General features: G+C 42.1%; 1 protein-coding gene across 1 annotated transcript; it reads right to left on the minus strand.

The window, feature by feature from the left end:
* Positions 1 to 3,235: 3,235 nt before the first annotated feature.
* Positions 3,236 to 51,086, minus strand: notum1a (notum, palmitoleoyl-protein carboxylesterase a). The gene is made up of 12 exons (XM_068058716.1): positions 51,052 to 51,086; positions 43,650 to 43,994; positions 41,967 to 42,019; positions 37,956 to 38,051; positions 36,808 to 36,868; positions 35,246 to 35,304; positions 32,499 to 32,601; positions 12,529 to 12,720; positions 11,479 to 11,579; positions 9,921 to 10,068; positions 8,335 to 8,382; positions 3,236 to 3,542 (listed from the first exon to the last, which is right to left on the minus strand). Exons 1-12 carry the CDS (start codon positions 51,084 to 51,086, stop codon positions 3,236 to 3,238), a joined length of 1,548 nt encoding a protein of 515 aa, XP_067914817.1.
* Positions 51,087 to 72,089: the final 21,003 nt, after the last annotated feature.

A 72,089-nucleotide genomic window follows, 5' to 3' on the forward strand; every position in this document is an offset into this window, starting at 1 on the left:
TGGCCCCTTGAATCTGCTCTGCTGATTAAATCAATATTTCCCATTTGGCATATAGGGTTTTCATGACAAGCTCTTCTCCAGTGGTGCCAGGAGTTGAGTGGGCTGCCCTTCTCTTCATGATTGCAATTTTGTTGCCAGATCACTTTTGACCAGCAGTTTCAAACCAAAAACACGGAAACAAGAGAGAAGTGAGACTAGGATTTGGTAGCAATTCAGCAAATATTTTCATCAGAGGAAGAGAAAAAGACTTCCATTTAACTAGAGTGGAACCAACTGTAACAGCGCAGATACTTCAAAAAATTGCCCTTTATGATTGCTGGAAAACCAGAAAGACTGGGGAGAATTTACATGTACCAACGAGCAGTTCACAAATTCTCCACAACCTAACCACCCACCAGTAATCTTGCTACATAAAGAGACAGCTAACTGTGCTTAAATTCCTCTGTACAACTGACAGACATAATAGCAGCTTCTGAGAGAGAAGCAGACAGGGAACGCAGTCCCTGACACTTTGCTGGTGGCATTCAGTGTGAATCTTCGAACTGATATAAATTGCGACGGTCCAGCTGATACAGCTCTTGAGCTCTTGGCATAACTGTGGAGCTTTGGTTGAACCCAAGCAGCTGTTGTGCTGCTTGTAGACAGGTGGAATACTATGTAGGACATTATGGTTCCCAAGCTGCCAGGGCCATTCAAATGTCAAAGATGCTTAATGTAGGAAGCAATGTTCAATAGATGTTGTTGATAGAAAAACTCCAGGCAACTTTTCCTCAAGAGATTAATGAGTTGGGTTACAACTTATCACAGAGCAGATTGTTGAGTGCTCTGTGCAAGAAAAAGGTTTATCAGGTTAAATGGCCATTTGTTTCTCCAACCTTTTTTACGTTGTTGGGATTGACAACCTGGTTATATTCCTCCATGCTTGGGGAGTGTGGATTCTGGTGTTGTGTAGGCATCCTCATCAGACCAGGCAAGTGGAACTAATTGGATTGCTCTTCAAAGAGCTGGCACAAACTCAATGGGCCCAATGGCCTCTTTCTGTGCTTTCCTATTCTATGAATTCTGTTGATCACCATAGCTATAGACCAGAGAGTTTAGACACGGACTGTCTGTAGCCTGACAAATCTGTTTATAATATTCCAACAAAGGAGGAAGGTAAGCTTCATAGAAGACCTAAGCTACTCAAGTAGACCTAAGGTATTCCATTCTTTTGAATATGATAACCATGGAGCTGACTGCTTATGATGGAAGAGAGTGTACAACCATTTTAGAACAAAGGTTAGTGGATAATACCACAGTCATTTTTTTACTGACTTTATCCCTTGGTGGTATGTGTGGAATGGACTGGCAAGGGATACAATTAATTTGCTGACACATTCAGCCCAAAAAGAGAGCTGGGCAAGTAGCTGGAGAAAAAATTGGTGGAAGAGTATGAGAGGTATCATGGAATATGGAATTCTGTAGACACTGAGACCAGCCAGATAGACTGCAGTGGTCTTGTCTGTTCTCATAAAAACAAACTTGCATTCATATTGGTGCCTTTCATGGGTTGTCTCAAAGTGCTGCACAGTGAATGAACTATTTTGCTGTGATGGGACTGTTGTTATCTCAGCTAATATAGTAGCCGACTTGTAAAGGGTCAGGTGCAATGCTGACTGAGAGGAATGATCAGTTCAACTATTTTAGTGATGTGATTGAAGGAGGAATGTTGGTCAGGGCATGGGTGCCCCTGCTCTTCAGTTAATGCCAAGAGGTCTTTTACATCTACATACATAACTTCTCATCCCATGGATGTTCCTATACACATCACACAGAGCAAAACGTATCAATCACTGTCCAATTCTCTTTATATTCAACTAGCGAGTTGGTTGCTGCTCATGAGGTTGCTGTCATTGAACCGGGTCATGTTTTCAGACTGGACTTACCCCAGCAATTGCAGCAGAAAATTTATTGCCTATAGTACTACCTGTCCCCTCGATAAAGTGTGTTTTCACCACATGTGTAATTCCAGTATTTAAATGCAGTCATGTTTGTTGCATGGACTTTGCATTCAGTAAGGCACATCTCTTAACAGCTGAACCAGGAGGAAAAAAATGGTTTGTCAGCAGTAGGGACAACACCTTGAGCCACCCTTTCCATCTCTCTGCAGCATTTACGAGCTATCACTGGAGCTCTGCGTGACAATATTGTTGTTTCATTATCAACATGAAACATTTAAACTGGTAGCAGTAGGAACCTGACACTAGGATACGCTAAAGGAGAAGATCCTAGCCTCTGCTTATTACAAGAGATCCATTGGAGACCAAAATCAAGGACAAAAAAAAGATAAGATAGTCAGTAATAAATCCAATTGAGAATTCACTTCTTTACCCAGAGAGTAGTTGGAATGTGGAACTCACTACCACAAGGACTATTTGAGGCAAATAGCATAGAAACATTTAAGATGAAGCTAGATAAGCAAATAGAGGAAAGGAATAGAAAGTTATGCTAATAGGGCTAGCTGAGTTGGGTGGGGGGAGAGAAGAGGCTTGTATGGAGCATAAACACCAGCACAGATCAGATGGGCTGAATGGCCCATTTTGTTGCAGTAAATTCTGTTATTCTATGTAAGACAGGAGGTATACACCAGTAAGTGAAAATGCAAAAAATCTGCATCTTCCAGTGATCAAATACCAACACAAAACATGCCAAAGTGGTTGTCATAAGATTGTTTTAATTCAATTACAAAAAACATGCGATTAGGAGACAGTATTTACAATTTATAAAGAAACATATTTAGCTCTCTGCCTGCATAACACTTATAAATATGATTTACATAATAAAATAAATATGTAAAATTACCAACTTAGCACGGGTTTTAGTTTGTTAAAAAATACACAGCATTATAGTTTGCATCAGTTTTGACCATAGAATTTCCTGCTTGAATTGCGCTGTCCTGTTTTACACTGTTAACTGAAGGGTAAAGGAATCCGTTTCTCGGTTTTATCTTCTTGTTCTATGATCCCATTTATGAAGACCGTCAGCTGCTTAGAAAGACCTGCAGTGTTTCTGTCATGTTTCATTTATCAATCCAGTGCTTTCCACCACTTTGAATTTTATTTGTGTCCTTGCAGGTTTTGTTGTGAGAAGGTTGTGAGGTCCCGTTAGAAAAGCCTGCCTGCTCCTCCACTGTGTGTGGACGTTATCTATTTTTTTCCCTCATTCAAAGTCTCGTCAGTCCTGGTGTGCAGATATTTTAGCTGCCGCTGCTCAGCATCCCGAGTAGTTTGCTAACCTCCATGCCTTGCTGCTGGGCCATCTTCTGTATATCAAAACCCATGTGCATTAGGAACTGTATAACAGTCATCTCCTGACCTGTGTACTGGTCTCTGATGGTGGGACAGGTAGGGTTACAGTGCGGCCAGTGACAGCCATCAGTCAGATGGATGGGGCAGCCCTTCGGAGAATTCTTGCCATTTTTATTACCATCTTGGAGACTCCGGTCCCAACAGTGCAGTGCCCGAGGTAGGGAGATCCCTTTTACTTGAAGATTCAACCAGTAGCTGGAAATGGAACGTGAAAAGTAATGTTACCCTTGGAAGGAAACAATTAAATATTTCCCATCAACAACTTTAAGTGATACTTCCACCCTCCCATCACATTTCTATTTTATCAATGCTGAGCATGCCACTCCTCTCAGGAACAAATATATTCTCCTCAGAGACTCAGAGCTGAATTTTACCAACCCCTTGATGTCAGGGGTCATGGCTGGGGGTGGGGTGGGGGGGGGGTGGCCCCGTAAAATACTTGCGGGAGCGGCTGGCCACGACTCCCGACGCAGAGAAGGCCCCGCTGCATTTTACCAGCAACAGCAAGGCCTCGGTGCAGCCTCCATTTAAAATATTAATCTTAATTAAAATCATCGTTAATTAACTGACCTGGTCCCGGTTGCAACTCGTGTGCCTTTGGAACTCCGTACGGAGCTCCGAGGTGAGACACTGGTGGGGAAAGGGGAGGAGTGAAATGATCAGGGCTGGGTGTGGGGGAGCGGGGAAAACCTTTCCTATTGGTTGCGGGGTTGTTGGGAAGAGGGCGAGGCTCAAATGCTCTGAAGGTGGGGGGGTTAAAGTTCATTATTTTACAAATTGCTTTTTAGGTGGGAATTGGTTCTTTTATTAATTGATATCTCAGTGGGGGGGTTGGAAAGGTGATTGGAAGTGTTGCTGCATCTGGGCACTGGCACCTTTAAAAGTTTTAATTTACCTGAAGGGCTTGAAGCCCTTTAAAAATGGCACAGACGCCTGTGCAGTGGCGCCTGATGCCGTTGCCGGAGATGCAGCGACTGCCCCCTCTAAGTCATTGGGGGCAGCTGCTCCACCCCCTCCAATTTAAATGCACCCCCATGTGAAATATCGCCAAGTTCAAAGCACACCACCGCGATGTGCAGTGTGCTAATAAAATTCAACCCATAGAATTACTACAATCGAATTACAGCATAGAAGCAGGTCATTCGGCATAACTGATCTCTGCTGGTATTATGCACCACAAGCCTCCTCCCAATATAACTTTATCTCACCCCATCAGCATAACTTTCTATTCCTTTATCCCTAATGCGGCTTCCCTTATTGTGTAGTCTGCCGCTCTAAAAATCAACCTTTTCCCAGATCGCAAAATGATGAACTCCGCTCTTTCAGTGATGTCTTTTTCTTGCAATCTGCAAACTCAGTATCCCCCCGTAACCATGAATTCCTCCTTTATCTCAATTTCCCTCCTACCATCTCCAACTTTGTAACTGTCTTGCACTATATAGAGTCTGGCTCTTCAACCAGGTTTCACATTTTTTTTTATGTACACAGTATTATACTGTTTTCAGGATGGATCAAATTCCCCATAAATCTTAAAGGATTTCTTGCTTGCTCCATTTTTGAATCAGCATGGCTCAGTTGGTAGCACTCTCACCTAATTCAGAAACCTGTAGGTTTAAGTTCCATTGCATAACTGATCCTGTGATGCAGACTGATGGATCAGTGCAGCACTGAGAGAGTGCTGAATTGTTGCTGGTTCACCTTTCAAGTCAGCTGTTAAACCAAGACTTGTTCAGGTGAATGTTACAGATTCCATGGCGCTGTTTGCTAAGTTTCCTACCAGTGTCCTAGCCACTATTCTTCCCTGAACCAGCACAACCAAAAATCAGATTAAACTCATTCATTACATTCTACTATTCCTTACACCCTGCTGTATACACATAGGCTGTTCCATTGCCCACATAATAACAGTGATGGCATTTCAGGAAGTAATTGTTGTGAAGCACTTTGGGATATTCTGAGAATTTGTAACACTGCTATATCAATACAAATAATGCTCATCTTAAACCAGCCATTCCCAGAGTGGATCATTTAAATTTTTTTTTCAAAGAAACTAGCAGATCTCCTGTGGATTATGCTCACAGCTAGTCTTGGGTCTGGGAGATCATTGTGGTCCAGCTGCTTATCTGGCCTGTGCCTCAAGATCAAGCCAATAGTTACAGCCAGTTGTAAATGCTGAAAGGATTCAGAGGGTAGTTGAACGGTTTGGGAATTTTAAGCTCAACGACTGGACTTCCTTTTTTTTTTAACGTTGATCATTTTGCACCTCTGACATCCGGACCGCAAGGGCTCGTGCGTTACATCTGGATAATGAAGGAGTGTGTGACATCTGGATAGCAAGGGATGATGTGTGACATCTGGATAATTAAGGAATGTGTGTGACATCTGGATTGTGAGGGCTAACGTTTGATGTTAAGTTGAGGGGAGGTGAAGATGAAAATTAGACCGGCAAAGGGAGAATGAGAATAGAATAGCAATCAACATAAAAGGGAACACAAAAATTTTCTACCAGCATGTAAATAGCAAGCGAGTAGTAAGATGTGAAGTGGGGCCAATTAGGACAAAGAGGGTAATATATGCTTAGAGGCACCGGGCAAGGCTAATATACTTAAGTATATTAGCATCAGTGTTCACTAAGGAAATGGAAACTGATAAAATATCAGTGTAAGTGGAGAAAATAGAGGCAATTGTTAGGATAAAAATTGAGGTGGGGGGGGGGGGGCGGGTGGAGGTTACTAAAAAGACAGGCTATGCTAAGGGTAGATAAGTCACCTGGTCCGGATGGCTTCCATCCCAGGCTGCTAAGGGAAGTGGGGATGGAGATAGTGGAAGGGCTTGTCATAACCTTCCGATCTTCCATGGATACAAGGGAGGTGCCAGAGGATTGGAGAGGGGCAAATGTGACACTCATTCAAAAAAGGGTGTAAGGACATTGTAGCGACTACATGCCAGTTAGTTTAGCATCAGAGGTGGATAAGGTTTTAGAAACAATAATGAGGGGGGAAAAAAAATCAGACACTTGAAGTTTGAGTTAATTAAGGAAAGCCAGTATAGATTTGTAAAAGGCAGACCATGCTTGACTAATTGAATTTTTTGATGAAGTAAGAGAAGGTTGATGAAGGGAATGCAGTGGATGCTGTTTATATCGATTTTAAGAAAGCATTTGATAAGGTGCCACAGAAAAGGCTGGTTAACAAAATTGAGGTTCATGGAATAGGAGGGTCAATGTCCAATTGGCTTATGAATAGAAACCAGTGAGTCGTAGTAAATGATTGTTTTTTAGACTGGAGTTTGGCAGACAGTTGTATTCCCCAAGGGTCTGTGCTGGGACCACTCCTTTTTTTTTTGCTATATGTATTCCAAAATCCAAGTCATTTATAGAGTAGAATCTCAAAATTTGATGATGAGACCAAACTTGGCAGTGTGACAAACAGTGAGGATGATATGAACTGTCTGCAACGGAACATTGATAGGCTAACAGAATAGGCAGAGAGGTGACGATGGAATTTAATACTGACAGGTGTGAGGTGATGCATTTTGGCAGAAGGTATAGGGAGAGGCAATATATACTTAATGGCACAGTTCTAAAGAGTGTGCAGGAACAGAGGGACCTGGGGGTGCATGTGCATCGACGTTTGAAGGTGGAAGGACATATTGAGAGTGGTTAGTAAAGCATATGAGATCTTGGGCTTCAAAAATAGAGGCATTGAGTACAAAAGCAGGGAAGTTATGCTGAACCTTCATAAAGCTCTGGTTAGGTCCCAACTGGAGTACTGTGTCCAGTTCTGGTCACCACACTTTTGAAAGAATGTGACCGTCCTTGAGAGGGTGCAGAGGAGATTCACCAGAATGATTCCAGAGAGAGCGAGAGAGCGCGCGTGAGGAAACATACTCTACTTTTTGAAGAATTTTCTCATGCATTTCCGCCTATACTTCACCTTCTCATCTGAAGCCAACTTGTGTTGGGGCATTGTTCAAGGTCACTGGATAGTATCAGAAATGAGAACCCTTGTAGATCTCTCTCTTCCTTGAACCGGAGGCACTAAGTGCCTTAACTAATTATTTTTTACTGGATGTAGAACATATGCAAAAAGAATGCAAATCTAAGATATTGAATGTTTGCGGAAGAAAATGGCAGCCAAATCCAATTATATGTATGCATACTTGCATTTATATAGGAATTTAGACTGAAACATCTCAAACTATCTCAGATAGAATTAGTAGCTTCTAAAGTGCAGGTACTGTTGTTACTGAAGCAAAATAGGGCCAGTGAAAGAATAAAATGCCACCCAGTGCCCAAAGAAGCAACAGCAATAGGAGGAAAAACTGTTTTACGCAGCGAGTGGTTAGGATCTGGAATTCACTGCCTGAGAGTGTGATGGAGGCAGATTCAATCGAGGCCTTCACAAGAGATCTGGATAATTATCTGACGGGAAAAAATTTGCAGGGATATGGGGAAAAGGCAGGGGAGTGGGACTAGGTGCGTTGCTCATGCAGAGAGTTGGCACGGACATAATGGCCCGAATGGCGTCCTGCTGTGCTGTAACCATTCTATGATTCAGTATGTTTTAGTCAGCTCTGAAGTTCTCCCCTAGTTTCTGCTGCCTATCCACCTGTAAATTACCTCGGGATAACTCCTTCTGTAAAAGGTGCTGTATAAATGGAAGTTGTTGTTAATGCAATAACAATAGACTAATTTTTAACAAAGAGATTCAGCATTATTGCTAAAAATTCCTGAACAAGAGAAACATTGGACAGGGGAGGATAGGATAAAAATAGGAGCAAAGGGGGTTTAGGGATAGACTAGAGCTTGATACATTGGAAATTAGAGTTTCACGAGGAATTCTAAATGGAATAATAATCCAGCCAAGTTACGGACAAGGACGGATAGGGCAAATATCTAGAAGCAGGATAAAGCGATTTGGATTATAAAGGGAAAGCTACATTAAATAAATAATCTCGCCTCTTTTGCTCCCTTTTTCTATCTTACCTTTTTGTGATAACTTCATGAGACAAACATGCAGGTGCAAAAACAGCCCTAAAACCAAAAGAAAAGTATCAATTAGATCATCATAAAGTTCATGTACCATTCACATCTTCCACACTTTTCAGCTGCCAAACAAATGCACAAGTTTATTTTAATCACGCCCTGATTTCTGCTGATTGTTTTTAGTTCTTATTTAATCGTTTTACATGAGTTGTTATAATCTGGAATGTGCTGCCTTGAAAGGGTGGTGGAAGCAGATTGAACTGTAGGTTTCCGAAGGGAATTGGATAGATCTTTGAAAGGGAAAAATTGCAGGGCTGTGGGCAAAGAGCAGCAGAGTGGGACTAATTTGATAGCTCTTTCACAGGCATTATGGGCCTGTGTGATTCTATGATTATGACTGCTTTTGAAGAAGTGGCTTGGTTGATTTACTATGGCTGACCATGTAAGGTAATGGATTTAATGTAAACCAACAACTGGAATGATGACATTTCCCAAGTATGCTGGATTTACTGATGTGAATTAACCTGGTTTGGTGCAGTCTCCCAGCAAAAACAAATGGACATGAAATGATTAACTCATTTAAAAAAGGAGCAGGATAAATATACGATTGGGAATAGATTGCAGACTATATGGATAGGTGTAGGCTTAGATCAAAAAGATAAATATAGGTGAGGAAGGCAGTGCAGCCGATTATAGCTCAACTGCCTAGAAATACCTAGACTCTGAAATTACACCAACAGCGGATGCATGGTCATTTCCACCTGTTCGCAAAGAAGCAGACCCTGTCCCAAATCATTACATAGTGTGCCATCCACATCCCTCTGGTTACATCTGAGGCACCCACCCTGATCAACTCATGGAAGGTGGTGCTGCCCACATACATCCCACCAAGGTCCTGCCTGGGTCAAAGATAAAAGCCAAGTAAAAATCTTCTATTCCTACTGGCGTTCTCAAACTTCTAAATTAAGGGATTAATTACCATTGTACTGGCAAGTCCAGGGCCATTCCGAGCACTTCTCCAAACTCATGCAAGTGTTCAGCTGGAAACTGTTCCATTTAGGCCTCCCAAGGGCATAAGTGGAGGAATTCCCTGGTTACCCAGGGAAATACACTCCCTTAGCATGGGAGCTGGGCGCAAGGTTCAGCTCCCCCCACTACTGAAATTTAGGGCAAGTTTTAAACAAGGCACAATCCCGGCCCTCCACCCTCTGACCCCAGGAATTTGGCGCCCTTACTTTCTTCATCGTCGCATTCAACTTTCTGCAGGACGGCAGCTCATGTTTGGATAAGGAAGATGCGGCACTGGATGGATATTCTAGAGCTTCACCACTTGCGAGGTGGGCATATTTCTTTTTTGGGGGATTTATTCCAATCTCCTTTAGTTGATGCCTACAGCTAAAAACATAGTAAGAGGAACTCCATCTCCAACTCCCCAGCCAAGCGTGGCATACCCCTTGTTATTAATGCATGACCTTGTCCATAAAGTAGGCATTAATGTCTCTTAAAAGCTGAAGGTTATGGTCATGCAAGGAAATGTTTTAAAGTCCAAGGATTTAACATGTGTTGTTAGAGATGACAGAACTTACGGAACATCTTTAAGAGTATTTTTCAGTTCTCTTCCCAGGTTCTGAATGTAGTTCCACTGTCCTTCTTGAACAGGTTGCCCAGTGAGATGCACATTATCGACTGTAAGCTGTGCTTCATCAAAGAGCCACTGGACCACGAACAACGGACCTGTGAAAGAAACTGAATGAAGTCAGGTTTCTTGGAACTTTGCTCCATAATCCCCTCCCTCCCCTCCCTCCCGTCCCTGCGGAGGTATTGCACCCTCCAGTGAAAGTATGAATGTTAGAAAAGGCTGGGATTAAACTTAGATATCCCAATCAAGTGTAGCAAAATCTTAAACCCATTTATTTATTTCTCCAACTACTGAGTTATCTGATTTCCTAGATCTTTACAAAAGAACAAAAATTGGAATCATACAGCACAGAAGGAGATCATTCAGCCCATCTCGCCTGTGCTGGTGCTTTGAAAGAGCTATAGAACCATAGAAAGTTTACGGCACAGAAGGAGACCATTCAGCCCATCGTGTCCGTGCCTATCCAATTAGTTCACCACCCTGCCCCATGTTCTTTCTCCTTAGCTCTGCAAAGTTTTCCCTTCAAGTATTTATCCAATTTCTCTCTCAAAGTTACTCTGAATCAGCTTCAGCTTTGCTTTCAGGCAGTGCAATTCCAATCAGATCATAACTTGCTGCATAAAATAAATTCTCCTCATCTCCCCGTCTGGTTCTTTTGCCAATTATCTTAAATCTGTGCATCCATTTACTGAACCCCCAGTGGAAACAGTTTCTCGCTATGCACCCTACCAGTACCCCTCATAATTTTGAGCAATTAACCTTCACCTTCTGTCCTCAGACTGAACACTTGGACTATATGGCACTAAGTAATGGCATTGAAGCCCACACATCTTGCTGTTGGCGACATTAGCAGACAAATGCTTAACATGTTTCAGTAGCGTTCCTCTGACCGGAGGTCTTAGCCTGTTATTTTAGATTTGTCCTTGGGATCTGGGCAGTGCTGGTGGAGGTATGTTTATTGCCAATCCCCAGTGGCTTGCTAAGTTACTTCAGAAGGCATTAACAGTCAATAACAGTATAGGACTGGAGTGATATGTAGACCAGAGAGAGTACAAGTGACAGGTTCCCTTCCCTGCAGGATATTAAAGAACCAGTTGGGGTTTTACAACAATCCATCATTATTTATCTTCATTTTTTTTCTGGTGTGAGCTCACACATTACCAATTTATTGAATTAAATTTGCCAATTTGGGATATGAACTCAGCCTCCAAGTCCACTACACCATGGTACTGAGTGAAGGTGTTAGCATATCTAAAGCTAAGGGGTTAATGCTTTTGTTAAAGTAGCAGAAAGAGGAAGGTTGTAGGTAGAGTTCTATAGGTTCATATTTATATGTCATCCCTCTTCCCTTTGAATCAAAGTTACTAGTCCCACAGTGTTGAGCCCAATTACCATTGGGAAATTGGAGGGCCACTTGAGGCCCTTGCTATCAGAGTTGCTCTGGATAATCAGAGGATGTCTTATGAACCAGATATACTTGGATATCATTATCTTTTTAAACTTACTTCTTAAAGTGGGATATATTTTATACCCAAAGAAGCAGTTCCACTCTTCCCCTTCTCTGAACTGTTGCTTGCAAAGTTCAGGTACCACTCCATTCCAATACCTGAAAGCATAAAAGGATGTTTTTAGTCATTTCACACTATTATATATGCCCAAAAATTCAGCTCAACCCACAAAGAGGTAAGGATCCCCTTTGTGTGGGACTCAGCCTGACAGAACAGAGAAGACCTGCAACCCACACGCAACAAAGCATCATCAGGAGTGGAATATGAACCGTATCAGACTAGTTCCCAAATGCGGTTCCTAGAACATAGGAACAGGAGTAGGCCCTTCAGTCCCTCGAGCATGTTTTGTCATTCAAATTAGATCTTTTTTCTGTCATCTTTTCAGGTTCAAAGAAAGGTGGTTGACAGGAGATGATGCACCTAGAGAAATAAACAACTAGTCCCTTTTCTACAGTGGAACCTGCTTGATGTCTGTAATCAGCAAATGTGTTGCAAAGGATAAGGATTTAAGGCAATATATAAAATGTTATGTACATGGGAGTGCCTTCTGGTACCATAGTATGATGTACCTTTATGGAATCTTGCTTCTGCGCAGAGAATGATTTCTTGAGACTCTACTCCATGATCTATCACGCCAGTGTACCTTCAGTTGTGGTTAGAATATCTTTAGAAATAGTCCCAAAGGACAAAGCAAGTTGTAATAAAAATAGCATGGTTGCAAGTATATATTCCAAGGCCCTTTGTTCATTAAGAATGATGTAGAGATAGTACATAGTAATCATCATTGGCCAGAAGTGCCAGTGATAATTTATTGTAGTGCACAGGTGCTTGAACCTGTTATGAGTGAGACACCAAGATCCCTCTCATTGACCGGAGATTATCAGGCCAGAAGATGCTCAAGCTGCTTTAGTTATTATTGTCGAATTACTGTGGTCAACCAAGCACAGCCCATGAAATAAATCAGAATTAAGCTGCAATTGCTATTCAGCATGTTTCTAGGATATATAGAAGCTCACAGGGGAAAGGGGTGATAGCAAAATATCTTACCTTATTCCTTTCTTGATTGCTTCAGTGGGGGCGCATGATATTGTGTCAATGCAATCCGTCCTTTGGTATTGTTTGTTGTCTAGGAACCAGCCAGAATCAGCCAGACCACGGACCTGCACTCCATGGACACCCAACTCTTCAAGCTGTTCAGCCACTCTGTCTACATTCAGGAGGACCCCTGTGCCACCAGCACTAAACAAACAGACAACCACTCCAGTTAATACAACTTCAAAAGGAAGACCTTGCATTTATATAGTGCCTTTCATGGCATCAGGACATGCCAAAGCACTTTACAGCCCAAAAGAGTATCTGAAGTGTAGTGATTATTGTAATGTCGGAACAACGGCAGCAATATGTGCACAGCAAGATCCCACAAACAGTAATGTGATGACGACCAGATAGTCTAATAGTTAAGTACTGATTGGGAGTTAATTATTGGTCAGACCATCCATGCTCTTCTTTGAAATGATGCTATGGGATCTTTTACGTCCACCTAAGAGGGCGGACAAGGCCTAGGTATAACATCTCATCCGAAAGTTGAATGAATGGTAATAATTCTTCCAAATCCAAATTTCAAATGATATTGTGCTAAGGTTAGAAGTACAAGATCTCATTTTTAAAAAATCTTTTATCAACATTATTTAACCCAGCTTCCCCAAAGAGGGAACATCATTCATATCCTGTACTATGAAAGACATATCTATTCTTCCATTAGCAGTTCTGACCCCTCATGGGTACATTTAGCCAATGGATCAGATCATTGCTTCCCTGGGCCATGAAGTGTTTGCTGCAGGACAAGCACATTGCAGAATTCTTAATTAGCGAAGGCGATAAGGCATTCACCAAATTCCAGCTCATGATTACATTTTACAGGTGTAAAACAACATTTGTATTTTACATTGTTGATATAATTGCTTCCTTTTGGCAGCCCCAGTGACTTTGCTGATGTGGTATCCAAAGACCAAACTGATCAGAATTGAACACGTCTGAGTAACTCTAAATTTGATCCAAACAGTATCAGTTTTGAATTGGAAAAAAAGCTACATGCTCAACCTTGACAATACACCAGATATTTCTACTCTCCTGAGCTCTTTGGAGATGTTGCACCATCTGAAAAAGCTCTGATAAGTAATGAGAGAACCTCATTACCTATGCTGCAGATCAACGCAGTAAACAGTCCAATGCCAGGCAATTTGAAATGCCGCAGACTGTAATCAATGCAAAGAGGTAAATACATAAATATTTTAATCCAATTTCTTTAAAGAGGGATTGTTGCCACTGTAAAGTTATGCACTCACTCCCCCTTTATTGACTTAGAAAAGAATGGCAAAATACTGTTAAGGAGATCACATGGGAACTGCGAAGACATCATGTGCACTGAGCTCCGATGTTTTTCCCTCCCCAAACTGTAGACCATACCCTTTAAATGGGTTCTACTAGGGGCTGGAATGTTAGTGTTTGAGACAGGAAAATAGGAAGGAGATGCTGAACAGCTGAAAACTTCTTTCATTTGGTTTGTGTTTTTTTAATCCACATCTGGAGACTGATGAGACCCACAAGGAGGTAATTAGGACCACATGGACCATAAAAATAAAAGGCAACAAAGACACAGAAGCACCACTGTGAAAAATGTAACCTAAACTGATCAGAAATGACAGTCTGAGTAACTCTAAATTTCATCTGAACGGTATCGGTTTTGAGGACATAGACAGGCTGGTGGAATGGGTGGACACATGGCAGATGGAGTTTGATGCAGAAGTGTGAAGTGATGCATTTTGGTAGGCAGAACAAGGAGAGGCAATATAAAATAAAGGGTACACATCTAAAGAGAGACCTGAGGGTATACGTGCACAAATTGTTGAAGGTGCAGTGCAGGTTGAGAAAGTGGTTAAAAGGATACTGGGCTTTATAAATAGAGGCATAGAGCACAAAACAAGGAAGTTATCATGAACCTTTAGAAAACTCTGATTCAGCCTCTGAAGTATTGTGTCCAATTCCGGGTACTGCAATTTAGAAAGAACGGTGAGGGCTTTAGAGAGGATGCAGAAAAGATTTACGAGAGTGGTCCAAGGGATGAGGGACTTGGAGAAGATGGGATTGTAGAGAAGAGAAGGTTGAGAGGAGAGTAGATATAAGTGTTGAAAACCATGAAGAGTCTAGGCAAAGTAGATAGAAAGAAACCGTTCCCATTGGTGGAAGGGTCAAGAACCAGTCAACATCTATTTAAGGTCAAAAGAAGCAATTGCTACATGAGAAAGACTTTTTTTTTTTACACAGCGAGAGGTTAGGATCTGGAATGCACTGCCAGAGTGTGGTGGAGGCTGATTCAATTGGGGCTTTCTAAAGGGGATTGAATAAGTACCTGAAGAGAAAAAAAAAATGCAGGGCTGCAGGGAAAGGATGGTGGAGTGGGATTAGCTGAGATGTTCTTGCAGAGAGTCAGCTCAGACACGACTGGCCGAATGATCTCCTCCTGTGCTGTAACCATTCTATGATTTTACGAATCTAACAATGGACGATTGTTATTATTTAGGCAGCAATGACTTATTTAAATGTGGGTATGCAACAGAGGTCAAGCAGTTGGAGAGCACCACTGTAGAGAAACAGTTTGCAGTACTCCCTAGCTGGGTCTGTACTTCAAAATATCCCTTTGTATTCAGCATTAGTTCAAACTATGCAACTCGGTCTGTTGCAAGAGTCTGCCCTAAAGGGTGTGCTTAACTCTTCAAATCAACCCCTTACTGTTGGAGACTCTAGTTAGACTCTTGCCATTAGACAATTAGTACATTCTGCCAATGTCATAGTAATAACTGAAACGGAAGGGTGGAGCAAGGCTTTAAAGAAGCACGGTCTTCATGGAAGACAGTTTTATTACATGTTTTAACTTGCTTACAAACAACGAAAGATGATGGTGTAAATCGTGGCTGAATGCATGGTCACATCAGCTGTGAGGTCTTTGCAACAAAAAGGAGCACGGCTCTTCAGTCTCAAAATCTGCAACTATTTTGGGGTGAGTGGTGATAATGTGCCTGTGACAGACTAAAAATTCTCCATTTATTAGCTTCACATTCTATAATCTGAAAGCCAGCTATTTCTATTATAACAGTCATTTCACTTAGGGATTTGGACTGAAGATTTCCCAAGTCTAAAGCGCTTTAGCAATGCATAATGAAGACTATTATTTAATATATTTAATTATTGAGTCAGAGAGATACAGCACCGAAACAGGCCCTTCGGCCCACCGAGTCTGTGCCGACCATCAACCACCCATTTATACTAATCCAACATTAATCCCATTTTCCCTCTCATATCCCCGCCTTCCCTCAATTCTCATACCACCTACCTACACTAGGGGCAATTTTTTTTACAATGGCCAATTTACCGATCAACCTGCAAGTCTTTGGCATGTGGGAGGAAACCTGAGCACCCGGAGGAAACCCGAGCACCCGGAGGAAACCCATGCGGTCACAGGGAGAATTTGCAAACACCACACAGGTAGTACCCAGAACCGAACCCGGGTCGCTGGAGCTGTGTTTCTTTGAAAGAAAAGGAAAAAAATGGCAAACTGACTGACAGACTTACATTTATATAGCACCTTTCACAACCTCAGGCCATCAAGACACTTTAGTCAATGAAATACCTTACATTACAACAGTGACTACACTTCAAAATGTACTTCCTTGGCTGTACAGCACTTTAGAATGTCCTGAGGCCATGAAAGGTGCTGAATAACTGAGTATTTCATTCCTTCTTCAAAAGAAGTCAGCTATTATTTTATATACATATTCTTCAGCATTATAGACATGGGGAGTCTTCAATACAAATCACTTTCATATTCAGAACCTTATAGTTGAAAAACCCTTGTCCAGTCCAACACCCACAGAAAGTGAACTTCATATTATTCAAAACCTCAATCATATTACTAAAATATATGCACAGAACTGGGTCTTGGAATCAACAACCCAGCTCTACTAATCACAAACTCTCCTGAATCCATGCACTTCCCTTGACAACTTATTCAAAGCACGAGTAGGTAAAATGAGAACAGCTCTAGTTCAGGCCAACATTTTGGCCCATGTCTCAGCCCTGCCTAGGTCATTTCCACCTCCCACCCGCCTGGTTACCTCTACAGCCTGTTGAATAAGTCTGTCCATGTCATTATTGAACACTTCACCCAAGCGCCATTCCCTTCACCGGATGGCATTATGTCGTAGGACCTTACTCAGAGACTGTACGTTCTTGATTACATCACGTAGCCATAATTCTTACCAGAAAAACAATGGTGGCACAGCAAACAAGAGGAAGAATAAAAAGCAGCTGAGGTACATTCTCAGTAATTAAAGGATGAACTACAGTCCTGTAATGAAATGAATGACGGCGGCTGGGCTCCAGTTCCCTTTTAAGAAATATCAAAACAGTTCTCCTGGCTCCTGTTCAATGTATGTGTACTAGCTGTTGTGGGAAGCATTAGGTTGGAAATACCATCCGCACATCAATCAGTTGATGGAATGATGTCGCATACTGCATACATTCGTGGAAGTGGCATCACAAGCCCCAAGAAACTAAAAGCCTTATAGATTTTGCACTTAGTTATCAAATGCGAGTCTCAAAAGCAAAGTACAAATCAATGTGATCAATCATTGATTGATTTCATAGGAATACAGGATTACTTATTTTTCCTTTGAAGTTATTGTTGCTTTTTGTTGATATATATTGATAGATGAAATCAAGATGGTGTAACAATTTACTTTCCTCAGTTTCACTGATGTTCAAATCTACATTTGAGGATCTCTGAGCATCAGTCTCGAGTTTTTGTGGGGTTTTAATGAAGGTGCTCTATTTGATATTTCATAAGCTAGGGAGATGCAGAGTTGGGAGTTTTGAATTAGATGAACAAAAGCATTCTCTTATATTTCAAAAGTCTTTGTATCTAATTGTGTAATAGTAATAATAGTGATTACAACACAGCCACATAAAACAATGTTTTCCCATGGAAAGGGTTACCAGACTGTTAATGGCAATTCCACAATAAAAATAAATATAATCAGAGACTGGGTGGCACAGTGGGTAAGAGCATCCTTTAATCTATGGGACCATGCTTTGAATCCAGCCCACAATGTTGGGACAGCATCTCCTTTTTCTAACAGTTGTTAAAGGTCCCAAAAGAAACTCAGAGGGTGTGCCGACATAACCTTCCTGCCTTGATGTTGTTTCAACTATTTTCACCAGCTTGCTGGTGTTTTCTATAGGGAAAATAGCAAAAGCACAGCTCATTGGGAACTGTATTTAATAACAGAAATCCAATGTAGAACTGAGCCATACGGACTAGATTCCAGTTCCAATCTCTGCTCTGCAGCTGATCTAAACTAGGGCTTGGAGAGGTATTAAAATTGGCCTTAAGCATATGGATGGCAGATAAGGAAAGAATAGCTCTGATGCCCTCAGTTGAATAGCTTGGCAACACTCACCATTTGGATGCTCACATGAAGAACCACTACACGTGCAAAAGTACTGAAGGGCATTAGCCGTCTCTGGAACTAGTTGGAATGAGCTAGTCCCAGGAGGGGGAAGAGGGGAGGGTGGGGGGAAAGAGGGGAGATCTAGGACAAACAAAAGAAATGTTCTCAATATCCCTTAAAATACCAAATTATGAAAAATGATTTCCCAGAATAAAAGTAGAAAATTCTGGAAACACTCAGCGGCTTGGGCAGCATCTGTGAAACTGTGGAAAAAGAACAGTAGGATTAACGTTCCAGGTTGGTGATCTTTTGTCAGAACCAGTTTCCAGCATCTGTAGCATTTTGCATTTCGTGATTATTCTGAAATATTTCAAAACAATGAAGTATTTATTGTCTATAGCTACATCCACAACTCCAGTCAGTCAGAAGTGCCAACTATCAGCTGAGAGCGCTTCAGAATATTGCCCGTAAATGAAGTGCTCCCATGTTCCAGGGTATTGAATCCAAAGCTTTGCTTTGGTGTTGCTGCCAAAATTCCACAAAGAGCAAACAGATAAAAAAAAATAGATCAATTATTTTGCACTCAAACTTTGGCACTGGCATCAATGAGCATATATCAAGCTGCAAAGTAATGTGTTGGGTAAACTGGAATCCCTTTGACTTCAGTCTTAAACTCCACTGCCCCCTAATTCAGATATTATTCACTGAACACATACCAAAGCATTCGGTCGCCCTGTCAACCCTGCAAAGTCCTCCTTATTAACATCTGGGGGCTTGTGCCAAAGTTGGGAGATCTGTCCCACAGACTAATCAAGCAACAGCCTGACGGTCATACTCACGGAATCATACCTTACAGACAATGTCCCAGACACTGCCATCACCATCCCCGGGTATGTCCTGTCCCACCGGCAGGACAGACCCACCAGAGGTGGCGGCACAGTGGTATACAGTAGGGAGGGAGTTGCCCTGGGAGTCCTCAACATCGACTCTGGACCCCATGATGTCTCATGGCATCAGGTCAAACATGGGCAAGGTAACCTACTGATTACCACCTACCGCCCTCCCTCAGCTGATGACTCATTACTCCTCCATGTTGAACACCACTTGGAGAAAGCACTGAGGGTGGCAAGGGCACAAAATGTACTCTAGGTGGGGGACTTCAATGTCCATCACCAAGAGTGGCTCAGTAGCACCACTACTGACCGAGCTGGCCAAGTCCTAAAGGACATAGCTGCTAGACTGGGTCTGCGGCAAGTGGTGGGGGAACCAACACAAGGGAAAAACATACTTGACCTCATCCTCACCAATCTGCCTGCCGCAGATGCTTCTGTCCATGACAGTATTGGTAGGAGTGACCACCGCACAGTCCTTGTGGAGACGAAATCCCGCCTTCACATTGAGGATACCGTCCATCGTGTTGTGTGGCACTATCACTGTGCTAAATGGGATAGATTTCGAACAGATCTAGCAATACAAAACTGGACATCTATGAGGCGCTGTGGGCCAACAGCAGCAGAATTGTACTCAACCAAAATCTGTAACCTCATGGCCTGGCATATCCCCCACTTTACCATTACCATCAATCCAGGAGACCAACCCCGGTTCAATGAAGAGTGCAGGAGGGCATGCCAGGAGCAGCACCAGGCATACCTCAAAATGAGGTGTCAACCTGGTGAAGCTACAACCCAGGACTACTTGCATGCCAAACTGCTCTAAGCAGCATGCGATAGACAGAGCTAAGCGATCCCATAACCAACAGATCAGATCTAAGCTCTGCAGTCCTGCCACATCCAGCCATGAATGGTGGTGGACAATTAAACAACTAACTGAATGATGGGGGAGCCCAGCACATCAGTGCGAAAGATAAGGCTGAAGCATTTGCAACAATCTTCAGCCAGAAGTGCTGAGTTGATGCTCCATCTCGGCCTCCACCTGAAGTCAACAGCATCACAGATGCCAGACTTCAGCCAATTTGATTCACTATGCGTGATATCAAGAAACAACTGAAGGCACTGGATACTGCAAAAGCTATGGGCCCTGACAATATTCTGGCAATAGTACTGAAGACCTGTGCTCCAGAACTTGCCACACCCCTAGCCAAGCTGTTCCAGTACTGCTACAACACTGGCATCTACCCTGCAATGTGGAAAATTGCCCAGGTATGTCCTGTACACAAAATGCAGGACAGGTCCAACCTGGCCAATTACCACCCCATCAGCCTACTCTCAATCATCAGTAAAGTGATGAAAGGTGTCATCAACAGTGCTATTAAGCGGCACTTGCTTAGCAATAACCTGCTCAGTGACGCTCAGTTTGGGTTCCGCCAGGGCCACTCAGCGCCTGACCTCATTACAGCCTTGATTCAAACATGGACAAAAGAACTGAACTCAAGAGGTGAGGTGAGAGTGACTGCCCTCGACATCAAGGCAGCATTTGACAGAGTATGGCATCAAGGAGCCCTAGCAAAACTGAGGTCAATGGGAATCAGGGGGAAAACCCTCTGCTGGTTGGAATCATACCTAGCACAAAGAAAGATAGTTGTGGTTGTTGGAGGTCAATCATCTGAGCTCCAGGACATCACTGCAGCAATGCAGTGTCCTAGGCCCAACCATCTTCAGTTGTTTCATCAATGACCTTCCTTCAATCATAAGGTCAGAAGTGGGGATGTTTGCTGATGATTGCACAATGTTCAGCACCATTCATGACTCCTCAGATACTGAAGCAGTCCGTGTAGAAATGCAGCAAGACCTGGACAATATCCAGGCTTGGGCTGAGAAGTGACAAGTAACATTCATGCCACACAAGTGCCAGGCAATGACCATCTCCAACAAGAGAGAATCTAACCATCTCCCCTTGACATTCAACGGTATTCCCATCGCTGAATCCCCCACTATCAACATCCTAGGGGCTACCATTGACCAGAAACTGAACTGGAGTAGCCATATAAATACCGTGGCTACAAGAGCAGGTCAGAGGCTAGGAATCCTGAGGCGAGTAACTCACCTCCTGACTCCCCAAAGCCTAGCCACCATCTACAAGGCACAAGTTAGGAGTGTGATGGAATACTCTCCACTTGCCTGGATGGGTGCAGCTCCAACAACACTCAAGAAGCTCGACACCATCCAGAACAAAGCAGCCTGCTTGATCGGCACCCCATCTACAAACATTCACTCCCTCCACCACTGACGCACAGTGGCAGCAGTGTGTACTATCTACAAGATGCACTTCAGCCATGCACCAAGGCTCCTTAGATAGCACCTTCCAACCCCGTGACCTCTACCAACTAGAAGGACAAGGGCAGCAAATACATGGGAACACCACCACCTGCAAGTTCCCCTCAAAGCCACACACCATCCTGACTTGGAACTATATCACCGTTCCTTCACTGTCACTGGGTCAAAATCCTGGAACTCCCTTCCTAACAGCACTGAGGGTATACCTACCCCAAATGGACTGCAGCAGTTCAAGAAGGCAGCTGACCACCACCTTCTCAAGAGCAATTAGGGATGGGCAATAAATGCTGGCCTGGCCAGTGATGCCTACATCCCATGAATGAATAAAAAAAAATTCTGAGACACCGAGTAAAATCATATTGGAGAGAGTAACCAAACAGACAATTCAAATTCAAGTTCAAGTTCACCCCCCCGCCAACCCCCACCATATCATTAATGCTACTGATTTTCCCAACCCAATCCCCACGGCTAGCATTACCTATGTATCCATTCAGAATGGATACTTTGTTGAGTACTTTACCAACACACATAACACACGTGAGCAACAGGTGGAAGTGGTTTCTGACTCATTCTCCCTCATAGCATCCCATTTCAGTCAGTTTTGTTGGAGATGGACATTATAAATATTGGATGACTACTTTTCAATCTCCAAGCTCAAACTTGCCTAAACTGACTGGACAAGCTATTTCACTCAGAGTTATCTAACAACAATCATTATTGACAATTGTTTACTGTGTCGCCATAGCAACTATACATCTAGATTGCCGTTATGCTACACTTCCATTCATGTACAGACAGCAAACCTTTTGAGCCTGACCACCATAGCTCAAAGTTTTGAAGTTATACATGTATTTCTATTGAAATTGTAAACCCGATAGGGGAAACCTACATAAATGTGTTCATGAAGGCAATCGAAGGGATCTTCCCCCACTGACTTTTATCCATATTGATTTGTCACACCGAGACTCACAACTTGATATGTGCAGTGATTTATCATCACTGACTAACAATAATAGGACAATTCCAATCTGGCCAATTACTGCCCCATCAGCCTACTCTCAATCAGCAAAGTGATGGAAGGTACAGTCGACAGCACTATTAAGCGGCACTTACTCACCAATAACCTGCTCAATTTGGGTTCCACCAGGATCTCTCAGGTGCAGTCTTATTACAGTCTTAAGCCAAACATGGACAAAAGAGCTGAATTCCAGAGGTAAGGTGAGAGTGACTGCCCTTGGCATCAAGACAGCATTTTGTGAAGTGTGGCATCAAGGAGCCTGAGTAAAATTGAAGTCAATGGGAATCAGGGGAAAACTCTTCACTGGCTGGAGGAAGATGGTTGTTGTTGTTGGAGGCCAATCATTTCAGCCCAGGACATCACTGCAGGAGTTTCTCAGGGTCATGTCCTAGGCCAACCATCTTCAGCTGCTTCAATGATCTTTCTTCTAACCTATCAGAAGTGGGGATGGTCGCCGATGATTGCACAATGTTCAGTTCCATTTGCAACTCCTCAGATACTGAAACAGTCCATGCCCACATGCAGCAAGACCTGGACAATATCCAAGTTTGGGCAGTTGGTGACAAGTAACATTCACGCTATACAAGTGCCAAGTTAAGACCATCCCCAACAAGGGAGTGTCTAACCACCCCGTCTTGATATTCAATGACATTAGCTTGGTCAAACCCCCCAATAACCAGGGGGTCACCATTGTTAGAAATCTCCAAGCCAGTTTATGAAGACACTGCAACTAGGATGCTTTGGTGGCGATTGTTTATTGCTTGCCACAGAGCTTACTTCTGTCCTCCAAACACCTCCAGCCAGTACTGGCTGACTCTTTATATATACACTTGAATACAATTAACTAATTAACACCCAACACCTGTTCACCCTATTATCGTGAACTACCAGGTATCTATCATCCATTAACAGAACTTCAGACCTTAACAGATTCCTCCTTTTCTCTTTAAATAAAATGATATATAACATGCTGTATATTCCCCCTTTAAAAAAACTTGTTTAAAGAAAAAGTGATCTTATCGTAAATAAAATTCCATGTTTTCCTAACTTATCATAGCAGAAGACTGCCCTCTTCGAGGACATCCAACAATTTTTTCAAACAAGCACCTCTTAGTAAAACAATTCGACAACTGATGACTTGCGTCAACCCATTTTATTTCGGAAATTTCTTTTCTTTCCAACATTTCTTTTACACTCGCAAGATCAATCCTCAAACTCCTTTCCGTGACACTTTTTGTCAAATGGGCATTATCCCAGAGAGAATAGTTATGTATGTAGCATTCTGTAGGAAAACTCTTCTCCAATTGCCCCTTATATGAGTTCCTTTAAAATAATCGATAAATACATACCCATATCGATCGCTTCTATCAGTGCAACTATCTCAGCAGCTAAGGTGCTTTTAACTATCCTCTTTATTTTCTACAATTCCCAGGCTAACGGACAACATTTATCATTTCTTCCCGCCAAAAATATAATGAACCCTGCTGTGCTCGAATAACCATCGGGAAGATTAGCATGTGAGGCATCACAAAAAATGATTAATTTCATTTATTCTGGGTCACCCAATACTGGAATCTTGAGTGTACATTTGTCAAAATTCAATCTCTTCAATGTCTTATTTGCTTTCAGCAGCTCCCCAACAGTAACATGTTTCAGCATGGTGCCCAATTCTAACACATCATAGCAAGCATCTGGCCTAGTCTGTGTGCACAACCGGTTCAACTGCCCGATTAAGCTCCTTAACTGGTCCACTTCTTCCTTGGTTGCAGAGTCTTCCTTTTGTGAGGATGTGGCCCGATTTATTGGGATCCTATTAACATTCTCTAGGTAAGACTGCTGATTTAGGGTGACTCCCAACTTAGTCTGCCTAATATTCAACCCTATATATTGAAAAGCTCCGGAAACCTGACTTCCAATTTTAAATTTCTGCAAAACCTTATGCACCACAAATTTTTTTAATGCCTCAGATCCACCCCATAGAAAATCATCCACATGCAGCAAGAAAATACCTGCTAGTTTTTCTTCATACTACCTATAAAACATTGCCAGATCCACTTTTAGTTGAATACAGCCAGCTTTTAGTAGGACGGACCTGACTGAAAAATACCACACCCTGGATGCATCATTTAGGCCATAAACACACTTGTTTATCTTCCATAATTTCCCTTCTATATCTCCAGCTTCTTTTGGTGGCTTTAAAAATACTTCCCTTTGAAATTTCGCCCCTTGCAAACGCTGCTTTGATGTCAATGAACTTGCATTCCCATGAGTGTGTCGCTAAAAGGGCTAGGAAAATCCTCAAACTTGCTTATCCTGCTGTTGGGGAGTCCACTCTAACTTCCTGGTCACCTAGTCATTCCTCAAATCCCCGAGCTACAAGTCCAACCTTCGCTTTATACGTTCCATCAGGAAGTACTTTCTCTGTACAGATTCATCTATGGAATAATGCGAGTTATCCTCTATCTGGCACCTCTGTGTATACGCCAAACTCTCTGCAACTGTCAAGCTCTTTTTGCTTGGCATCCTTTATTAATTTACCATCTAACTTGTTAGTAGCCACTGGAGCTTCTCTATCATAAGGGCTCCTACTTCTTGTGTTGCCCCTCGCCTGCTTTCTCATCCTTACTCTTCTGAAACCACGTCCCCTACTAGAGTTCCTATCCCTTTCTGGCCTACTGCTACTCAACCTGTCCCTCCTCCTCGACCTGTCCCTCCTACAACCAGACTTCCTTTCACAAGTTCGTGACCTTTTCCTTGGACTATGGTCATCTTCATAGTCTTCAAACTTATATTACGTTTTCTGGCCTTCCACATTTTCATTTCCTTCTGCCAATCTATAGGTCTGATATCCTGTCCCTTGTCTTGCACATTCAGCCAATGTTTGCAATTCCCTGTGGCTTTTCCTGCCCTTCCTATGATGGTGGCTTCCCTCCATTCACTAGTCCCTTCCGGTAAAGGTCTGCAAAGGAAACCAACGCGAGCCCGAATGCCGGACCCGGAAGCCCGACCCGGCCCAAATCCAACATGAGTCAGGTTGGGTAGCAGGCCTTTACCCACGTACTGAAGTAAAGGCCTGCCACCCGACCCAACCACGACAGGACCGGATGACATTTGTCGGGTTCGGGTCGGGCTTCCGGGTTCGGCATTCAGGCTCGGGTAGGGTTTCTTTTGCAGATCTTTACCTTCTGCTTATATGTCACTCTAGTCCCAACTTTCAGTAGTTGGCCTTTGGGATAAATGGCCTTATCTGGATCTTCACAATCACTTGGTCCACTCTCAGTCAGCCCATTATCCGCCACAATCTGTTGCTCGCAAAGGTCTGACGTATGTGCACGTGAAGTACATGATGCATCAGTGTCCATCATTTGTTCTGATTCTGTCAATGTATAATCAGTGCCAATAAGCCTCGAGGAATGTACTCTAACAGTTTGATTGCCATGTTGCAAAATCACCATTTTGTCATCGGTGCCTATAACTTCTCCTGGACCTCTCCATTCTTTCTGCCCTTTTCTTTTGTAATACACCATATCCCCGGTATCTAAATTCTTTTCTGATGGCCTGATCCGATAGCTCAAAGCTCTCCTGATTTTTTTTCCTGAAACCTCCACCTTTAATAAATGCTCTTCTCCCTGCATTCAAATGTTCCACAAAAATTCAACTAATTGTAGTCCCCTCTAAAGCCAGGGGATGATCCCACGTTACCGAAGGCATTTTCGGATTCCTGCCATAATCTAACTGATATAGGCTGGAGCCCCCATCCATTTGATGGGTGTTTTTCGCCTGTACTGCCCCGAGCAGCAGTCAATTTACAATTTGGCTGGTCTGCTAAAGTTTTTTCAAGGCATTCCATCAACCACAGCATGATTTCTCACAAATCCATTACTAAAAAGGACTTTCTGCTGCCGTGTGCATTGCTACAATATTCATATTTTCACATATTTCTGAACTCATTGGCAAATTCTCCTCCATTGTCAGAAACCAAGCTGGCGCTCCCAGTCCCATTCCTATCCAACTTTCCATTATCTTGTCCACGACTACTTTTTTGTAGTTACTATAAATTACCGTCGACAGACTGAATCTGGACGCCATGTCTATAAAGTGTAGAATAAAAATGTTTGTCTTTATCCCATACATTTAAGTCCATCGCTATAGTTTCATTAAAGACCCTTGCTAATGGGAGTCACTATGGGTCTCAATGGTGTCTCCCTGTTTTTTTTTAACATATCTCATTTTTTGCTGATATCTTCGTTAAGTTTAGTGTAGTCATCTATTACCCTGGAACTTTTTAAACAGAATCTTCACAAGATGGTCGTGCAAACTGTCGATGTAAGTTTGAAATAATTTGCCTTTTCTCCTGTAAATCCCTACCCCCGGATGCCATTAATACTTCTTTAACCTCCTGCTTGGAGATGTTAGGTCTCGCTAAAGGGATACAATAATGTCCCGACTGTGTAAACCACAAAGCTACAGATTTCCCAAAGCCTTATCATGTTCCATATCCAATTTCATTCGAGCCTTTTTCATAGATGGTTTACTTAACAGTAAAGCTATATCACTGGATACTACATCCGTACTAATAAAATGGTTTGCCCCTGCTACTTCACACGGAATTAGCACTCTTTCTAGTGATTTCAACATGTTGTCATCCCCAAACCTGAAACAGGTAGAACTGTCGTATTCTTTGACCTTATGTTAGAGTTCCTTAAAGAATCCATGTAACACCTTAACCAGTCCACTCCACATACTGTGGACGTACATCCACTGTCCAGTACTATGCAATTGAACGAATCTGCGACTAAGACACTCATTACTGGATTGAAGCTTCTCATGACCAGTACAATTCCTTCTGATTGAGTCATTCTCAGCTTCCGGACCTTCCACGTCATGTGTCATCTCAAAAACCCTGTTATTCCTTTTTGGACAACGCAACGCATAGTAATACTTTGAGTCACATATCAACCTGCAAGTCTTTGGCAGGAAACCGGAGCACCTGGCGAAAACCCACGCGGTCACAGGGAGAACTTGCAAACTCAGCACAGGCAGTACCCAGAACTGAACCCGGATCCCTGGAGCTGTGAGGCTGCAGTGCTCGCCACTGTGCCACCCGCCAATGCACCACTGTGCCACCCATATATATACACGCTTGAATAGAATTAACTAATTAAAACCAAACACCTGTTCACCCTATTACCCTGAACTACCAGGTATTTATCATTCATTAACAGAACTTCAGACCCTAACAACCATTGACCAGAAACTTAACTGGAGCACTCATATAAATACTGTGGCTACAAGAGCAGGTGAGCAATTGGGTATTCCTGACCCCAAAAGCCTTTCCACCATCTACAAGGCACAAGTCAGGAGTGTGATGGAATACTCTCCATTTGCCAGGATGAGTGCAGCTCCAACAACACTCAAGAAGCTCGGCACCATCCAGGACAAAGCAGCCCACTTGATTGGCACCCCATCTACAAACATTCACTCCCTCCACCACCGACGCACAGTGGCAGCAGTGTGTACCATCTACAGAAACTCACCAAGGTTCCTTCCAAACCCACAAACTCTACCACCTAGAAGAACAAGGGCAGTAGACACATGGGAACACCACAACCTCCAACCTTTCCTCCAAGTCACACGCCATCCTGACTTGGAACTATATCGCTGTTCCTTTATCATTGCTGGGTCAAAATCCTGGAACTCCCTTCCTAACAGCACTGTGGGTATATCTACCCCACATGGACTGCAGCAATTCAAGAAGGCAGCTCACCACCACCTTCTCAAGGGCATTTAGGGATGGGCAATAAATGCTGGTCTTGCCAGTGATGCCCACATCTCATGAATGAATGAATTTAAAAAATTAAATCCATTTGTGCTGCCATCTTTATCTGGGTTTCTGCACACTACAATCTGTCTGCTACTCTTCCTCATTTAAAATCTTATCATTTAAGGTGTGTTTCTTATTCTTACTTCCAAAATGTACTGTTTCATATTTTCCCACATTTTGAACTATGGCTGCCTTCCATTTTATGTCCCTCTGCAGTCTTTCAGAATGTTCCCTGTCCCCTAATTTGATGGCATCAGGAAATTCCAGTATTGTTCCTACAGTCACTCAGTACAATATCATAAATAAGAGTTGGCCTCAATGAAATACCCTGTGGAACACATCTCATCACATCTTTCCAATCAGAGAAACCTCATTTTATGCCCATCTTTGCTTTTTGCCATCTCTTTATCCCTGTGAGCACATTCCTTTTGATTCCATATGTCACTATCTTTGCCATATGTCTCCCTGCTTTTTTGAGAATCCACAGAAACTATACTTTGTTAATCTAACCTCTCTGTTAGTTCTTCAAAGAATTCAGTTTGTTGGTCAAGTGTAACCTGCTATTCAGAGAACGGTATTGAATGTTTTCTTTAATGTTTTGCAATTTCATCCTGTATTATGAACTGTAGTAGTTAACTAACTATGGATGTAAGACTGACTGGTCTATAGTTTGTTGTTTTATCCTGGTCTCCTTTTCTTTTTAAAAAAAGGCTTTTGTTACCCTCCAGTTCGCTGGCACAATTTGCCTGTCCATAGAACTTTGGAAAATTGTAGTCAGAGCCTCAGTTATTTCTTTCCTAACTCTCCACTCTCCTCAGGATTCTCAAGTGTAAACCATCACATCCAGGTGATTTGTCTATCTTAAGTTTTGATTAACTGTTTTTGTATCATTTCTCTTTGAATTGCAACTTTCACTAACAGTTCCACACCCACCTTTGGCTGTTCAGTGACCCCAGTACTGACTCCTCTGTGAAAACAAAGATGAATTATTTACCATTTCTGCCATTCCTTCACACACCACTACAAGCTTGGGAGCTTCATCTCTCAGCAGCCTTGTTTCCCTATTAGTCATCAATACGCTTCCTTTTTGCCTTACTGGAATATACTTAATTGGTACTCTTTCTGTCTCCTGTTTAAATATTTCCTGTTAAATACAGTTCTCTTTGCCAATTTTTCATTCCCTTTAATCTAGGCAAGGTCCCTTTTTATCTTGGTATAATTTGTTTTTGCAGTCAAATACACATGCCTGTCACTTTTCTTGTTCTTTAATATTCTTACATTGAACTTAATTATATTGTGGTCACTGTTTCCTAAATGTTCCCCTAAATTGATGTGGCCTACTTGCTTCATTTCACTACACAGGAATAGGACAAATAGTGCTTCATTCTTTGTTGGAATAGCAACATGGAAAACAGTCTTGAACCCCTTGTAAAAAGCCTTTCTTCCCTTTTGCATTAAACATTTTCCTAGTCTATTTTTGGATAATTAAAATCTACAATTACAAATCTATTGTTAATACATGCCCCTTTCCTGCTCTGTTTTCCTTATTCCTCCTGAAACTTTTATATCAAGGTATATTTAGTTGCCAATCCTGACTTGGCTGCAGATGCATTGCAGATACTGGTTTACGTCACGAATGTCTATTTTAATCAGTGAGGTTGGTTTTTCAATTTTAGACTTGGCAATGTAGTCGGTAACTATATCATATGCAGCGATGAATTGTCCAAATCTGGGAACAGTTGTTACTATGTTACCAAGGTATTCTAACCAATCAGAAGTTAAGGAGTATGCCGCCAAATCACAATTTATAATATGAGAGAGCAGAGATAGTAGAAACGCAACTAACGTTCCTGTGTTAGGTGAACTGTTCTGTATTCAAGATGAAAGTTAGATGGCACCGCACATTCAAATGTCAACACTGTGCGTCACACAGCATTGAGAATGTAGACTTGATGCCCTGTTCTTTTTAACTGCCAATCTCAGTCACATCAGTGTGATGAAGGAAGAGAAAATTACTAAAGCTCTCGGCTTCACAATGATATTACAATGGTCAAGTCTTGGTACCGCGCACAAGTATGCTTTCATTGTAAATAATTTCCATTGAATTATCTTCTTTTTGATTTGGTAAATGTGCATCAAACTATAAAGGTGTGTTTAGTCACAGTGTATGAACACATTGACGTTTTAATACGCTGTCCTTTCCTGTGGCACACAGATCATAAACTCTGCCAACACAAGCAAGGAGAATTATGTTTTGCTCAGTGAGTACAGAAACAAGCTTCAGGGCATTGTTAGTGAATCTTTTCCACAGCGTTGCAACTGAAGACAGTTATTTGTACATAGAAACCTCACTGTCTGTATGATAAAGTTAGCATTAAGTTCAGGTTCCATTCCCAGTTTGTGGTGATTTAGCTGATTTCAGTAAGTTGATTTCACCCACTATGGTGAAGCGGTATCCCAGTAGTTAGTTGAGGTCACAACGCAATTGTCCTTCAGGCTTAGTCATAATCCTTTCGCCTTTTTTGTAAATGTAATGGTAAAGATTACAGGCATTCTGATTTTGTATCAAATGGATGCCTTTGTTTATTTTTTCAAGTGGGAGATGAATATTTAAACCTATGCAAGACATTTCATTTTTTATTATAGAAAATCTCCTGCTTAATAGGGTGAAGAAAGATTATACCATGGAATATGTTCCTTTAAAGAAAAAAGTATAATTGCTGTTAAGTAAGGATTTAAGTTGATACAGAGGACAGTTAAGAGGCTGAAGGCTTCCTGATTCCAATATTTTGTATGTTCATGGTGAGTTGCTTTTTCTTTTTTTGTACTTTTGTTTGAAGTGTGACATAGAAGGTTGTTTTTGGTAGGCAAGGGTATTAAGGATTACGGAACCAGGGCAGATAGATGAAGTTAAGGTACAGGTCAGCCATGCTCTAACTGAAAGGTGAAATAGGCTTGAGGGGCTGAATGGCCTACTCCTATGCTTATTTCCCTAACAGAAAGATATATGCACTATACATACTGTTTTCATAATAGTTGATAGCTAAAGTGTGCCTATATTGTTTGTTGACTGCTATTATCTGACCATGTCAATCCATTGCAGCTTTTCCACATTTCCCCATAAAATGGAAAGAAATTACAAGCTAGCACCTCCCCACCTGATGGCAATTTCAGCATACTGCCTGTTTTTTTCTGACCTGCACTGCCTCCCTGGACAATATTCAATTTGTTGAATGTTCATGCTGCAAGCAGCAGGAAAAAAGAGATTAACAGAAATATATAGCAGAACATCAGTACCAACCAAACTATCATTACTGAGTGTGGTGGAGCCCTCTTCCATGTTGCAAATTACATACTCTACTGGTCAAAGATGGCTTAAGAAATCCATTGCAACAGGTTGAAATCCCAAGGTTGCTAGAAGTTTAAGAATAAGAATGGTCTATTTACCCAGTCATTTATCCCAGCCCACAATCCCCCCTTTAGCTCCACTGTTTCAAATCAGCTAAATGGATAATGCTGAAGGTTGACTTGTGGCACAACTGAGCTTCATAAATTCCTTGGACATCGACCTCACTTACATCTTAAGTCACAAAAGCGATAACAGTGAGCTCACATAAAGTTTAAGCTGCTTATGGCAGTGAGTAACGAAACTGTAAAGAGCAGGATGTTCAGTCGGTGGTGCTGTATTAGCAAATTTCAGACAGCAAGAAGCGGGGGAGGGTCTTATCGCTGAGTTAAAGAGTGAGGAATCGTCCAGCTCTCCCCCTCCTGGTTTCTATTTGGGATCATTGCTGGAAGTGTGCCTATGAAAATAAGAACACGGTTAGGATATTCAGCCCCTCAAGCCTATTCTGCCATTCAATGAGATCATGGTTGATCTGTATCTTAACTCCATCCACCTGCCTTGGCTCGATATCCTTTTATACCCTTGTACAGATATGTGGGATAGCTATGTTGTGCCCTGTCCTGACATTGGATAAATAGCCCGCCAACACTTGATTTGTGCATGAGATACAGCAATTTAACTGCAATACAGAGCGGTGGAGCTATACTCCAGAAAGGAGTTAATAATTTCAGAAGAAAGGGGAGGCAGGGACAGGCATGGAAGAAAGTTGATAGAAGGGAGAAAACAAACAATGACCGCCAACTTGTTGATTGATTTGCAGCAATGATTAATTAGTCCACACCCTCATTTAATCTTATCAAGTTGCCATGGTAGGGTGAGATGGTGTGGAATTTAATCTTTAATGACTGTGGGCAGCGTTTGAGATCCAAAGTAGGATTTGATCGCAGCCAAGATAATTTCCACTGCAGAAAATGAACGCAGTTGATATGTGGAATTCACTTTTATCTAAAGGAGGACTTGATCTTATCAGAGTACATCTCAAAGAGGAAGGAGTCTCAACATTGGAACCCCGAAAACCCAAACAACATACCTGGTTCCTGCTAGCAGTAGAATCTTTGCATTTTCTAGGCCTTTAGTCAACAGCTCTTTGACAACTTCTTGTATTATCAGTGCTCCCATGAAAGCGTATTCACCTTAAACAAACAATAGGCAGAGACTGGTGAGTGCACACGATACTGGGATAGGCTGTTACAGTAAAATCCTACTTTTTTAGTTTTTCTCCTGTCCCTTTCCTGAACATACTGACTAATGCAGGGTACCAAAGGCCAAAGTGACCATTCTTCCTATTTGACCCTTCACAGTGACTGCTGGTAGCTATTTGACCTTGAAAGGCAACAACCCAAACCTAATTATGACCTGACATAACATTGACACACAGTCTTCCAAATAGGGACCATTGGATAGCAATCGGGAGCAAGAATCACAGAACTTTATCCATTGGAGCAGAGCAGGCTGAAAGAGATTTAATGTAGATTTTTAAAAGTTTGAAGAGTTTGATAGAGTGACAATTAAAAATTGCAAGAGATCTTTGAAGGTGGCAGGACATATTAAGAGAGTGGTTAGTAAAGCATATGGGATCTTGGGCTTCATAAATAGAGGCATTGAGTACAAAAGCAGGGAAGTTATGCTGAGCTTTTATAAAGTTCTGGTTAGGGCCCCAACTGGAGTATTGCATCCAATTCTGGTCAACACACTTCAGAAAGGATGTGAGGGTCCTTGAGAGGGTGCAGAGGAGTTTTACCAGAATGGTTCCAGAGATGGGGGATTTTAGTTACAAGGTTAGGTGGGAAAAGCTAGGTTTGTTCTCCTTCGAACAAAGGAGATTGAGGGGAGATTAAATAGAGGTGTACAAGAGTATGATAGGCTTAGATAAGTTAGAAAAGGAAAATCTGTTCCCATTAACTAATGGCACAAGGACCAGGGGACACAGATTAAAGGTTTTGGGCAAGAGATGCAGGGGAACTATGAGGAAGCACTTTTTAATGCAGTGGGCGGTAATGACCTGGAACTCGCTGCCCACAAGGATGGTGAAAGTGAAGATGATCAAAGATCTCAAGAGGAAGTTGGATGGCCACGTGAGGGAAATAGACTTGCAGGGTTACGCGGATCGAGCAAGGGAGGGGGACTGACTGGATATCACTGTGGAGAGCTGGCATGGACTCAATGGGCCAAATGGCCTCCTTCTGTGCTGTAAATGACTCTAAATGACTCTATAGTGAGAAGAGAAGTTAGGAAAATTTTATTTATACAGAGAGTTGTTGCTTTGCCACAGGGAGTTGTTGAGACAGAGACCATTGCATCTTTTAAGTGAAAAGTGGATAAATATTTGAAGCAGAGGTAAATTATAGGGCCCAGGGGGAGAAAGCAGGGCAGTGCGATTCATCTAGGATTGCTCAAGCAAAGTGATGACACAAGTATGATTGGCTTCTGATGTGAATGTCACTGATAAGAGTAGCATTTGTTGCCTATCCCAAGTTGACCTGTGAAAGTGATGGTAACTGGGTGACTTGCTAGACCACGTCAGAGAGCAAGAGTCAACCATGTCGATGTGGAACTGGAGTGTCTTTGGTTAGGATGGCAGGTTTCTCTTCTTAAATGGTATTAAAGAACCAGTTGGGTTTTTATGACAAACCGCCAGCTTCGTGTTCACTTTTACTGATACCAGCTTTTTTATTAAATGGTTGAAATGGTCTACTTCTGTGAGGTAAACCTCTTTGATTCTATGGGTGAAATTCAAGGAACCTCCAGCACCTCACCAAAATAGCCATCCTTCATGTATGACCCTTCACAATGACCGTTGGCAAGGTATTGGACCTGGGAAGATATCATAGCCAAGCCTGACACCCTGTCCCAACACACACAAGCCTTCCGATAATGGTCACTGGACAGTAATCAGGAGTAGGGGTCTTAGCTCAAAGACACATGGAATGTTGTCGTTATTGCAAAGGGAAAGGAATATGAAAGTAGGGATGTTTTGCTACAGTTGTATAGGGTATTGGTGAGACCACATCTGGATATAAAATGATATAAATGCATTAGAGGCAGTTCAGAGAAGGGTCACTCGACTGATACCTGGGGTGTGGGGGGGTGGGGGGGGGTGGGGGGTGGGGTGGCGGGTGGTGGTTGCGGTTTAGAAGAAGGGTTGGACAGGTTGGGTCTGTATCCATTGGAGTTTAGAAGAATGAGAGGTGATCTTATTGAAACATATAAGATCCTGAGGGGACTTGACAGGGTGGATGCTGAAAGGATGTTTCCCCTTGTGGGAGAGACTAGAACTAGGGGACACAGTTTAAAAATAAGAAGTCTCCCATTTAAGACAGAGATGAGAAGTTTTTTTCTCTCAGACGGTTGTGAGTCTTTGGAACTCTCTTCCCCAGAGATCGGTGGAGGCAGGGTCATTTTTAAGGCAGATGTAGATAAATTCTTGACTAACAAGGGAGTCAAAGGGTATCGGGGGTTGGTGGAAAAGTGGAGTCGAGGCCACAATCAGATCAGCCATCATCTTATTGAACGGCAGAGTAGACTCGAAGGGGCCGAATGGCCTACTCCTGCTCCTAATTCGTATGTTCATATGTTGTTATACTATGGTCAACTGTAGTGTCCCTGTCACTACCATGGCCATATTCAGCCAACTGAATTCAATTATCAGACCTGGGACCATCCAAATGTGTTCAGTATCACTCCAGGTAGTGAACTTACTCATTTGTGCGTCTCTAGATAAGTTGTTTTGAGATGAATTCTAGTTAAAACAGCCTGAGGAGGCAAATGAAAACTCACTTTTCTCAGATTTCTGAGATGCTCCACTCCAAACATCACTTGAGCAATAAGGGATGAAACTGAAATGGAAAACAGACATACAATTAATGAATGTGCCTGATATAATTATGCAAGTGGAAATATTATTTTCAGTGTTACACAGAATTACAAGTAGCTTATGAGTGAGAAAAGATGCATTACGCACACTCATGCCTATGATGCCCTCACAGAGCCGGTCCCAGATTTCAGCAAAGTGTCTGTGGGTGAGAGGCGGCACTGAGAAACAGACCTCAGTAAGGACCATTCACCCAGCTACTTGCTCTCGTAAAACTCTTCATGACTCAAAAACAGGACTGACTGAGGTCACCACTGTCTTCTGTCCTAGATGGTGAGTGGTGCAGAAGATTGAATGACAGCAGCAGAAAAATAACCAGCAAATCAGGGGAAATTATGCATCAGATTATATCTCCCACCCTGTACTTATGCTATTTATATATATTGTGTGGCTTCAGAATACACAGGAGTTGTTGGAATGATTACATGGCGTGCTTTGGTTTGTTTTCCACCTTTTTTGCAGATAGCTCTGGTTATATAACCCCACAGGGAGAGCTAAATATAATCCCAGCAGAAGAAGTCATAACATTGGCAGTGTGTCCAACAAGGATACTAGGAAATTCATAACAAATTCCCATTTAGTTCTCCAGATGGTAATAGTGTAGTCAGTCCTAGTATATGCAATGTGGTTTTAAGCAACTGATTTGCTTCCTCAGGCCCATTGTGTTTAATAGGATTCTGTTGTTTGTTATTTTTCCTAATTTTCTTACCTCTTTCCCCTCATCACCCAAAGGTGTAAATTCCTGCTGGAGTATGACAACAGTCCTATAGCACCTCACCCCAAATGACTATTCGTCTTGTGTGGTTAACCAGTGAGTGTTGGCAGGCTAACTGACTATGAATCCCATCTTATCCTCAGCCATTGTACACACGGGAAGTGCTAAACAGAAATCAGGAGCAGGAACCCCTGCTCATATTTTCCCTCTTGATGCAAGGGATGCCGAGGCCAATTGTAATGCCTTTACCCCTGCCCCAGCTGTGATTGATTGACCCAACACAGAAGTGTAATTGAAGCCAGGACTCTCCTGCTTCATATCGAATTTTTTATTCATTCACAGGATTTTTTTGCCCATCCCTCATTGTCCTCGAGAAGGCGGTGATGGGTCACCTTCTTGAACCACTGCAAACCGTGTGGGGCAGATGCTTCCACTGTGCTGTTAGGTAGGGAGTTCCAGAATTTTGACCCAACAAGGATGAAGGAATGGCGATATATTTCCAAGTCGGGAGTGTGAGTGTGAGTTGGAGGGGAATTTGGAAGTGGTGGTGTTCCCATGCACCTGTTACCCTTGTCCTTCTAGGTGTCTGAGGTTTAGGCATTCAGCACCAAACCAGGTTTTGCATATTCCCAGTAAGCCATCCAGTGAACCATCCAGTGAGTTAGTTTCAGTTTTATACTCTTGTGCCTAATATTCACACAGCGCAACTTTTCCATTTTTGGTTCTGGCTTGTTTCAGTTGATCAAAACTTACACTATATTAGCGTTCCACCAGTAAGGGTTTTCTTCTGGCTGGGGAGATAGGATTCCAGTTCCTGGTGAAATAAAAGCCCCAGAAACATCAGGTCATGTGGTTAATGTGAATTTGTCAATACACCACAGTTCATTGATATTTAGTGGAACATTTTGATGGAAGCCAGAGTTTTGATTTGTCATAAATATAAAGAAACTATGGTCAATTCTGCTACATGCTGAGAGTGCATATCAGGAAATTCCAACCATGGATTTCAGCAGTTAGAAAATCAGGGCTGGGGGTGCAATATGATTGTTGAATGTTGGACAAACTCCAGCTAAATTAAGAGGCATTTCATTACAAACAGGTGGCACATCTGCAGGTGTCTTTTTTCACAGGAAGAACCAAAACAAATAGCACAATTAAAAAGCAAGATTAGGACAAGCAGTATGACACATCCAGTGCTTTGGAATCTCTCGAATTTGTACTCTATCAAAAGGCTGTAAATGCTGGAAGTCTATAAATAAAAACAATAAGTCCTCCAGTATCAAAAAAGAGAATTTTTGTAGTGTCTCTCAGTAGGGCAGCCAATTCATGCCAATGTGCACTAAATTGTGGGCAGCTCTCTGCCATGGACCCCACGTATTAGAAACCAGGTTGACTGATTCTCGGACACTATGGAAAACACATTAGCATAGTAGCCATGCAGCCAGAGATAGCATGGGAGAGGAGAGAGAGGAGAAGAAAGAATGAATGAGAGTACTCCTTTATCCCATCCAAGTACCAAAAGCACTATACAGTCCCTGCATATAACAACAACAACATGTATTTATATGGTGCCTTTAACATAATGAAAAGTCCAAGAAGGCGCTTTACTGGAGCATTATCAATAAATATGCATTATCTATGAATATGGGTATTTTTCAAAGGGGTATGTTATGAGTGCAGTGACTTAATCTATTAGGTGCTTTGTCCAATTGCTGCCTTGTCCAATAACAAATAATTTTGACATTTTTCCATAGGTTTTGGTGACATCATTCACTGAATAACCAATTCACAGGTCTAATGGATCTCAAAATGAGTTATAAGTGCTTTATTCTTCTTCAATGTTTTCCCTCTATTGTCTGAATCGATAGTACAGCATCCAAACTGTCACAGCCAACACTAACCTGTTTTACTGCGAGGCCAGTTGGTGGAGCTCATTAACCGGCGCATGGTGTCGTATCGAGTGTCACAGTTCTCTTTGCTGAAACAGTACCAGCCCCCTGGAAAAACCAAAACAAATAGCACAATTAAAATGCAAGTTTAGGACAAGCAGTACGACACATCCAATGCATTGGAATCTCTCGAATTTGCACTCCCTAACTATCAAAAGGCTGTAAATGCTGAAAGTCTATAAATAAAAACAATAAATCCTTCAATATCTAAAAAGTGAAAAGACAGGTTAAAATGGGGGTGCAAACTCATCAGAACTGGGAACTAGAAGATAAATGAGACCAGTAAGCATGAATAGAATGTGAGCGGAGCAGGCGAGGAAGAGGAGGAAGGAATGGGTTGAATGCCCAAACAGGGTTTTTAGGAAACCATTGGACAAAGTGTGGTGAACATCTCCATGAGTCAATCAAAAGGCATCAAGACAGCAGAGTATTAGAGAAGATAAATCAGAGGTGAAAGGTGACGGGAAGGAAAATGGTGCAAAAAGGAAAAACTGAATGTACAGGAAATCTGGAAGAAGCATAGAAAATTCTGGAAACACACAGCTGGTTTGTCAGCACATGAAAAGAGAAAAGGCAGATCAACACCCTGGCAGCAAATTCTCAGCCAACCCACAGACAGCAACAGGCCCCAATACATCCGCAATTCACGTGAGAAAGAACCTAGCAGATTCATGAGGTTTAAAGGTGTTCAGACAGGGTTCATTTGTGATTTTTTAATGTTTTTTTTCTTTTCCTGGTAGTTTATCAGATTGATTTTAAATCCCCTTCTTAAAATGGCACCAGATTAATACATAAATGGACCATACTAAGGTCATCATGCCACGAATTATAGGTCCCAAGCACATTTTACAAAAACATCCCAAAATGAATAAACTTTAAATCAATTAATCTATAACCACAATTGATGGATTAAAATATGCTTCATGCCAAATCTGAAACATTTTGCTTCAAAAAAATAGGATATACTACTGCTTCATTAACACTCCCTTGTATACAATGTCCTCAGACACCTATGTCTGGGAATTGCCCCATTCTATTGCAGAAACCAGTGAAATTAACGCTAGGATTTTTGGGGAGTGGAGGATGTGGGTGACACTAGCAAGGCACTATTTATTGCCCATCACTAGTTACCCTGAGGGCATTAATAATCAACCTTATAATGTGGGACTGGAGTCACATGTAAGCCAGACCAGGGATGAACTGTAGGTTCCCTTCCTGAAATGACATTAGTGAACCAGTTGGAGATCTACAACAATCCAGCAGCTTTCCTGGTCATTTTCTGGAGCTAGGTTAGAAAATTAACAAATTTGTTCAATTCTATTTCACAGCTAGACTACCATATCCATATATTTATTTACCATATTGTGCAAATACACAATAGAAAAACTCCCACTTAATCCAAATTGCTTGGTTAATATGCCAATACACTTTCTGTTGCTCTTAAATTTGTCATGTCAAATTATTTACACTGCGACCTCCAATAGTGACAGACACAGGGGTGGACCATGTGAGACTGTGGCCTTTGATGAGGTGATGGATATTGTATTGGATTACAATTACCCTAAGCATCCCTGGGCTAGATAGGGGCAGATTGGACATGATCCCCACAGGATTATAAAACTACAAGATAGAAACCTAGGAAGGAGGTTGTTGTGTTCAACCTAATTTGTTCCATCCATCCAAAGGGACTCGAAATTCCCTCCATTAAACCACCCAGCAACTGTTTCCCAAATGACTGGAGGGATTATTCCTCCACGGATTGCCCTCTGACATTCAGTATCCAGGGTACCACACCAAGAATGGCCAGGGTGTTATAGGACCTGCTCCCTGGGGAATCATTCCCCAGAACAAATCACCACTGACCAGAAGGATAAATGGAGAAAACTGCAGAGGAGATTTCATTTAAAAAAGAAACTAGTCATTCTCGAACAACAACTAGCATTTATATAGCAGCTTTAACATAGTAAAGTGTCCCAAAGTGTTTCACAAGAGTGTTACTGAACAAGATTTGGCCCTGAGTCACATAAGGAGATATTAGGACAGATAATCAGGTTTAGGTCTTAAGAAGCATCTTAAAGGAGGAGAGAGACGTGGAGAGATTTAGGGAGGGAATTCTAGAGCTAAGGGCCTATGTTGATGCAGGCATGGATGCCAAAGGTGGAGCGATTAAAATCAGGTATGTGCAAGAGGGCAGAATTGTATACCTGCTGTGGCTTAGTTGGTCACACTCTAACCTCTGGATCAGAAGGTCATGGGATCAAGCCGCACTCTGGGGACTTGAGCACAAAAATCTAGGCCGGCACTCCAGCGCAGTGCTGTGGAAGTGCTGCACTGTTGGATGTGCTATCTTTCGGATGCAATGTTAAACAAGATCCCATGGCACTATTGTGAAGAAGAACCGGTGGAGTTTATCCCTGTTGTCCTGGCCAGTGTTTATCCCGCAATCACAATCACAAAACAGATGATCTGGTCACTATCACATTGTTGTTTGCTGTGTGCACATTGGCTGCTGCAGTGCCTACATTGCAAAAGTGACTACACTTCTAAATTACTTCATTGGCTGTAATGTTGGGATGTCTTGAGGCTGTGAAAGGCTCTATAGGTGCGAGTCTGTCTTTGCTTGGAATTGGAGGAGTGCAGATACTTTGGAGGGTTGGAGTGCTGCCGTTGCTTACAGAGAGAAGAAGGGGTGAGGCCATATTGGGATTTGAAAACAAGGATGGGAATTTTAAAATTGAGGGGTTGCTGGAATGGGAACCACTGTAGGTCAGGAGGGAAGGATGAACAGGACTTGATGTGAGTTAGGATATAAATAAAAGGAAAAGGATTCCTAGCAGAAGTAATGTCCATTACATGACAGATTCCCCCTAGAAACTTCAACTCCAGTCATGTTCCCTAATGAGTTGTCTATCTCTAAAACTCACTAAACCGTTACACAGATTTTTTTTTTTGCATTATTGATTTCCATTATCATATCAAAACGTTCTCAAAATATTACCTATTTGCATATTAAACTTTGCCTCTCTCTGTCTACAATAAAATTCACAACTATAGTTAGAGTTTTAGAAATGTAAATCCAGGTAGGATAAATTGCGAAATAAAAACAGAAAGTGCTGGAAAAACTCCGCGGGTCAGGAAGCATCTGTGGTGAAAGAAGCCGAGTTAATGTTTCAGGTCAGTGACCTTTCATCAGAACAGTTCTGCTGAAAGGTCACAGACCTGAAACATTCATTCTGTTTCTCTCTCCACAGGTGCTGCCTGATCTTCTGAGTTTTTCCAGCACTTTCTGTTTTTATTTCAGATTTCCAGCATCCACAGTATTTTGCTTTTATTTTAGGATAAATTGCGACCTGAAGTGGGCGACAGGACACAGAAAGTGAGTCCGAATGACTTGGGCGGGCGGAGGGTGAGGGTGGGTGAGGTACCAGTGCTACTCAGTTTCAAAAGGGCGGCAAAAAGGTAAAATACTGCAGATGCTGTAAATCTGAAAGAGAAAGAAAGGGAAAGCGCCGGAGATATTCGACTGGGTAAGCAGCATCTTTCCAGAATGCACCAGGAATGGTTTTAGACCTGAAACCTTTGGTGTTAACACCTCTTGACCTGCTGAACAGCTCACGCTTCCTGTCTTTAAAGGAACTACAGGCAGTTTCACTCATGGCAAATCCCAGAGATAGAAGATTTGAAAGTTGCGGCGGAATTAAAGCAAAAACCAGTTTCTCTTGAAGCGAAAATAAAGTGTGCGACGCAACATTTTATTTTAGATAAACGTCAAGATGGATGTTGACGGTCTCTCGATCTTATCATTTCTAAAAAAAAATTGCAGTATATTAAAAGGCGACTCGCTTCAAAAGTGTTTCATTCGCTGCATAAAGCGCTTTGGGATGTCCCGAGGACGTGAAAGGCGCTATACAAATGCAGGCTTTCTTTAAAATTCGCCCAAACATTTCCAGCCTGCAAACTCACCTTCTAAAAAGATTAACCAGCGTCTGCTGCCCTTAGACTCTTTCATATAGTACCTGTCAGAGCAATGAAAAATCAGTTAATCGATCGATTTTAATGAAACGAACTTAAAGTTGGATCTACTTAAAAATGATACATGTGTGCTTGATGTAAAAGATATTTAGAACTTGGAGCTCCCACCAATAGTTTCTGGGTTTAAAAGTTCCACAGACTGGAGCAAGTCAGACTCACGGTTCCTGGTCGATGGGAATCTGAATTTTTAACTGATTTTTTTGCAAACCTGGGAGAACTCATCACACGAGTGATACAGTCAGAACCAACGGCCAGTTCTGGAGACGGAACCCGGGACCAGTCGGTAAATTGAAGAGCGCTTGAAAACAATGCTGTCTGTGGTCGGAATGTGGTTCTATCCTTAAAGCGGCAATTCCCTTGAAAACTGGACCGGGGCCGCCTTCAAAACAGTTACAGGGGGGGAATCGGTGGCTGGCTTTTTCGCAATCTAATTGTCCAGAAGGCTGCCGGCATTATGGGATGTTAAACCTCGGCCGGTGTTATTACCCGGGCTGTGAAGATTTCGATGTAACGAGGGGTGTTATAAGGCTGAGACAGAAATGTTTGGTACTGACACCATCCCACAACTTCAACAAAAAAGTCGGCTGCATCTTGTCCAGTGAAAGTTTCGATTCGACAAGTTGCATGCCTTGCCCTTAAAAAAGGGGGACCGAATTGTTTGGTGGTTTATAAATGAAGATTGAGTACAGTAGGACTTTAGTCTGCTGCACTCTGAAAACTTAAAGTCGTCTTTTTTTTTAAAAAGTGTCAAGAGAACTGACAGCAGATACACCCGCTCCATTTGCACAAGATATTCCGCGACACAAGACCGGCCCCGAATTACTCTGAATTTCCGTTTTCTTTTAGCATTTTCACGTTTAAAATAAATATGACTAAATTAATCACAAAATGAAAATATCAGAGAATCCCAGCACAGCCCCAGGTCCCCATAGAATCAGGATTTGCCTTATTTTAACGATATAAAATAGACGAATTTACTTGCAGCTTTTTTTTTGTTGTTGCTAAATTCTGATTTAAAGTGAGCTGAATCCCTGGATGTGTGAAAATGGCCAGGGTGTCTCTTTCACAAAGGGAGGGAGGATTTTTGGACCTTTCTTCATTATAAAATGTAAACGCCCTGGGTAGTGGTCGCGCAAAGTGAGTGTGGCGCTGGCCGGTGTCTGACTGCAGGAGGCAACTGTTTCACAGGGAAACTTCATTCAAAAACCCACGACTTCCCATTGAATCTTTTTAGCTGATATGTTTTCCGGGGCGGGGAAACCCTCCAAAAAGTGGACTTTAAAAGAAAACAAAAATTGCTGGAAATTTGCAACAGGTCGAAAAGCACCTGAAAAATTAGTTGTAACATGGCCCGGGAATCCTTCATCAGAATTGTACTTTTTTTGGGGGGTGGGGGGTGAGGGGGGTGTCGCCAGACACTTGTAATAATTTGCTGGGATTTCTTTTCCTTCCGAGCTAGCGGGTGTAAACCTCCCAATCTCATGCCATGTTTAAAGCGGCTTTTTGATGTCTTGGTGCTGGACAAAATGACAATTGCGCCGATTGTCAGCACTTGGCTGAGAGTTTTTAACAGTTTTTTAAAGGCGCCAGTCAGACTGGGATCAAATTGCTTACCCAGCCGGAGTCCCGTCGTTACAGGTAACAGAGGAATTCTGCAGAAAGTGCAGCTTCAAGTCATCGTTCAGCTTCTGAGCGGAGCAAGGGTACAGAGACTGAGCCAGGCTCTTAATCTGAGCCATGAAGTTATCAATGTTGCCCTCCACGGCGGTGAAGTCCAGGGTGAAGCTCTCCTCGGTATCCGCCGCTGCTGCCGCCGCCGGGTGATGCTGCGGGCTCCAACCGGACGCTTGGCTCCTGTCCCGGGCGGCGACCCCTTGCCCCCGCCGGTAGTGCGAGTTCTGGCGGGCAGCCCTCCAGCTTTTCTTGCCCCCGCACACATGCAGCAGCAACACGATGAGAAAAAGGAGCGGGCGCCACAGCCTCGGCTTCCAACTCAGATCAGAGCCCATGCTTTCCCCTCTTTTATTTCAAGGCAATAAATCTGCAGGATCCGCTATCTGAAACAATCAACCCGAACCAAAGAAAGCACCGGGGGGGAGGGAGGGTTAAAGTATGGAATGAAAATTTAAAAAAAAACTAAAGTTAACAATTAGGATTGATTTTTAAATGTACGTCCCAAATGTGTCAACTTGCGAGTAAGGATAAATTTCCCCCAATAATTACTGGGCTCCAATTTCAAAAATCCTCTTTCTGTTCAGATCTTGCTGAATATTAAAAAAAAGTTCTCTGCAATTCCTAAATCAAAGCTATGGAATCTGCTCAGGATCCTTGTTCAGCCTGGGCGCTCAGCAGCTTTGGGAACTCTCTGTCTCTTTCCTGCCACTTCCCCTCCGCCTCGCTTGTTAAATACTCAACTACAAGCCCAGTCCATTGAGGTAACTAATATGGGTCGGAGGTTTTTTTTTCCCAATCTCCGCTCATTTCATTTTCTCTCTGACTCACTGCCAATGAACGCGCTCGCGAAACCCTGGAAGTGAAAACTGGGCGTACTTTATACTGTTTGTAGATGCACATTTTTTTCCCCCTTTGGGGTGAGGTAGCGTTTGATCTGACTGGAGAGAGCAGAGAGAAGCAAAGGAAAGGCGGGGTGAGGGAGTGGGGGGGGGGGGGGGGTGCATAACGTGAGTGCGCGTTTCTCTTTCTCGTGCACTTGCGCCATCGAAACATCCCCCACAAACATTACAGGAATTGAATATTGCGGGAGAACTATTCCTTTGATGTTGCCGCTGTTCATGCTCCTGAAGATCAGACACGACTGATCCAGCCACGGAGTTGTCAGGAAGGAGGAAAGTCGTTAAGCAAAATAATTTTCAAAAGAAATCCTACCTGCTCTTTTCCAGGAGATTGAAAAGCCGTTCCCTGGATATTTAGTATCTATGTTGAAGGATTTCACTCTCTGGTGGTGTCCCCCATGCCTGCCGGAGTTATAGTGGGGTCAATCTGCATTAGTGCCGTTCGTGCTGTTTGCAGACGTGCTCCATGCAATTGTGGTGTTTAAAATGTGTATCCGTTTACTGGAATCCCCCACTGAAATCTATCCGAGACTAGGATTGAACCCGGGATCCTCTGTGTCATTTCAAGGTCCAGATTACAGGGTTTCAGACAGGGCTGTCCTCTCTCCCCGGTCTTGTTTGTTTGCTGTATTGAACCCTTTGCTGAGTCTATTAGGAAGGATGCGAGCATAAGAGGGGTGACAATCCCAGGCAGTGGAGGCACTCACTCAGGTTAAAACCTCCCTGTACATGGATGACGTCGCCGTCTTCTGCTCGGATCCGCTGTCCGTGGGCAGACTGACGAGCATCTGCGACCAGTTCGAACTGGCCTCGGGAGCCAAAGTTAACCACGGCAAGAGCGAGGCCATGTTCTTTGGGAACTGGGCTGACTGATCCTTTGTCCCCTTCACCGTCAGGTCAGATTACCTGAAGGTGCTGGGGATATGGCTCGGAATGGCCGGGGCGTGCACCAAAACCTGGGAGGAGCGAGTAGCCAAGGTACGACAAAAATTGAGCATGTGGGGGCAGCAATCTCTCTCCATTGTGGGTAAGAACCTGGTCATCAGGTGCGAGGCGCTCACGTTGTTGCTGTACGTGGCGCAGGTCTGGCCCATTCCCGACTCCTGCGCTGTGGCGGTCACCCGTGCCATTTTCCGCTTCATCTGGGGATCTAAAATGGACCGGGTCAAATCTCTGGATAAGGGTGGGAAAAATGTACCCAACGTGGCCCTCATCCTGATGACCACCTTTGTGTGCGGCTGCATCAAGCTGTGTGTAGACCTCCAGTATGCAAACTCCAAGTCTCACTACGTGCTGAGGTTCTATCTGTCCCCGGTGTTGTGAAGGATGGGCCTGGTCACATTGCCGCGGAACGCTCCATGCAGTTGGGCCGTGCCGTACCACCTATCCTTCGTGGAGCAGTTTCTGCGGGAAAATACCTTTGACCACCGATCCATCAGGCAGTGGTCTGCACGGAATGTCCTCAAGGCCCTACGGGAAAAGGAGACAGTGGATCCTGTCGGATGGTTCCCCGAGCAGACCGCCAAAGTCATTTGGCGGAATGCCTCATCACCAGAACTTTCAAACAAGCATCAAGACGTAGCTTGGCTGGTGGTGAGAAGGGCCCTCCCCGTCAGATCCTTCATGCACACCCGAAGTCTCGCCCCCTCCGCGCAATGCCCCCGCGGTGGCTGTGGTGGGGAAGAGACGGTTGCCCACCTCCTCCTGGAATGTGTCTTTGCAAAGCAGGTGTGGAAAGAGATGCGGTGGTTTTTGTTGAGGTTCATCCCAAGCAGCTCTGTAACACAGGAGTCTGTGCTCTACGGGCTGTTCCCAGGGACACACAGCGAGACAAATATCAACTGCTGCTGGAGGACTATCAATTCGGTGAAAGACGCCCTTTGGTCTGCTCCGAAACTTGCTGGTCTTCCAGCGCAAAGAGTTGTCCACCACCGAATGTTGCAGACTGGCACATTCCAAGGTCCAGGACTACGTGCTGAGGGACGCACTAAAGCTTGGGGCAGCCGCAGCAAAGGCTCAATGGGGAAAGACCACAGTGTAAGGTCCCCCCACCAAGCTGAACTGAGGGGCTGGATCCATGGGAAACCTCTCGAAATGTACCGGGAAATTTTGTGTGCTGTAAATGTAAAAATGTATATGGCATGACAATGAAATGGAAGGGTTGTGAGGCAACTCATGATTGTATAGAAGGAAACTGATCACCTTTGCACTGTTTGTATTTTTTGACTTGATGCTGTTTTAAACTGTTTGGGAATGTAATTTTTACAGATTTTTATGAATAAAGTATATTTTGGAAATTAAAAAAAAGATTACAGGGTTTACAATCAAATCATCACCCCTCCCCCCCATTACAGGGATTCCAAGTGTCTAAGATGTGCTTCCCGACTCCTGACGGGACGGTCTTCCTTCACATTATCCTCACCCGTTGGCAGATTTTATTATAGAGTGACTGTTGGGTCGCTGCCGGAGCTTTCAATACATCCAGACAGACAGTTGTACTGAGCGATGCGCCGCTTTTGTTGCACTTTGAAATGCATTTTATCGACAGACAAAAAAACAGGCGGCTTCTTCAATGAACCAAAAACTCCTGGAGCAGCCCCAGATCTTCCCAGTCACATCCCCCTATTATTTCCCAGTCATGGCTTGTTTACACACACTTTAGAAAACAATATTAGGGGAAATAATGTTTAATGATTGCTTTTAAATTGTCTGTGCTACAAACTAGTGCGGCGCGGAAACTTCATTCAAAGGGCAAAGCAAACAGGTTGCCCTTTCTCTGTTTTCAATTAACAATTAAACGTATCTTTTTGAAGTGATTGGTTCAGATAAGGGATGGGGAGTTGAGATAAAGGTTGTTTATTCAAGAAAACAAGACGGGAAAAAACAGACTTTTTTAACGCGTTGTGCCCTGCCTGGAACTGGAGAGTGAAGCGTGGTCACGGCTCTGAGATTCTCCCCCCCCCCCCCCCCCTTGGGTACAGAATGCAGTGCAGGCACCTAAAATGCTTGGGAGAGATTCGGTTGTTCAGATGGGTAAAGGATGGAGGGAGAGTGGGGGCAGGTAGAGTAGGTTGAGAGAGATAGATAGCGGGAAAGAGTGGTGGAGGGGGAGAGAGATGGATGAAGTGGTGGAGGGAGAGTTGGTGGGAGAGGGGTTTGAGAAAGTTTAAGGAGCACCTTCCCCTGTCTCTCAGTTGTCTCGGACTGAGTCCCAATTTAGAGACAAGCTCAGAATGAATTGACAGAAACTCTTTCATTTCCGGACAGACACGATTCCGCCTGGTTTTATCACCTCATCTGCAGGTCCGAGAGCCTCTGGAATGTTTTACCTGGCTCCGGAAGACCTTGGCGTAGACACAAGATCAAATATTGACTTCAAAGCCCATGGCGGGACAACCTGACACTTTGGTAGCGGGTGGGGGAGGTAGTGGTAGATCAAAGGGAAATTAAATATTTCCTTCTGGTGGGAGTTACCTTGATAAACAGGGATGGTTTCTTGCGGTCTCGGATGGAGCTGTTGGAGCAGGTGGCCCTATTTGAGTTGCCGGTTTTGATCCTTTCTCCTCGGGGAGTTGGGATTAATTTGTTTGTTATTGGGGTCCAAGAAGTTCATATCAATGACAATGACATGAGGCAAACTCGCAGATACTCATGCCAAGACACAGTTGTGTTACAAAAGAGTAATAGACCTTATAAGATCCTTATACCGGATCAACAGTTTGCTACGGGATCACTAATCCTTGATGAGACGTATGTGGGGAAATCCAAATTGTTGGGACCCATTTGATCCCCAATGAATTCTCCCTGCTTCATCATGAATCTGTTGGTTGACAAACTCCGACCCAGCGCTCTTGTGAACTGGCCTCCAAGTGATCTTCTTTCTTGCCCTATAGTTGGCGCTGAGGACACCGGATCAGCGACTCTGGCTGACACCTGGCAAAGCTCCAGGGCAGTAGGGAAACATAGAGCGTCCCAAAGGAAACAGGATCGCCATTAACAGGGCAAAAAGGAGAGCTAAAGCAGCTCCCATTAATCCTTGGAACTGTCCAATGTGTAAATGATAGTTACAAGGACGCGTGATTGCTACAACACGCCCGTTACAAGGATAACGTTTAAACTCTTTATCCTAAATGTTATGATTTTTAAAATATATATTTTAAAAATATAAAAGCTTATGAGGCTCATGAAATTAAAAACGGACTCTGTTGCAAATGCGCAAGAGGTCAGTCAACATTTGCCAAAAGGCAGGGTTTGGAGTGTATCCCGTTTCTCAGAACCCAGCATTATAAGAGTTTACAGCACAGAAACAGGCCATTCGGCCCAACTGATCCGTGCTGGAGTTTATGCTGCTCCCGTGCCTCCTCCCACCCCTCTTCATCTAACCCTATCAGCATATGTTTCGGATATAATCATTTGAGATAATACAGTTTATTTTCTAAGCCGGGTCTAGGTCACTTATCTATCGCAGAGCTGCATCGAAAGTGCCTCGCTTTTATGTTAATTGACAAGAATTCTCCTTCTTTGCTGCCTCACAGACAAGTTATTCTCGGCTAGTTAAGCGGCATCTTCAGTGAAACGTCTCAGGGCAATACCCTCCACAATGAACCAATTCATTTAAGGGTGATCATCACCGTCTGTCGATCAAGGAACACGATAGCCGGCTGCGAACTGAGAGTGAGAGAAAGGACAATCTACATTGCACAGAACCGCAAATGGGTTGGGTTTGCTATCACACCCCGCCGAAAACAAATAGCATCCCACGGGCAACTGGGGACTTTAATAATAAAGAAACTATCAAATTGCGCCACCCAACTTCACCTAACCGTGAAGTAGTTTTTAAGGATTTGCCAAAGCTAACAAAATATTGACCACGTTATGCGCAGGTATCTGACAGACAATGGTCAGTGTGATTTAGCTACAGACACTGTAGAACAATGAGCCTGTTCAGATGCTGTAGGGAGGTCAAAGGGAATGAAAAAAAGAATTCAGGCCCGGATCCTGTCAATTTCTACCTCTACTTTTCCAATATCTGTCAATTTCTGCTTCTCTCTATGTACATCTCTCTCTTTTCCTATTGAGTTTTTGTTTTCTTTGCTGCTGTTTCCCTCAGTTTCAGCTCCCTCTCAGATTCAGTCGGTTCGACTTCATCCAAGTTAAACGGGCAGGTAAGTAGGAAGCATTGTTTTGTCAGATGTGAGGTGCCAATTGGTTCAGAAACAACAGTGAAATACAATAGAAAAGGAGACAGAAGCTCTACAAGATGTGAACCAGTGCGAGGTGATGTCACTATAACACAACTGAGGGTGCATCGATTTCAAACGATTTCAAAGGGTCGATGATTCAGAAGGACACCCTGTAATGATCAATCCCCATCTGTTTCCTCTTCGCCTTCAAGGTCGGCTCAGGTAAACTTCAATCCAAGACATTATTTACAGCCTAATACCCAGCGTCAATCATCTGCCAAGGATCCAGTCATGATCTGTGAGGCCAAGGCTTCCTGGCAATTGAGGTCACAGCAGATTCCCACCATCTGGGAGAGGAGAGAGAGAACTCATTGATGTACACTTTATGGAGGGCATGACCTATCTAACAGAACTCCACCTCCCTCGGGGGTAGGAGCAGAACTATACCCTTCACTTCTCAAGAGAGATTATTTTACTCTTTTGGTGCTCATCAAAGTGAGAGATTCCAGTGCTAAGGATTGGAACACTTTGGGCACTCCCAGTTCGGAGATAACACGGGTTAGTTGCAGATTCTATTCTACTCCAACAACGCACCCCAAAGTTAGTTTCGGAAAGCAACCCCCATTCTACCAGTGTAGCATTTCTATCTGTTATCTCTGCCATCCACTAGGACATATAATCCTACTTTGTGCCAAATGTTAAGTCTTGTTGGTCATTAGGCATTGGGTTGAGATAGCTAAATACATGTCATGGAGCACAGGTAGAGCTATCAGAGTAGTAATTTCTCATCTCATCAGTTTGAGTTGGATTTGGTCTCAGGTAGTGGAGGTAACTGAGCTCTATGTTAACTTCCTATTCAATCATTTCCTATAGTAGATCCTCTTAAATAGCAAGATAAAATGATTTGTAATATATGTTATAGTTTCATGGTGTTGGTTTGATCCAGTTGGAAGCACTGCTCCCTTCAAGTAAGGAGATTGTGTTTTAAGCTCCAATGCTGGATTTAAGTAATTTAGGCTCACACTTTAGTGTGACACTTCAGTATTGAGGAAGTGCTGCATTGTCAGAGGTGATATCTTTCAGATTATTTGGATGTAAAAAAAAATCCCATGGCACTATTTGAAGAAATGCAGGGAATTTTCTGGGTATCCTGGTATTTTTTTCCTCAAACAACACAATCAATAATCAGATCATGTCTGGAAAAAGATGGACCATACTCAACTTGCACTGTGACAAAATAGCCTGTAGAACACAACTACCCAGAGTTTAATTGCAGACTGTAAGGTTGAATTCATATTCTGGTGTTTCATTTCTCACCGTCAGAGAGAAAGTCAGCACACATTTATCTTCTTGGTCATTAGGCATTGGGTTGAGATAGCTTTATTTGTGGTTGGGTGGCCATGGCTCCTTCAATATTGGTGAGTTAGGTGGAAGCTAGGTAGAACTATTGAGTCTTTGAAAGGCATGGGCCTAAAGGGCCAAATCCTGAGACAAACTGATTAATCTCAAGGGAAATGGAATTCAATGTGTTTTAAACCATGCATTTCAATTAATTCAATTAGATAAATCCTGAGTTAACAAAAAAATTAGTATGATCACCAAATCAACACTGTTGGGTGATTTTCTTTGCACAGAGGGTTGTTAGGCTATGGATTGCCCTACCACAGCTTTTAAAGAGAAATGTTTTGAAAAAGGAACAAAAATTAAAAGGTCATAGACCTGAAACACTAACCCTGTTTCTCTCTCCACAGATGCTACCACGTCTGCTGGGTGTTTCCAGCATTTTCTGTTTTTATTTCAGATTTCCAGCATCCACAATATTTTGCTTTTGAATTAAAAGGGTATGGAGAATTGAACTAAGTGAATGTGTTTTTTCAGAGAACTGGTGCAGGCAAGATATGTCCTTCTACAAAAAAGTTGTCCATACAAGAAATTCCATGCCATGTGACTACTCATGACTAGAATTATTTCTTCAATCTCTCTAATTCTTGCCTTATGTCCACAGCAATCATGCATTTTACAGCAACACTGACCCACTGAAGGAATGAGAAAAGATTGTTTTCTATGTATAGCAGTTGATGGCAAATGTGCAGCATGTTCAAATATTCTGTCCTTGTGTTAAGTTACAGAGTTGAACTTGCATGGTGTCTTTATAAGTCACATGAAATAAATGTCATTTGGGACTGAAGAAGCCTGGAAGATCCGATGTTAAGATGGAAATCAGTCACATTTGTAAAGGCCACTCATTTGGAATGTAGAGTATTGAAGTGTTATCCATACTTGCATTAAAACAATAAAAAAGTTACTTTTTGAGCTCTTATGAAATCAATGCCCAGTGAGCGAGCATGAACTACACAAGCAACTCAATCACAATTCATATGTGACTTCCTCAGTCATCAGAAAGCCAAGTGATTTGGTGCCTAGTGACTTCCTGTGACACAGTCTACATTTGCCATGTGCTATTTGCTGCCTGAGTATCACAATTTTGTTTAAAAAGTATCAGAGCAGTGAATACACTGGTATCTGAGTACATCTGAGCATTAACAACTCATTGGCCTTTATCATTAACTGGTGAGGTTGCTTTTTCATAGAATAAAGCAAATATTTTATTTTGGGTATGCCCACATTATTCCATTTTATCCATTCAGATTAATTTTTACTTGTTGCTAATATTGATGATCCTAAATTAGCTGATCAGCAAAAGTTGAAAAGAAGAAATAAACTGCCTTATGTCCAAGTGCAAAATACTTCCACAAATCTTTACAGTTGTAGTCTTCAGTCATGTCGTGAATTACGATTCTCCAGCATATTTGCATTGATGTGTTGCCTTTTGTATTTTAATAACTCCTCGTCCAAAAAAAATTATTTTTCTGTTTTCGCCTCTTTATCCCTGAAGGTGTTGACTTCTTGCACGGGTGCGGTTCCACGCAGCTTTCAGGTACCTCACCCAAGTGAATATTCTTCATGTTTGTCCCTCGATAATCTCCGCAAGCTATTTGAGTACAGGGAAAAAGCACCATGGACCAATGTATACAAATGCGGGTGTAGAAATTGGTATGCGTTAAAGGTGGGAAGTATACTGATTTAGCAGTGGGTTGACCTGCCCCAATCTACAAAGATAATGGAACTACTAGTAAATTCGGGGGTCCTTTCTTTAGGCATTATGGTTTGGAATACCAAGTCTCAGCCCAAACTGATTCCTTGGCCGTGCTTTTCAGAACTTGCCCTTTTCTATGGGCACGAAGGCCAATTATGATGTCCCATTACTGCTCCAGCCGGGATCGGCTAACTCATTGTTGGGATCATGACCTTCCTGTTCTGTATAACTCAATATCACATTGAATGGTGTGTTTCTGCAATAATATATATATATAATTCCAGTCTGACACTTTCATAAATGATTTTACCACAGCACTTGTGAAAACTGAATGAATAAACTTAGGGGATAATTTTAACCCAACCTACTTGGTAGGAAACTGATGGGATTGGATCAAATACCTGTTTTGCAACACACCACTCCCCACCCTCAACCTCCCATTGCCACCCCACCCTCCCAATTTAATGCGAGGTCAATTTAATACCATTAGTTTCCTGACAGGTTAGATTCAAATTGTCCTCTATTGTTACAAAATATTGTTTCACAATTAATGTGTGACAGAATCCCTATTGTGTACATTCTAATTAAGAGGCTATCAGCTAAATTTACATAAAGGCCATTATCCTGTCCATGCAAATGTGTTGAGCAGTTCGAAGTTGGAATGTACACCCAACAATTGATATATAGACGTTGGACTGTTTTTGAAGACTGCCTTGAACTGTTACTTTGGGATCACAGAATCAACAGGTCTGAAGTCAAGGGTTACGGTCACTGCTCCAGGTGTCTTCTATAACCTCCCCAAGGATAAAGGTTATTAACTATAGCCTGGAGATCATTGCCCACATTTGTTTAATTATGTTCTTGGATTAAATTCAAACAAAATAAAGTCTCTAGTTTTGTGGCGAGGGCTGAAGCAGGATATAAACTCCCTTTTGTAGTTTTGGTAGGGAGGAATCTTTGTTCTTTTGCCTGCTGACCTGTCCCACTGACCTGACTTGCTAAACCATACAGCTTACTAACCTGTTCCCAGACACAGGTGAAATCTAATTTATCGTTGCTCCAAAGTTCTCCTCTGCTCTTCTAAAGGCACTGAATCATGCCAAAGCATGTTTCCCTGAGCCCGGGCAACTCTTTGACACATTGCTCATATCTCAGTCTGGAATTTTTGTAGGCTGTTGAACTGTGGAGGGTATTACAATTGAGACTGATGCTGTAGTCATTCAACGTCCAGATGTATTCTTTTTCCAGAAATCAATGTGGAAAAGATATGCTGGCTGATTGCAATTCCCAGCCCAAGGACATGGGACCAATTTTAGTGCCCAATAACACCCTGGATATGATTAGCTAACTCAACACAAACTGGTAATTGAAGCTCAGATTTTCTGATCTATGCAGCTTAGATAGATATTGTGTTTTTCAGGGGAATCAGCACCACTATGCCAGCTCAGACATGCTGCTTCCCAGCAGTAGAGGAGGAAAGCAAATCATTGTTAACACAGCACAGCAAGTGACAGGAACAGTGTTTTACCTTTTACTGCAGTGCAGAGTTCTCAGCTCAAATGTCTTTATAAATTATAACAGAATTAAGAAATAAAATTTTCAAACCACTATCCTAAAATCCTTCAGATTTATTTTAATTCTGCCCGTTTACGCAAATGAATGTTGGAGGGACAGGGGTGAGGGGCGTTGGGGGGGGGGGGCGGGTGGGTAATGGGGTGCATAAGAAATCAATGACCGAGAAATGGCCATTTAGCCCATCAAGCTTGCTCCTTTCGTACAAAATGTATTCTATTGTGAGCTACCATGCAATTACTGTCTGAAAAAAAATGTTCTTCATTAACGCTGCCTAAGATAAACAAGCAAAACTTCAGAATATTTATCCATTTTCCCATCTCCACTATTCAATCCTGGCTTACTGCCCTCCCTTTGTCCTCACTAACATTGCAACCCATGACGTTTTTGATTGTTTCAGGCAAGACATTACTCCAACAGCAATAAAAACAGAAAATGCTGGAAATACACAGTAGATCTGGCAGCATCTATGGAGAGAGAAACAGAGTTAACATTTCAGGTCAATGACCTTTCTTCAAAACCTTCCATAGATGCTGCCACACCTGCTGGCGTATTTCTAGCACTTAATGTTTTTATTTCAGATTTCCAGCTTCTGCAGTATTTTCCCTTTATTACTCCAGCAGTAGTTCTTTCTTGAAGGAGTTAAGCTATTTAACACGACTTTTTCTTGCATCCACTCTTCTGTGGGAAAATAAAACATAATGAGGAAGAGATGGCCCGTGAATTGCAATTTGCTAGTTGAGTTGTGCAGCTCTGCCATTAGATCTGCAAAAAATGAGATCTCACCCTTAACCGCCTCTAATTTTCATGAAGTTGCTGCATTTGCACATTAATTGCCCATTAAACTCACCACAGAAAGTTCAATCTAGTAATTAATTACATAAAGTGATAATTGTTAATGATTGCCAATCAATCTTTCACTCAAAGTAAACAATTTTAGGTGTGGATTCTCATTCATTCAAGTTGTGAATTGTTTTAGGAGATTTTAAAAATGTCAATTTAAATTAAAATTTTTGTTTCTTACCTATCTCTTCTGTCTCTTTTTTCTCTTTATCTTAAACCAATTTTTCGTTCCATCTCTTTAAATCTCTTTCTGTACATGATTTGACATTAAATTCACCCACTCTAAATCACCCTTGTTCTCAGTGCTTTCACTGTTTATTTCTCAATCCTTTAATCTAATTGTTTAATTGTCTGTCCTGTTGTTCATCAAGGTCCCAGGTGCTCTGTTTCCCTCAGTGTGACATTATCAGCTCACACTCCTAGAAACTTTCTGTGCAAAACATTTTAAAAACTAAAGGTGCACAAACTAGTCTAACAGGACTAGAATAATAGTTGCAGAAGTCATTCTTCAGCTATACAAAGCCCTGGTTAAGCCACACCTGGAGTTAATGTGACCAGTTCTGGGCACTACACTTTAGGAAGCATATATTACCCTTGAAGGATCAGCATAGATCTACCAGAATGATACTTGGAATCTAAGAGTTAAATTACCAGGAGAGACTACAGAAACTCGGGCTGTATCCCCTGGAATTTAGAAGGTTAAGGGGTGATTTGATTGAAATTTTCAAGATAGTAAGGGGAACAGATAGGGGAGAGTGAAACTATTTCCACTGGATGGGGAATCTAGGGCTAGAGGACATAGTCTAAAAATTAGAACCAGACCTTTCAAGAGTGAAATTAGAAAACACTTCTACATGCAATTGATGGTAGAAGTTTGTAACTCTCTTCCACAAATGGCAATTGATGTCGGATCAATCGTTAAATTTAAAACTGAGATTGCTAGATTTTTGTTAACCAAAGGTATTAAGGGATATGGGGGGAAAGCAGGTATATGGAACTAGGTTGTAGATCAGGCATGATTTCATTGAATGACAAAACAGACTTGAGCGACTAAATGGCCTACTCCTGTTCCTATGTTCCCATGCTCCTTTGCAATGAAATGCCCTGCTCCAGAACAATCTGGCCCATACATATAGTATTTTCTACTGAGTTGGCAAAGCTTTCCATATGTTATTCAGATTTATAGCCTGAGCTGAAGAATTATAGCAGTGAAAATAAACACGTATTGCTCGAATGCATTAGCATGTCAATTCTATAATGAACAAAGCCATCCAAATTTTCTCATTTAAAAGGAATAGTGAAATTTTCTCTTTTTTATTAAAAATTCCAGAATCATTCAGATACCAGAACACACTTTACTGAAAACTTAAATAAAGTAGAACAAACCCACAAATATATCATCACAGCACAATACAAAGTGGTCACTGTTTATAATACCTACAGTGCATGTATCCCACTGATTAGCTGCATTCCTTTGGCTTCAACTACAGTAAATGCCAGGAAATTTGGTTCACAATGGAGTACAATCAAAACGAGCAGCTTCTTGCTTTTACTATAGCAAGTATATTTATGAGATCATTGTAGTCCAAGGATTCCACTGTGTCACGTTCAGTTGAAATCTCAGCCAAACCACAAAGGCGTTCCTGGCTGATTGCAGATAGCAAATATGGTACAGTTTTGAAAGAAAGTGGTTAAAGCAGGACCTCATCAAGCCATCTAGAATATAAAATGGTATAGTTAAATCAAAAATATTGCTTCAAATAAATCAGGAAAGTAGGACTAGAGGAAAAAAGTTTAAATTGCTGAAAAACAAATTAGATATTAGGAAGAACATCTTCACTCAGAAATGTTCAGATTGATGTTCCTGGCAAGACGGTGGAGACAAAAGTATTAAAGATGTTCAAAGTGCATTTGGACATGACATAGCAAGGGATGTTCAAATGTGGTTGGGCTTTATATAGCGAAGGATATTCAAAGCGTAATTGAATGTTATATAATGAGGGTTCAAAACGTGATTGAATATTATATAGACAGTTGTTCAAGACATGATGAATGTTATATAGAGAGGGTTTGAAACATGATTGAATGTTACATGTAGAGAGTTCAAAACATGATTGAATGATATGTAGCGAGAGATGTTCCAAATGTGGTTGTGCATAAAATTAAAGATGTTCTTTTGCACGTTAAGCAGCAGTCCATACACTCAGTTTGCCTGTAAGCAGTCTATTTTATCTCACCAATTTTCTCTGCCAGCTTTCACCCTTCCCCTCCCATTCAGAACACGTTGACTTCTTGTTAAAGCACGGTTGCACAGACATCAGTTACCATCTCGTTGGCCAAGAGATCATTATCTATGCATGAGCTTTGATAGTCAGCATCAGAAGGCTACTCAGCTGTGGAGGCATCACAGCCAAGCTCGATCTGTCCACATGGGTGTACACACACACACACACATGCACTTCCAATCAGTAGAAGCAACTCTAGCTAGTTTTACCAGCCCTTACCCAGGAACACTGAGGACAATAGTAGTTCTGTAACTGTTTTCATTGCTGAGATTAGCTAATAACATAGTGAGGGACCAAACCTGTAACTTTCCTCATCTGTCTGACTAAGCTAGCTACCGAGCTGTCAGCAGACCCCAATAGGTCATTAGGCCATCACCTTGGGACGTTTTACTACTTTAAAATACTATATTGTTGTTGCTGTTGTTGTCGGCCATCTATTATAAAGCTGACTAGCTGATTTTGTGATGGTTTCTTGCTGTGCTAGTGCTAGTGGTTCAAATGCACAGGTCTCATTGGCCACCAGGAAATCTCAATTTTTATGGAGCCCGCCTGGTAGTTGATCACAATGAATCCAGCAAGATCACTTTGGCATTACTGTTAGCAGTATAAGACTGAGAGCCAACAACACCTAGCCTACATCTAAACCCAATATAAAAGAGTTTATGAAAGAATTAACATAGGGCTAGGCTACAGCATTGGTAACTTGATATCCGGTCATTCAAATTCATGGCTGAAGGAGATATAATTAGATTTTAAATGTTCAGCAGTTGCGGCTAAAACTCATTTCAAGCTACCAAATAAAAAATCTTTTTCTTTTGTGCCACTGCTCCATTTTTTCTGCAAGATAATTACAGATCAGGAAGGCTATTTGGCCTAAATTTACCCACCCTGTTGTAGGATCCAATTGTTTCTTAAATGATTCCATGGGTTTTGCATCCACTACTCTGTCTGAAAGTTTATTCCATATGTAGCGCATTCTTTGTGAAGAAAAGTTTCCTTACGTCAGCCTTAAAATCATCTTATACTAGTTTGAACCTGTGTCCTCTGCTTCTTCAATGACAATTTAACACAATATTTGGGGTTCACTTTTTCTATACCCTTAACAATCTTCTCTATAAGATCAACTATTGGCTGTCTCATCTCTTGGCCAAAAAGCCCAAGTTTCTTCAGTCTTTCCTCATGGCCCAGGACCCCAATGCTTGTGATCTGTCTCATGGCTCTTCTCTGCACTGTTTTCAATGCTTGAATTGTTTCTTGGTGATCAGAACTAGATGCAGTATTCAAAGTGCTGTCTGACTAGAACAGTATTAAGTTTGATCATTGCTTCCTCTGATATGTATTCTGCTTTTTTGGTTTCTAATTTCAACAGGGGAACAGGTCATTTGTGTAAATTGGAAGCATTAGTGATCCTAGCACTGAGCCCTGAGGCACCACGCTCATTACTTCCTTGCACTCTACTATAACTCCTCTAATGAGTATTCATTGTTTCCTACCCTTTAGCCTGTTTCTTAACTATTGCCAGGGTTTATCCTGAATCCCTATCGCAAACTGTATCCTTTTTCATATTCCTTAAATTCACAAGTCCTGCTCTAGGATTGAGCATAAAAATCAAGGCTGACACTTCAGTGTCTTACTCAGGGAGTGCTACAATATCAGAGGTACCCTTTTTTGTATGGAAAGTTAAACTGAGGCGCTGTCTATTCTCTCAAATGGATGTAAAAGATCCCAAGGCACTATTTTGAAGAGCAGGACTGTTCTTCCCAATGTCCTGGCCAATATTTATCCTTCAGTCAACATCACAGAAAACAGATTATCTGGTCATTATCACTTTGCTATTTGTTGGCGCTCGCTGTGCTCAAATTGGCTGCTGCGATTCCTCCATTACAACATGGACTGCACTTCAAAAGTACTTCATTGGTTGTAAAGCCCTTTGAGACATCTGGTGGTCATGAAAGGAACAATTTAAATGCAAGTCTTTCTTTCTTTTTCCATTTTTATTCTAAAGGTGGTTGACCTCTCACAGATGAGTCCTATCTTCCTACACCCTAGAGGGAGAGAGTTTTCATTTATGCCTGTGTATAGATGAAAAAACAGAATCCATATCAGATCATTTTAGAATACTGTCATGTGCCTTCATGGAATACCCCTTATTCTCAGAAGATGGATAACTCTACACCGAAATTATCAAGCAATGCTAAACAATTGAACAGTAAGGGGAGCTATGTTTGTATCAAAGTTATTGAGCTTTGCTAGCTCCTTGTACAGTAGAAAAAATAGTTTATAATTCCTGTGCTAAACTAAGATATAAATAATTTTATTACATAATGGTGTGTTTTTCCTTTCCTCACCATGTTACCTAGCTTAAGCAACTGTCTTTCGAGTACCCAGACAAACTCAAGACTTTGAAAAAGACAGGTTGATAAATAGAAACAGGAGTTGGCAACTCGGCCCCTCAAGTTTGTTCTGTCATTCAATTAGATCACAACTGATCTGTAACTTTTCTCCATCTACCTGCCTTGGTTCCCTCACCCTTAATTACCTGTGAAATGGTGTCTGGAAACAAACAGAATTTAAATAATTGTTAAATTCAAGAAGAGTTGCTAACTAAACATATATTTGAACAAATCAACAGAATGTTGTGTCAGGACTGTGTGGCTTAGCTCTCCCCTGGACAGAGGCTGTCAAACAAACAGATGAATTCTTATGACAAAATATCAAATTAGGCTGCGATATGATTTATATGAGTGATTTTTAATCTGTTATGTACCATGGTGCAATTCAGGATGCCTTGTAAGTTAATTCCTAGAAAAAATGGATTAACTGTTGTTGTAATATTACAAAGCATTACATTAGTCACTGTAAGATTATGTTTTATGCATTTGTTTTAACAATGCAGCATTTCCACTTTTAGTGGCACTCATGGCAGAAATGAAAGCTTCAACGATGTAGTTTCCATGAATTAACTGGGACTGGCAGTGAGGAGACTGTCATCGTTAACCCTGGGGATTTAGTAAAGTAAATGATGAATGGGAACGTCCAATGATACTTAACTGGAAAGACATTTTGTTTACATGTTGACAACTTGCTGAAAATACCTTGGAAATGTTTTAGATGGTTCTCTTGATACACAACACATCAGAACAAGTTTTATAGGTTGGCGCCTGTCTACAGCTGAGCATGTTTTTATAACTGGCTGTCGAAGTTGGTGTATTTGGACCTCTTGTGCTAATTTCTCTAAGCACACAGATAATTGTTTGATCTCGAGGAAAGTTATGGCTTAATGACATAAAGACAATGAAATAAACATGCCTTCTATATCATTCTCAGCTTTTTTTAAAATTTGTTTCTGGGATTTGGGCAGCACTGGCAAGGCCAGCATTTATTGCCCATCCCTAATTGCCCTTGAAGTGGCTTGCTAGGCCAGGTCAAACACATTGCTCTGGGTCTAGAGTTACATGTAGGCCAGACCAGGTTAGGACAGCAGATTTCCTTCCCTATTTAGTTTTTACAACAATCGATAATGGCTTCATGGTCACCATTAGACTAGCTTTTTTATTGCAGATTTATTAATGGAATTCCTGTTTCACCATCTGCTGTGGTGGGCTTTGAACCCATGTCTTCAGAGCACTAGCCTGGGCCTCTGCATTGCTAGTCTAGTGACGTTATCACTACACTACCGTCTCCCACCGCAAATTAATTTTGCCAAAAAAGTACTATCTTGTGTCCCACATCAAGTTGCCAGGCCAAGATTTTCTTTAATTCTTCTTAAAGTTATTTCTTATTACCAGGAACATTTGAAAACTAATAAAGCTATTTCTATAATTATTTTTAATATCCTTTTGTTTTCACCCATTGACATTTTAAATACTTTTGTTTAGACATTTCGAGCAACTTTTAGACTGACGTTCATTTAGATTGCCTGACTCACAAGAAATGTTTCCCTTAATTGGAAGGAGATGGTTGCTTATAGAGAAAGAAATGTTTTTTTTTTAAAAGAGATGGTGTACACTAAAGTGTAGAACTCCATCATCATGGTTGAAGAACACCTTTTCAAAATAATTAATTACAGACCCCCCCCATCCAAATTAAAATACTATATAATACACATAATGTGAAAGTGCTGCATGTAAAGAGTGTTTTAATAATCCTTTTAAGAAAACAGGTATTTACTTCCAGATGAGATGGGGGTGTCGTTTATCACTGCGCAGTGTGAAGTACTTAAATATTTAAAAACACTCTTGTTGAACAAGGCTGAACTAACCTAGCGCCCACCAACAACCTTGGTAATTTTGGGTCTACCTGGCAATTTTCATACTACTCTCAGCACTTCCTCCTAGTAAGACACAGCCAGCCCACTGTGCGCTGCACATGTAGCGGCCGCACTCCGCTCTCGCCTCCTGGCTTGCACCAAGCCCGCTCCAGCAATTATTTTGCGGACAACAGGAAAATCTCTACGGATCTCAGTTTGTGAACCATTGAGTGACAAATCTGTCCTTCCACCTTTGGGTCTTAGGTTTCCATTCAACCACATTGCTGGATGGAAATATTCTTTTCCTGCTGGTTGTAAGCAGGATGCAGCCGGGGCAGCAGTGGCGTCAGCCAGACATTGTAAAGTCACTTTTTGGGGGACTGCCTCCATTTGTTCTTCCAGGAACCTCAGTCGCCTGTCTTCAGCCTTCAGCTGCAAGTCTGCAAGTCTGCTCGGCCGTCGGACTGAGTATGTCAGCATTTCCCAGTCCCCACCTTTCCTGCCAAGTTGGTCAAATCTCAACCTCGACCCCATCTCCCCACCCCAGTTGGCCAAATTTAGCTTCGCCACTAACTGTAAGGGTACAACATGAAATAAGTTTAGACAGTCACAATCCAGTTCCTAGCGGGTATGGGTCCATAGTACAAACAGGCCACTAATTTATAAATTAGCACTAGATTAAAGGGAAAGAGTTAGTGAGTAATGGTACGACTGATTCAGTGTTGCACTGAGTCGTACAAACCAAAAGATCCCTGGCCTGCAGTTCATTAGCAGAGTAATAGTAGGGGGTGTTACAATTGACCCTTGTGCAAGGGAGGTGCAACAATCAGCCAGGATTTCCACATTTGATCACACTCTGGTGATTCCCTCCCCCGCCCGCCTGTTCCCCCCCTCCCCCTTTGTTGGAAAGTGCATAGTGTAGAGACTGGTGAGGATATGGTTAGGATGGGCTGTGATACTGTGCGTGGTTGAAAAGTGAGCTGTTACATGTTGTCTAGCCTAACACCTGAAATATCACCCATTGTGTGAGGCACCAGAAGACTGCAGGCATAAATGGCATTGGTTTCAGAAAAGCAGGGGTAAATTGGGGCAGCGCACTGCACGATTATGTATTTTCCAGTCCTGTTTGATTCCCTCTCCTGAGAGTAAACATCATTAAGTAATCCTATTTCAGGACCAATATTGCAGCATTGAAGATTCCAAATTAAAACTGGTAGCTATGTGCCACAGGTCAGATCAGGGATTAGACAAAAGGCTTCAAGAACGTAAAACACAGCTGTTGGAAAATACTATTAGACTACAATAGCCACTTCAAAAGCCACCCGACTGAGCCTGTCTACAGCACAACCGACCTCAAAGTGGCACAGTGGAGCCCTGATAAGACCAACTCCATTTTTTCACGGGAACGTTTATTTAACATGCATTTGATCTTGTCAGAGTCTATCTTAAATGGGACCCATTATATTAGATCAAAGTGGTCCAACTATAAGAAGGATTTAAACGGAATAATCCGGCGATTCATCAGAAAAATATGTTTGACGTTTTAAATAGGTACAATATTCTTCCTACCCTAAATGGTTCATCGAGTGTTAGCCAGGGTATTTATGGGCCTGGTAATAAACTGTGAAGACTTTAATATTTTCAGATGCAAATGTAAAGTATATGCTACCGTTTTAGAAAGGATAACTTATCTTGATGCCGTTTCCGTTTTAATGAATACATCCAGTTCTTTGTAAACTATCATTTTCAAATATTGATGTTACAGGAAATTAACAATGACTCATTGGGATACCCACAAAGTGAGATATACATTACAGATAGATTCTTAAAATTGGCTGCAATCACATTGTATGATGCAGTTAACACTGTTAATATAACATTACATTCCCATTCAGAAATTTTCTTGATCTGAAATTCTGAAGACGGTGGTTGTTCTATCTGGAAACTTTGGAAAGTGATATGAAGTGCCTTGGCACGTCACATTATTAATTGGAAACTTCAAACAGATGTTTCAACGGATTTGGACATGTGGTAACCCAAGGAGCCAATTGCTATTACTCATTTATTACAGTCTCCGCCGACTCTGCTTCCGTTTCATCACACAGAAGAATCCATTCCGACGTATTCTGGATAAATTATTCACAGATGGAAACAAAATGGAATCACTGAGAGCATGACACATTCTGCAGGTGTACATAGCTTATCCTGGAAAGAAGCATTGTCATCCAACATAGCATCAGCCAGTATCAAGCTACACCTCGGATACTTCATCACTCCATATATATGTTTTGTTTCCAATTGGTTAATGAAACCAATTCCATTCAAATCGCGCCTTTCACAATCTCAGGACACACCAAAGTGGTATACAGTCAATGAGGTTCTCTTGAAGTTGCTAATTATAATTAGCAAACAGCATGATCCCAAAAGTAGAGATAACGACCAGATAATCTGCACTCCCGCAGTACTGGCAATGAAGTGTCAGCCAAGGTTCTGTGCTCAGTTCTCTGGAGTGCGACTCATAACCTTCAGACTCAGAGGTGAGACGGCCGCCTACTGAGCCAAAACTTTGGCTCTTGCTAGGGGGGCTGTAAATGGCTCAGTCTTCTTGCCACTTTGCTTCCATCGTTCCTGATGCATTTTCACCACAACAACGTATTCAGAACTGATTATTATCTAGCTCGTTAAAGTATCAATGCATTTTTTAATTTTCACAAATCTGCATTTAACAGACATTTCCCAGCAGCCAGGGCAATTATAATAACGATGGTGCAGAACTGATATTTTCAAGATTGGTATCGCAATCCATTTTGCACAACTGCAAATAAGATCGATTTGAATGAGGCACTGAAGCTTAGATACTGACTTTTAATTGAGATTACTCCACCTTCTTTCCTAGTCCTCTCCTGAAAGTGCTGAGTTTTGCTTGGATATACTTTCCAAAGCACCAGCAACCCTCTGACCCTCTCACCCAACTGACCATTCTTCATGAGGGAGCCCAGGCAATGAACAATATTAAGCTATTCATTCATGGGGGCAACAAAATGCAGTTAGAATTATTTGGTTCAAAAGCAAGTCATCTCCATTCATTCTGCAAGCATGACCCTAAGCTTCCAGTGACCTGTCATTTTAACTCTCCACCCTACCCCCATTCTGACCTGTCATAAAATAAAAACAGAAAAGCCTGGAAATACTCAACAGGTCTGGCAGCATCTGTGGAGAGAGAAGCAGAGTTAATGTTTCAGGTTGATGACATTTCTGTCCTCAGCCTCCTACACGTTTCCAATGAAGATCAACAGAAGCTTGCAGAACAGCACCTTGCCTTCCGATTAGGCATTTTACAGCCTTCCAGACTCAACGTTGAGTTCAACAATTTCAGATCATAACCTCTGCCCCCATTATTTCACTTCTTTTTAGTTTTCCTTTTTTTTTGCTTTATTTTTGGACGGCAGCTGTTAGTAATAATTCTGCTTTTCCCATTTGCACCTCCTCTAGACCCATCTTTTGGTTCTTTACTTGCCCGATTACCACTCACTTTTGCCTTGGACCATCATCCCTTTTGTCATTTAATCCCTCCTGACTTACACCCTATCACAGATCTACCCTTTTGTTCTTCACACCGCTCCCCTTCCCTGTCTCTGTACTTGCATAAAACCACATCTCTAACCTTTCCCAGTTCTGATGAAGGCTCACAGACCTGAAATGTTAACTCTGTTTCTCTCCCGACAGATACTGCCAGACCTGCTGAGTATTTCCAGCATTTTCTGTTTTTATTTTAGAATTATTAGGCCTGGCATACCTGTCATACTTCAGCAACCTTGCAAAATATTTTGGCTCTACAGCCACCCAAGTCTATCTGTATTTATTTGGTTATATCCTCGCCCTGTCGGGAGTTGGCCAGCATCTCAGAGTGCAATAGCGACAGCAGAGGTTGCTGGCACAACTGGGTGCAACTGCAAAGCAAACGTATTGCTCCCAGATGTGACACTGATGGTTCATGAATATACTTGGATATTATCATGTTCTAAAGAAAGGTCACAGAGCTGAAACGCTAACTCTTTGGGCTGAATTTTATGTTGCCGCCATAGTTGATGGCGGCCGTAAAAAATGGTGGCCTGCACATGAGGGCTTTACTCCGTGGAGCCGCTGCGATATTAAACGTGGCGGCTCATTTATATGGCCAGGGCGGACTGCCCACCCCCGACGATGGTGTGCAGGGGGTCGGTGTTCCGTCCCAACAATGGCTTCCGGCACCATGGCACAGGCGCCAGCGCCATTTTTAAAGGTCTTCGAGCCCTACAGTAGAATTTAGATTTTAAAGGGACATTTTTTGAAAAAAATATTAAATTTACTGATATGGACCCTCTCCCACCCCCCCAACAACTGTACATTTAATTTATTGCCCTCTCCCACCCAAAATACTTACCTAGTGTACCTGACCTTCCCCCCCCCCCACAAAGTTTATAAACTTTTATCTTCAGCCCCTTCCCACCATCCCCTAGGCCAATCAAGTTAGTCTGACCCCACTCCACCATCCCCCCAACACTGAAATACTTACCTGCTCCCCCTTCCCAATAGTGTCCCACCTCTGATCTCCGAACGAGATCCAAAGACACAGCAGTGCTGGCCACCGCCACCAATATGGCACCGGAACAGACGGCAGGAGTGGGTAAGTATTTAATTCATTAATTTACCTACATTAGCATGTTTAAATGTAGGTTCTGTCGCCGAGTGGCTGGGGGGTGGGGTATGTTGGTGGCCGCAACAAGGCCTCACTGCTGCCGCCAATATTGGGCCGGGCCTTTCTGGTGTCGAGGCCCGTGGTGGACCTCTCCCGGAGGCATTTTCCGGCTCCCCCCCCCTCCCCACCATGACCCCTGATATCGAGGGTCCTGTAAAATCCAGCACCTTTTCTCTCTCGGCAGATGCTGCCAGACTTCTGAGAATTTCCAGCATTTTCTGTTTTCATTTCAGATTTCCAGCATCCACATTATTTTGCTTTTGGATATCATTTAAGGTGTGTGCAGAGTTTTGTTGTGCTCACCTTCTGAGTTAGCATCAGGAAACAATATTAGGAAGGAGTTTGTGTCAAGTTTATCCATGTATTATAAAATTCTAGTCCAAGGGATAACTACAACCAGTAGGCAGAAAATTCAATCGTTGCTGAAACTGAACTTGGAGTCCACGTCCATAGATCCCTCAAAGTTGCCACCCAATTTGATAGGGTTGTTAAGAAGGCGTATGGGGTGTTGGCTTTCATTAACAGGGGGATTGAGTTTAAGAGCCGCGAGGTTATGCTGCAGCTCTATAAAGCCCTGGTTAGACCACTTGGAATATTGTGTTCAGTTCTGGTCGCCTCATTATAGGAAGGATGTGGAAGCTTTAGAGAGGGTGCAGAGGAGATTTACCAGGATGCTGCCTGGACTGGAGGACATGTCTTATGAAGAAAGGTTGAGCGAGCTAGGGCTTTTCTCATTGGAGCGAAGAAGGATGAGAGGTGACGTGATAGAGGGGTACAAGATGATGAGAGGCATAGATAGAGTGGATAGCCAGAGACTTTTTCCCAGGGCGGAAAGGGCTATCACCAGGGGGCATAATTTTAAGGTGATTGGAGTAAGGTTTAGGGGAGATGTCAGAGGTAGGTTCTTTACACAGAGAGTGGTGGGTGCGTGGAATGCACTGCCAGCGGTGGTAGTAGAAGCAGATACATTAGGGACATTTAAGCGACACTTGGATAGGTACATGGATGATAGTAGAATGAAGGGTATGTAGGTAGTTTGATCTTAGAGTAGGTTAAAGGGTCGGCACAACATCGTGGGCTGAAGGGCCTGTACTGTGCTGTACTGTTCTATGTTCTATGTTCTATGAACTGACATCCAAACTAACTATACAAAGTTTAGTTGTGGTATGTCATAATGTAAATGATAGTTTCTGATATGAGGATCAGCATCAATATTGTTCTACCTTGCAGGCAGATTGGAAACTACAACTGTGTTTATTCTCTTTAATTTTTAGTTTTGTTTCTTGTATTTCAATTATATAGGATTGCAGCCAGTGCATGGTGCTGAATGGTAATCATTTTCCACACTTCAATCTTTCAGCACTTGCATTGTTGTGGTTTCAATCCGCTTATTACTGTACATATTTTGCATATGCGATTTGAAATGTGACCTTTCTCCTTCCAGCGACCTCTTTCTCGGGTTATTTTTGATTTGCACGTGCTTCAAATGTGGTTTTATAATCCTCAAATCCCACAATATGGAAATGTATGGATCAGGTTACATCAAAGAGAATAGACAAGAAATGCAGTCATTAGACACAGACGGGCGCATCATCAGAAACAGGTGCAGAGTGCCACTGGCAAGCTTCCAAACGAAGTGCACAAAGGCATACAATACAGCTTTAATACCGTTAGACTGAAGTGAATAGGCTCTTGATTTACAAAAAAACACTGACCAGACGGAAGCCATCATACAAAATGTGGTGTCATTAATGACAGTGGTCCAGGGAGCTCCTTTCCCATTGAGCTGATGAAAGATATATTTCCCATCAAACAAAATGGTACAGAAGGCACAATTTTTCATTCTCTCTCTAAATAGGAGAGGTTTTATCATGACCAGTTGGGACATGGAATGCTCTATTGGAAACAGGGAGCAGAATTCATAATTAGTTTTAAAAAGGTAAATGGCTAAGTAGTTGAAAAAGAAAAGAAATGTAATAGCATATGGGGAAAGGGAAGGGGAATGGGAATAAGTGGATATCTCTTTCAGGGACCTGTCATAGGCATTAATGGACTCAATGGCCTCCTTCTGTGCTGTACAATTTCATGAATCAATGGCTCTATCACCATCATCCCTTTTGTCATTTAATCTCTTCTTCCACCCTATCACAGATCTTCCTTTTTGTTCTCGCCTCCCTGCCTCCTCTTGCTTTTGTACTTGCTTAAAGCCTATTACATCTCTAATATTTTCCAGTTCTGATGAAAGGTCAACAACCTGAAATATTAACTATGTTTCTCTATCCACAGCTGCTCTCTGACCTGAGTATCTCCAGCATTTTCCACTTTTATTTTGGCTCAATTCTCTGATTTGCTGTAAAATGTGACATTTGAATATATGAAAATGATAGGCAGAAAAAGGCTGCCTGGTGCATTAAGCCTACCCCACACAGTCTGATGCATGAAGCATCGTGAATGGACACTCCTACCCACCAGAGGTCATGTAATCTCTGCAGAGAGGCAGAAAAATACACTTCAAAATTCAAAAGGGCAATTAGGGGAAAGCTATCGGGTAAATTTCTCTCTGAACCTCTTTGTAGTCAGAAATTAGTTCAAGAGGCTGCATTGGCCATGCTTATATTGTTTGCTGTTTCCTGGTATTTCACCTATCTTTTGTATTATTTCCACAAATTAGTTTGAAGGGTTAGCTTACTAGTGATGAAGCTGAATAATTCTGATTTCACAAGTAGCCTTCTTCAGCGACCTCACAGAGGTGGCTATTTGACCTCGGAGAGCACCATTGCTGAGCCAGACCCCGCCCTCATCCAAAGTCCACATGCATGATACTTTCCAGTATTAGAATCATCGGATAACAGTCAGACATGGGAATCCTGATGGATTTTCACCTCATGTAGTCCAGGGGTGCCCAGCTAGTTGTAGCACTCCTACTTTTATCCTAGCTGACATAAATTAACTCATCATAAACCATGGTCAAACTTGAGACTGACCTGGTCTGTCTATCTAATTTCAACACTAGACAAAATTAATGCGAGATGATTTAAAATACTTCACTGCTTAGTACTGCTTCGTACTGCTAAGCACTGCTTAGCTTTAATCTACATGTTTAGTAACACCTCTGATTTTTCACTGGACAAACCTGAAGCTTACACTTTCTTTACTTCTTTTACTGCAGATTGTTTAAATATTTTGAACAGTTATGTAATTGAAAACCCTTTTCATAGAATCATAGAATCACAGAAAATTTATGGCACAGAAAGAGGCCACTTGACCCATCGTGTCTGCACTGACCAAAAAATGAGCCATCCAGTCTAATCCCATCTTCCAGCATGTGGTTTGTAGCCCTGCAGGTTACGGCACTTGAGGTGCACATCCAGACAGCTTTGATCACTCTATTGGATGCACTTTGGCTAATGATGTAAATGCCATGTTTAAAATGTTATTTATATTTAATTTTTATTTTACTTTGTGTGTGCATATAATTCTCTAATGCTCCTCATTATTTTACTTACCTTTCACATGTCTGCAAGGAGGATTGAATGTTATCTTGATAATCATTTAAATTGAGATTACTGGGAGATGGCTAAATAAATTCCATCTCATGAGGGAACCTGGCTGCCTCAGTGAGTAAAGTTACCCGAGGAATGGTATTGAGCCATATCACCAAGGAGTTTTCCTGACTTTATCACTAGAGTTAGCTAAATGGTGGAAGTGTACAATTGTCCTCGCCTACCATTGAGCATCAAGAGGAAGACTTGGTTAGAGTTCCCACTTCTGACGATTAATAATTTGATAGAACATTTAAAAATAGTTGAGTTCAGCATTTCGATTTTACACCAGCCAAATTTACATTGTCTCAGACAACACACTATGGAATTTATAGACTCCAGGAATACAATGGAGGCAGAAAACAGAAAATGTATTTCATTGAGTACACAAGTTTCATATGCATCAGTTTAAAACAAAATAATTGCAACCTTGCTGTCCTATTTGTCCCCAAACTGAGCTTCTGACACCATGCTGTCTCTGTCACAAACACCAGCTAATTTCACCTTCAAAATATCACCTACCCTTGCTCTTGCTTCAGCCCATATGCTGCTGAAATGCCTTTGTCATCTCCAGACTTGACTATTCCAATATTCTCCGAGACAGCTACCCATCCTCCACCCTTGATAAATTTCTGCCCATCTAAAATTCTGTTGCCCATATCCTATTTCATACGAAGTGCTGTTCACCCATCACCCACGTCCTTACTGATTATGTTGGCTCCTGGTCTCCTAGCAGCTCAGATTTCAAATTCTCATTCTCATGTTTAAATCTCTTCGTGGACTTCTATTCCCTTTTCCCCAAATCTGTCACCTCCTATGGCCCTGCAACCTCCCACAACTCTGCGTGCCACCAATTCTGGACTCGTGCATCTTCTTGGTCACTCTCTTGGCCCCATCATTGATGGCTTTGCCTTCACCCATCCTCTGAAATTTCCTCTCCAAACCCCTCTTTCTCTCCACTTCCAACTCCTCCTTTAAGACCACCTTAAAACCCACCTCAGATCAAGTTTTTCCTCAAGCATGCTTCTTTGGCTTGGAATCCATTATATATCCATGAAATATCTTGAGCCATCTTTGATGTGAATTACATTATATAAATGCAAGTTGTTGTTGTACATTATATCACAAAATCACAGATTCGTTACATGGCAGAAGGAGGCCATTCAGCCCATTGTGTCTGCAGCGGCTCTCTGAACGAGCAATTCATTGAGTGCCACTCCCTGGCCTTCTTCCCGTAACCCTTCCTTTTCATATAACAATCTGATTCCCTTTTGAATGTTTCAATTGAATCTGCCTCCACCACACTGTCAGGCAGTGCATTCCAGACCTTAACCATTCACTGTGTGAAAAAGCTTTTCCTGATGTTGCTTTTGCTTCTTTTACCAATTACTTTAAATCTGTGCCACCCTCGGTCTCAAACCTTTCACAAGTGGGAACAGTTTCTCCCTATTCACTCTGTCCAGACCCCTCATGATTTTGTATACCTCTATCAAATCTCCTTTCAGCCTTCTCTTCTCCAAGGGAAACAGTCTCAACTTCCCCAATCTGTCTTCATAACTGAAGTTCCTAATCCCTGGAACCATTCTCGTGAATCTTTTCTGCACCCTCTCTTACGCCTTCACATCCTTCCTAAAGTGCAGTGCCCAGAACTGAATGCAGCACTCCAGCTGCCGAACTAGTGTCTTATACAAGTTCAACATAACCTTCTTGCTCTTGTACTCCTATTAATAAAACCCAGGATGCTGTATGCTTTATTAACAACTCTCTCAACCTGTCCTGTCACCTTCAATGACTTATGCACATATACACTCATGTCCCTCTGCTACTGCACCCCCTTCAGAACTGTACCCTTTACTTTATATTGTCTCTCCATGGTCTTCCTACCAAAATATACCACGTCACATTTCTCTGCATTGAACTTCATCTGCCAACTGTCTGCCCATTCCACCAACTTGTCAATGTCCCTTTGCAG

This window comes from Heterodontus francisci, chromosome 26, assembly GCF_036365525.1.
Source record: "Heterodontus francisci isolate sHetFra1 chromosome 26, sHetFra1.hap1, whole genome shotgun sequence".
In the NCBI taxonomy this organism is placed as follows: Eukaryota; Metazoa; Chordata; class Chondrichthyes; order Heterodontiformes; family Heterodontidae; genus Heterodontus; species Heterodontus francisci.

Coding starts and splice junctions, on each gene's coding strand:
- notum1a (XM_068058716.1), bottom strand. CDS start 51,086: ATGAATTCAACCTTACAGTCTGCAATTAAACTCTG. Junction 11,580..12,528: donor GCAATCAAGAAAGGAATAAG/GTAAGATATTTT, acceptor TTATGCTTTCAG/GTATTGGAATGGAGTGGTAC. Junction 10,069..11,478: donor AATATATCCCACTTTAAGAA/GTAAGTTTAAAA, acceptor TTTCTTTCACAG/GTCCGTTGTTCGTGGTCCAG.